The sequence below is a fragment of the Paralichthys olivaceus genome, chromosome 14 (assembly GCF_024713975.1).
Source record: "Paralichthys olivaceus isolate ysfri-2021 chromosome 14, ASM2471397v2, whole genome shotgun sequence".
Taxonomy (NCBI): domain Eukaryota; kingdom Metazoa; phylum Chordata; class Actinopteri; order Pleuronectiformes; family Paralichthyidae; genus Paralichthys; species Paralichthys olivaceus.
Window position 1 is genome coordinate 8061794 of NC_091106.1, and position 72089 is coordinate 8133882.

Below are 72089 nucleotides of genomic sequence, written 5' to 3' on the forward strand. Positions count from 1 at the left end.
TATAGTGCTTTGGGGACAATATAAAAAAAAACATGGTATATAAGGTTAAACTGTAATATATAAAAACATCCCACAATTACATTTCTTTGTCCTATAGGGTTTATAGAGTTAATCAGAATTGTTTCCCATATCGGCCAGGCACTAGTAAATGTTATACATTACACCAAGCAGCAGCAAATATTCACTCCGTTTGGGCTTTTATCCAAATCCCCTCATGACCAGGGAGTGAATTGACCAGGATCAAGCATAGTTCATGAGCAGCGAGTCAGCCAGTAGCTATACTAATCATGAGAAAAGCTACCGGTTCACTTCTCATGGCAGGAGAAAAAGTAAATACAGGCAGGCGAGGAAATCCCTTGACCTAGAGCTACATGACGTGCCATTTTAATATGTATGTAACACAGATAAGTCATGGTGCATTAACAGATGTTCCTGCTTCTTACTGGTAGTTTAAGACAGATGGAGGATTTTATGAAATCTAGCTTTACAGTCAGGCTGCAATCGAAAACCATTAAGAGTCGACAAAGTCATTGTGGTTCTTTACTGTTTAGGGATAAAAATTAAGACACAGCAAAAATATGAATAATTACACTCTCAAATACTCTATGTACTTTACTAAAAGCAATCAATTCCTACTAAAGCGTCAAGTCATCTATTATCCACACTACAGATTGCTGGACCAGAAAACTAACCTCGGTTTCAGATGTTTGGCTCAGAGAACAGCTGATGAAATAATGACTCCTCATCCAGCAACAGCGCTACATTTCGGATAAGAGCATCATAAAATTGCTATGCTAATCCAAAAAGATCCTTTTTCTGAAAATAAAAATAGGAAACCGTCCGTGTGAAACAAACACTAATGAAGCCGGACTGCAATGGGAGCGACGAGTGTTGATGTTGGGGCGATGAGAAAGGGAGCTGTCTGCAGGATGATGGTGACCTTCCCACTGCTCGTTCGGAACAAGCAAACATCGGCTCAGGGCGCACATCAGGAGACAACCCCGCCCCTAGCAGGAGGAAAACAGAAGAGTGCAGAGGGGGGAGGGAGCCATGATGATCTAGACTCTGCTTCTCTATACTCATCAGACACAAAGGAAGATACCTAATGAGAGACTATAGGCTCAATGGTGCTATACACACATTCAAAAGGAGCTGCCCATGCCATATGACACATTGCAAGGTTAAAATCTAATACATCATGGTGCGAAACGATGTGTGAAAATAACACAGCTGGCCATACATTCTATTATATAAGACAATAGTTGTCTAATTCTAATATTGAATATTTGACCTTGCTTGTTCAGTCCAGTAAATGGTCATAAAGCTACAGGAACATTTGAAATCCACCAAACATTTGAAACATGACACCAGGACTGTAATGATCATACAGGAAATGCCAATTTATACTGATAAACACTCTCTCTCTCCTCATTGACGTTCATGGTCTAACTAATGCAACAATGTTTTGCACCAGTGAGGGCTTTCATTTTCTGATGACACGGATAAACTGGCCTTTTCTCACAAAATCAAATTCCTCTCTCTAAACTCCGAAGTGACATTAGATCAGCTGTTTTGTACCAAACTAGAGTGAAAAGAATGGACATGACAGTAACATTGAACAGTATTTAGGAGGCTCAAATTGTGGTGCATAGAAATATTTAATTAAATCCACAGTTAGCAGTCTTCTCTACAGCTGACAATTCTTCAAACCAAAAAAATCTATTCAATAACAACATAAAAGTTAAGAAGAATTTGCTGAACAGACGAGTCATGCTTTCCGGTCAATTCTCCCAGGAACTGAATTTATTGACAGGTTAGATGACTCAAAGGTCATATTATATATTGCAGTTTCAAGCCAATACAAATACCCGGGAGGAATGCAGTTTTATGAAAGAGGGGTATGTGTTCAAAGAAACAACTTGGCTCTGACTGCTTCCTTTTGTCCTCTGATCGGTGAAAGTCAGGGATGTGGTTGAATAACCTTTTTTTTTGCTTACAAAGATTCCTAACTCAAGAAAATGTGGTTAACTGAAGGGACATTTTTCCAAATAATCCACCACAGCCCTGGACTGTCTCTCTGTCGTGTTTGCCCATGCAGAGCTCCACTCTTCATCGGTCTTCATCTACAGAGGCCTGAAGCCTCGCATTATCACAATGCCATTTGGTAAACAACATCATTACACCATCCCTCGTTTCTCAGAATCTCCTCCTACCATTACTGCACTGCATTTCAAGTCGATGCTTTTACCCCACTGATCCTGAAACTGAGGATCAATGTTCATTTGCTATAAATGTGCACACTGAATCTTTCTGACTTCAAGAGGGGATGGAATTAAGTCAAGAAGAGCAATATTTTATCTCTAAAATAGCTTGGGTTTGGTTTCAAGCATACCTGAAGACAAAAGATAAAGTTCCAGTCTTAAATGTATACATTTATATTGAAATACTGACGTTATTGAGATAAAAATGTGGCATCAATATTGATAATCAAATTATTATATCTTTCATGTTTAAGATCATGTCTTAACTTGCTCACCAGGTCTTATGTTCAGCTTAATGTAAATAATACAACACATTGCAATGGCTACGGGAAAAGGTGCTTTGAGGAAGATTAGGGTATGTATGATTATTAAAATAGTAAAAGCATGGACTCAAACCGGTCAGACTGCAGTGGGAGCAGCAGCAAACCGGTTGCCAACCTCTGTGCCGTCTCCCCACAGATGCCCATCGTTTCTCTCTCAACTTTGGCTGCACCAGACCACTTCATCTTGCCCGTTTCCTGCTTCAACATCTATCCACCACTCCTGAGGGCCTGCATCACTGCCAGACACAAAGGAGAGGCTGCCATCAAGAAGGGTGTGGCGGGGCCTGGGACACCGGGGAGGGAAGTGCCACTGACACGGACCACGGTCCACCATCACTCCACTGAAACCAGCTGCTGAGAGCCATCTGTCTGAATACTGTCTGACTGTACGTTGCCACAGATAATATAACAGATACCTGGTATATCCACGATAAATAAGATGGGGGATCTGTTGAACTAAAGGAGTCTCGTGTTGAAAATGTGACACCTGTATACACTGATGTCTGCACTGCTGCACTATGATGAAGCGATGCTAAACACCAGTGGCGAATGTTTGAATCGACATGTTAATGACTCTGCACATCCCTAGCCACAGACGCAGCGACACACAGTCCTCTGAAACATTTGCAAATTAAAACAGAGAACACAGCTTTCTAGTTGTCTAGTCTTTAGCTTGAGAACTGCTCATTACTGGGATCGTGTGTTTCATTTTGTTTTGACTTTTCTCTGTGGAGCGATGACTCCCCACCTCTACCCAGCAGGTGATCAATGAACACGGAGGGCACGTTTTAGACCCTCCACGAGTTTTATGGAGACATTTTCTGGATGTGTACTCGTTACATCAGTCAGTAAAACTGGCCTTTTGATCTGCTCAGCGCTCCCGTTAGCAACAAGCTAGCTTCGGCTAAGCAGCTAGCATTACCACTCCCTCGTAGCTACGAGGTTCCCCCCGCTCGGACCGCCGAGGTCATTCCTTTCTGCACACGCTGACTTTCATTTACACTGGTTAAATACGCAGCCATGTTCAGAGCTCCGGTTCTTCCGCCACGGATGCGTTAAAAATGTAGGTATCACTTACCGAGAGCTCGGACTGACGGCCAGCTCAGCCCCTTTAAATCCAAAATGTCTCCCACACTGCGCCGTGCTCCCAGCAGCCTCTGCGGTGCAAAAGTCGTGACGTCATGTTTCGTTTTCGCCACATGTCTATAAAAATAATATCTTGAATCATGGACATTGATAAATAAAGTAATAAACACACGTGTGATGAATGTCAGCACAGCTTTATGGAAAAACCCTATGGAGGACACCAACCACTCAATTCAATTGGAAGCACAATATTGTTTTCGATTAGATTCGATTAGATCTCTTTATATACAGTCTATGGATTAGATATACTTTATTCATCCCACAACGGGAAAATGTACTCATTACAGCAGCAGGAAGAAAGTGTAGTATACACTACAGAAATTAAAGTGGAAAAGGCAAAAACACAAATAAACAGACAGAAATATCTGGAACCTACACAATAAACAAGAAAACAATCAACCTGCAAGCAAGCAGACAATGTGCAAAAAAAACAAGTACTGAGGATAAAAAAAAGTGGCATGACATAAAAAGTATTGTAATGTAAAGTGACCATAATATAAGTGATATTGCAAAAGTAAGTGGCCGTGATATAAATAATATTTCAAAAAGTCAGTGACCATGAAATAAATAATACTGCAAGGCATAAATGAATTAAAATGAAAAAATATTGCAATGTAAAGTGACCATGATATAAATAATATTGTACATTGTAAGTGTATCCATGATGATATAAATAATATTGTACATTGTAAGTGATCTAGACATTGTAAGTGGAAATGTAAGAGGGAGGCAGCACACAAAAGTTTCTGTGGCGAAGCCTTCAATTTTCTTATTCATTCAATTGCGAAACTTTACCACTTGTGGACCTCTTTCACCACCAGCTCCTCACATTGTTCGAGGACCAATAAATGCCACTTATCAACTAAAGTTGACTTCTCATGGCTCACTGCTTTTTCAGTTGCATATAAACCCAAGCAAAATCATGGATAAATCAAAGCATGATCATATATGGAATTATGTCTGTAAATTAAAGGTTAGGACACGGCACATATCTATGAAGGACCAAAATTAGAAGTATACATAAATGTAGAAATACATAAACAAATGAATACATGTAGAAATAAACAAACAAATAAATAAATGTACCTATGTAAAAGTATGTCTACATTTTATTTTTTTTAAATAACATACAAAATTGCATTTTCTAGTGGAAACTGTATTTATTTTTCCCCATACATTTATGTATTGAATTATTTATTCCTAATTTATTGATTTACATTACATTTAATTTATTTGCCCGCCATAATAAAATAATATAAATAATAATACATATTAATCAATTTAACAATATAACCAATTAATAACAAATGTAACCTTCTTGCATGAAAGCTTTTATAATGTCATCAAGGTTCATTTTAGATGTGACTTCTGAACTGCAGAAGTAATAGATTACTGCTTTATCTATCTGTATACACACGTCACTACATCATCATCAACTTTACGTTAACTTTGTCTGTCTGTCACTCACTCACACAAAAGTGATTAAAGCCAAAAAGTCATGGCAACAGAATGTTATCGTTCAAATCTGGAGGAGACAGTCTAACAGGTGACCCCTGCACCGGGTCAGTCATTTCATCTGAGCATCAGGACAAGAGAGGTTCCGAGAGACGAACTGAGAGAAAACCCGAAGTACCGAGAGCAAAACAGAGAGAACAACCCGAGAAAACCTCCGAGACAAACCCGAGAGAAAAACAGAAAGAATAACCCAGAGAAAAACCCAGAAGGGAACTGAGACAAGAACCGAGATACTGCTGCAAACTCTGCCGGTGGAACCATGACTGGACCCAGTGTGGAGCCCTGCCCTGTGGCCGGTAAGACATCTTATTATTACCATAAAGTTTTACACCAAATGTTTTCAGTCATTTTACAATTAATTAAAAGTATATTTAAGGTAACTTATATATTTTCATGTAATTGGAGTTGGCCTGCTGGAAAACACAGCTCTGAGTGATACTCGACAATTTATTGCTGTAAAATAATGATGATGATAATAATGATGATGATGACAATAATAATAATCCCACAATAAGCTCTCATATATCTTCTCCTTCTAATAATCCTAAACCAGTACACTTCTGTATGATTTGACTTAATATCCAGAGGAAGGTCTGAAATAATAACAGTTATGTCATGATTTGAAAACACAGTTGTTGTTTTTTTGGCGAACGGCTTTTTGAAATTCAAAAAAAATAGATTTTTCCTGTCGCTGTGGAAACGGTGCTGTGACAACCATTATCCTTTGAAGCTCGTACTTCTTGAAAAACAGGAAGTCAATCAAGAGACTAGTTTGGTACAAATGCACAGATCTGTGTGGAGTTCTTTCTGGAGGAGCACCGTTGTTCCTCTTCCACGATTCAACTAGCGCGCCTCTGGTTCAGCGTGCGTAATGACGCATGCACTTGCAGGGGAGCGCTTCAGGAGCACGCAGCTCGTGAGATGTATGGCTGCATGAGAAGTGACATGATCCCAATTCAGTCAATCAATCACATTTTATTTGTAAAGTCCAAATTAACAAATCACAGTTTGTCTCATAGGATTCATCAGTGAGAGATTTCCTTCATTCTCACAGTTTAAAGGAATTAAAGAATTTTACTGCTGTTTTTAACACTTTTTTTTTCCTTTTCCAGGTGGCTTGTTGTTGTCTCTCCCCCATGCCCCTCCCCCTTTCCCCCATGCTCCTCTTCCCTTCCCTCACCCCCCTCCTCCTTTCCCTTACCCCCCTCCTCCTTTCTCTCACCCCCCTCCTCCTTTCCCTCATGCTCCTGATGCTGCTGATGCTGCTGCTCCTGCTTTCCCCCATGCTCCTCTTCCCTTCCCTCACCCCCCTCCTCCTTTCTCTTTCCCCCCTCCTCCTTTCCCTCACGCTCCTCTTCCTTTCCCTTACCCCCCTCCTCCTTTCACTCACCCCCCTCCACCTTTCCCTCACGCTCCTCTTCCTTCCCCCCATGCTCCTCTTCCTTTCCCTCATCCTTCTCCTCCTTTCCCTCACCCCCCTCCTCCTTTCACTCACCCCCCTCCACCTTTCCCTCACGCTCCTCTTCCTTCCCCCCATGCTCCTCTTCCTTTCCCTCACCCCCCTCCACCTTTCCCTCACACTCCTCTTCCTTCCCCCCATGCTCCTCTTCCTTTCCCTCACCCTTCTCCTCCTTCTCCTCCTTTCCCTCATGCTCCTGATGCTGCTGCTGCTGCTGCTCATGCTTTCCCCCATGCTCCTCTTTCTTTCCTTCACCCCCCTCCTCCTTTCCCTCATGCTCCTCTTCCTTTCCTCCATTCTCCTCTTTCTTTCCCTCACCCCCCTCTTCCTTTCTCTCACCCCCCTCCTCCTTTCCCTCACGCTCCTCTTCCTTCCCCCAATGCTAGTCTTCCTTTCCCTCACCCCCCTCCTCCTTTCCCCCATGCTCCTCTTGCTGGTCCTGCTTTTCCTTATGCTGCTCTTGATTCTGCTCCCGATGCTGCTCCTGATGCTGCTTCTGACGCTCCTCTTCCTTTCCCTCACGCTCCTCTCCCTTTCCCTCATGCCTCTGATGCTGCTCCTGATGCTGCTCCTGCTATCGATTATGTTCTCTTTCCTTTCCCCCCTGCTCCTCTCCCTTTCCTTTATGCTGCTCCTGATGCTGCTCCTGATGCTGCTCCTGCTCCTGCTCCTGATGCTGCTTCTGATGCTGCTCCTGATGCTGCTCCTGCTATCGATTATGTTCTCTTTCCTTTCCCCCCTGCTCCTCTCCCTTTCCTTTATGCTGCTCCTGATGCTGCTCCTGATCCTGCTCCTGATGCTGCTCCTGCTTCCCCTCGTGCTTCTGTTCCTTTACCTTATCCTGCTCCTGATGCTGCTTTTGATGCCACTCCTGCTTTGTCCTTATGCTCTTCTCCCTTTCCCTCACCCCCCTCCTCCTTTCCCACATGCTCCTCTCCCTATCCCCCCTTACGCTGCTCCTGCTTTCCCTCATGCTGCTCCTGATGGTGCTCCTGGTTACCCTCATTCTGAGTTGGGGTGAGGACATCCCTCAGCTTGATGACAACAACGCTGGTCCATTCCCTCCAGAGATCCCTGGGTTGCCATCCGCTCTCCTCCACGCTCCTCCAGAAAATGACAGAGGAAAGAGGATGAAGAAGAAGAGGCTCTTCCTAAGAGGCTCAAACTGTTTGGACAATGCCTGTGGCTGTGTGAGCGGCACATGTGTGATTTGCATGTAGCAGGACTGTTAACATCCCACCTGTTGTCTTGCACTGAGGGCTGGCCTCTGCGTCTGGCAGGGCTAAAGAAGACAAGTCTTTGTGTATGACGGGGCATCAACATCCCACGTAGACTGCTGGGGAAACTCCCATCATGCACTGAGCACCTCTACACTTCTCTCTGTCTCTCTGCCCTCCCCCCATTCATTCATTTATTTATTTTAATACATGTCAATGACTATTTCATTTTCTTTTTCTCTCTCGTTTCAGATATCTCTGACCTTGGAACCTCAGGACAACAATAGGTGCTCAAGTGTCCCCGTTCTTTCTCGCCACCCCCCCCCCTCCCCTACTTCCCCCTCTCCTCTATCCCTCTCTCTTCTCTCCCCTCTTTTCCACCCCTCTCTCCTCTTCTTCCCCCGTTTTCTTTGCTCACTCCAACCGGTCGAGGCAGATGACCGCCCACATTGAGCCTGGTTCTGCCAGAGGTTTCTCCCTGTTAATGAGGGAGTTTTGCCTCTCCACAGTCGCCAAAGTGCTTGCTCATTGTGGGAACTGTTGGGTTTCTCTATATTTAATATGATTTTAAGGTCCTGACCTTCTCTGTAAAGTGCTGTACAAATAAAATTGAATTGAATTGAATTTCCATTTTTCATGAGACCATTTTTCAGTTTTTTTAAATTGACAGAGATAAAACATCAGCACAGCTCATCTGATTAATTCCCTTACTCCATAAAGACAAGTTCACCTAAAGTGTGGGAAGAAGTGTCTCAGTTAAAATGGTTCAGGTTTATTACACTGAGTTTAATGATGCGAACAAGCATCCATGTTTAAAATCATCCAATGATTTGCTGTGAAGGAAATAGACACAGATGAATATAAAGAATAAACACATACAGGATGTGTGACATTTTGGACTTTGATTGTGTTTAATAATAATAATAACAACAATAATAACAACAACAACAATATAATAATAATAATAATAATAATAATAATAATAATAATAATAATAATAATAATAATAATAATAATAATAATAATAATGACCAATCAACCAATCAACCAATCAAAAGGGTAAAATTTCAAAACAAAGCTGATCCTGAGGAAATACAAGGGCGCCATCTGCTGGACGCGTTGCGCAAAGACAATAGCTGATCTCTGACGTCATCAACATGCGACGCGGCGTGCAGGACTGTGAAGGACGCAGATGAGAGGCTGGTGATGAACAAGTGAAATCTAAAGGTTGGTTTTCATGTCACTGTTAGTTTGGTTTGTACAGAAGAGACACGTTAGTTCACTGAACCAGAAAAGTGAAGGCAGGTCTGGTTCTTCCACCGGATTAACTCGGTGCACACAAGCTAAGCTAACTGTGATCTGCAGAGGAACAGAAACACAACCACACACCGATGAATGTGGAGCAGTCAATGTGTAGAAAAGACAAACGTGGAGGTTCATTTGAAGAGGAAGTGAATCTGCTCTGTTCTCACAGGAGGACGTTGTCATGGCGCTGTCGTGTCTCACTCGAGCTCTGCGATCACTGACAGTGTCCCAGCATGCTCTGCTCTCACCACAGGTAAAACACACACACACACACACACACACACACACACACACACACACACACACACACACACACACACACACACACACACACACACACACACACACACACACACATGGCTGTGTCTCCTTGACATCACATTGACCCACATTGATGTCCTGGGGACTTGACCTTAAAATATGTCTTCCCCTTAAAATGTGATGATTTACATTGAGGGGACTTGTTGTTTTCTCCATAATGAAGAGGAATCCCCATAATGAGAAACAGTCAGGTCCCTCAGTAATACCTGGACCACACACACACAGACGTGTGAACTCAAACTGGGTACAAACAACATTATTTGGTATTTGTGAACACAAATGATGAACATGATGGAAGTGAGATCCGATCACGAGTGGCCACAGGAGACACGTTAACGATTTAATTTGAACCACGACTGTGATCGGATCTCTCAGGGGGGATGTTCCATGTCTGCCTCTGTTTTCGTGTCAACAGGCAGCGGCACGGTTTGAACTGGGAGCTCTGGTGCCCAACACAGCGGCTCAGTGCCGAGGCTTCCTCACCTCAGCCTCTCTGGAGCAGAACAAGACATTTTGGAAGCAGAGGGAGAAGTACACCATCAGACCAATAGGGATGAAAAAGACAGGAGGCCGAGATCACACAGGTAAAGAGGAGCGACGGGTGGTTGTGTGTTGTACATGAAGCTGAGTTTGTGGTGAGGGAAGTATCTTCAGGTTTAACTCAGACTGTTCAGTCCTATGGTGCAGGTTCACAAACTGGGGTAAATCACCATGGTAACTCATGCTGAACCCCTAACCTGCTCCAAATCCATTCAGAAAGCAGCAGACATTTTTATAGAGCTCACTTCTTCAGACCAGAGCTGACGGATGAGTGTCTCATCTCTTTTTTTCCGCTGCGCAGGAAGGATACGGACGCACGGCATCGGCGGAGGCCATAAACAAAAATACCGGTGGATCGACTTCCAGCGACTTCGCTTTGAGCCGGGCAAAGAGGCTCAGTCATTCGAGGAGAAGGTTGTGGAGGTGCGGTACGACCCGTGCAGGTGAGATCAGCTTCTGTCACGCACACTTGTCGTAAAGATCAAGAACACAGAATTGCTTCTCACGATCTGTGATGTCTGTACAGGTCTGCTGACATTGCACTGGTCGCCGGAGGCAACCGTAAGAGATGGATCGTGGCTACAGAGAACATGCAGGTCGGAGACGTCATTAAAACATCTGGAGCCATCGGACGCATGGCGGGTACGAGATCATCCTCTAAACTTTAAAACTATAAAGATTTCTGCCATGTTTAACAATGCTGCTACTTGTAACCTCTGTTTAACGCAAATTAAAATCACCACTTTAGTCCTGGCCAAGGAAGGTGATGCCCACCCACTCGGAGCGCTGCCTGTGGGGACCCTGGTGAACAACCTGGAGATACAACCAGGGAAGGGATCAGAGTACATCCGTGCTGCAGGTGAATCTCTTATTTTGTGCTTTTTAAATGTTGCGTGTTCAGTAACTTCGAGGATGATTCACATGCCAACGCTTGAAAATGGTTCAGTTTGTAAAATGTCACAGAACAGTGACAGAAAGTAGCTTCCATTTTAAGTCAAATGAAATGTCGGGGTTGTTTTTTTGGTTTTCAGGCACGAGCGGCGTTCTGCTTCGTAAAGTGAACGGAACCGCGATCGTTCAGCTTCCTTCAAAGCAGCAGGTTCAGGTGAGGTCATCTGGATTAAGATTACACTGACTGGTTTAAACAAAACATTCTAATCTCAACTCAACGTTGTCGCCTCTGATGCTCCCAGGTACTGGAGACCTGCATTGTAACGGTGGGACGCGTGTCCAACATTGACCACAACAAAGAGATCATCGGTAAAGCAGGTCGCAATCGCTGGTTTGGCGTTCGCCCTTCGAGCGGGTTGTGGCAGAGGAAGGGAGGCTGGGCCGGACGCAAGATTAAACCGCTGCCCTCCATGAAGAGTTACGTCAACCTGCCGACACGCACTGCTTAATAACACGACAGGAGTCCGGACGCTGTCGTCTTGTGATGTTGTTTTGTTCTGGACAGTTGAATCAAATCAGAAAATATGAATAAAGACAAACTGTTTGTACAGAAGATTAAAAATTTTATTTAACACAACTGCTTGTGAGAGCATGGAAAGAAACAAAACGATATAAAAATCCAAAACATATTTACATCTATAGTAAAACATGCAGAGTAACCCATATTTTTAGTGGTAAATTTAAAAATACTGTCATGTCATTTAAAATAGGGTTTGTGCAAAGACACTGGGTGGCATTTCAAGTAACAGGAGCATTGAGAAGGCACGTTGTTCGACCATCAATGAACGTTAACACAGATGTTACGTTTGTTTTTCCGCAGTGCTAAAGTTGTGTCGTCGTGCCCGCTCATTGATCCAGTCTTGTAAAACACACCCATGCTACCTCTAGGTTTAGGGCAAAGGGAAAAAAACAAACTTGAGGTCAAATACATTGAAATCCACTTGTCATTTAGCCCATTTAATATTTAAGAGGCTAACTCACTTTGACATATTCCCTCAATCAACTCTGCCCCGGCAAACACTTCACAGCCCGAGTTTTAAAATCTGTCGGGGTTCGTCAGCCTTGTGACCGAGAGAAGACTGAACCCTTCAAAAAAAGGCAGGAGAGAAGAAAACTGAGTGTAAACGTTGCGGGCAGACGGGACATCGGTGGCAGCTGCAAAATAAGCTTGAACGTCAAGTGTCAAAACATTTAAGTAACAGACAACCATGACGGTTTTCAGACCCCAGGGGGCGCTTTAAACCCATCAACATAAACAACATCCTCATGAGAATAAGGGTTATTTCTAAAATAATCAAAAAAAGGCCTTCTCTTGACTCCAGGCAGTGGTTTACATTTCATCAACGCCTCAAAAACTTCACCTCAAACCAAAGCGTGTCCCAACTGGAGCAAAGGTGTGTAAAAAAACCACATGAAAGTGCATCACAAAGTGAGGGAAATGTATGAGAAACGACAAACCTTATAGCGTTTGCATTGTACAAGTCAACTTCATAGTCTGTAAATATATTTGGTATTTACGTCAACAAATAAAAGTACACTATTTGTGCTTTCAATTTAGTGGAAGGGGGGATTTGCGGTTCACAATAGTACACCTTGTATATATATTTATATACAATGCTAAAAAAAAAAAGAAAAAAGCCCAGCCTGTCAAAGCTCGTAAGGTTTCACTTTATAAAAAAAAAAGCAACAACAAACTCATCCTCTTGCAAAAATATTCCACGCAACACTGTTCAGGGAGTACCATCGAACATATAGCACAGCTACACACAGACACACACACACACAGGCAGTGACTTCTGGCAAGACTCCATACACTTTTCATCATGTTTTAAAAGCAATACATTACTCGGTTTCGCTTAACTCTACCGTCAAAGCACAATTCAAATGAGAGCAGCTCATTCCTATTAGAGATGTACCCAGAACAAAGATGTCCTGAATGAGCAGTTCACGGTTGGGGGCTACCTGCATGACGGAGCCGTGGTAAAGGGCACGACGGTTGGTTTGGATGTGCACGTCCACATTTGGCCAAAAAAAGTGGAAAACTAATCTGTAAATTATTTTTTTTCACCTCAGTAATCTAAATACTGATCTCCACAGGGACCACACTATTTATTAGTTTTATTTCTTACAAACTATTTGGCCAAGGAAAGAGCTCTGTCGGTTACACTGTGAAACAAACGCCACTTTGGCACATCGCCGCATATTGGGAGCGATCCAGTTATTTGCTGTGTTACTGCAGGTCTGTGAGATGTTGTCTCAGGGTCAGCTGAATATGGGGCGGCCATGTTTGCCAAAGAAAAGCTGTTACAACCTGAATTTACTCCAGAGAGGCCTGATTACACTCAAGTGGAACAAAAGAGTGAGAAACGAATACGTCAGCTCATAGAGTCACAACTAAATTTGGCGTTCAGCTGTTGGGAGATGAAGTCTGTTGTTTCTGTGTCACGTTACCCTGCTTCTAAAGTCTGTTACTGTACAATCCAAATGTACATCGATACAAAAATCTCCAGTACTTACATGAATGAAGTCATTGGACGAACGGCTTACATGTTACAAATGTGTCATAGCTACATTCATCATAGCTACCTTCAAACATACAAAGCTCCAGTTGTTGTTTCTGTTTTGATTTGCTTTAGATGCACAGTGTGCTTGAAAGCATCGAGGCAAAAAGAACGCAGTGTTCCTTTTTTATAAAAATGGACCTATGTGGAGAACGTAAAGGGACGAGTAAGAAAACGGAGCACTGAGTTTCGAAGAGAAGGATTCCATCTAGATTCACAGCAATATTCCAACTTTCAACAACAAACACAAACACGGTCTCAAACAATCTCACGCACGCCACTGCACGTCACCACCACACTCCTCCATTGTCTATAGAGTAACAATAAATGTAGGATTTCACAGAAATAATAAAATGTTAACAAAAACAAAAAGTGCAAACACAGCTGCCATTATCGAAATGTGGCAAATTGTCAAAAAGCCTCAAAATACCTCCGAGGCGGTAGCACAAATCTTACAAAATAGTACTTGTTCTTTCTGTAGTGTGTAGAAAACAAAACAAAACAACAACACCCAACAACATCAAAACATCAAATTGACGACATGAAGTTTGTGTATTGAACACGGTTGTGAGTCAGTAAGATTTCCACAGGAAAACTATTACTGGCAGGGGCCGGTTGGCTTTTCCTCTAATGCTCTGTAGCCTTTCGGTGAGACAAGTGCGGCGGGGAGTCTGGTAGTGGGTGAGGTTGCAGTGACGGCGGCCGGGGTCACACAGGCTTAGTGTAACCGAAGATTCCAACAGGGAAGTGCTTGACATGTGTCGGCCACTGGGCGGCAAGCTGGAAAAACTTCACATCATTCCACTCCACTCCGTCAATAGTGACTGAAGAAGAAGAAGGATCACAGTTAAATACACAAACTGAAGAATAACATAGTCAACATGAAAGATCCTGCTTGAGGGTTTCAGAGAAGGTCGTTCATTATTGAAATCAGTGGCTCTCAGTGGATTTGTTTTTATTCATGCATTAAAGCTGCTTTCGTCCAGTCTAAAGCAGACGTTATCACTGGTACAGACAATTGAATGTAAACACAATCCCAGTCATTTTATTTTGAACGGAACGTGTTATTATTTTCTCCACAACCATCTGGCGAGCTCCAGAAACGATCTTGCAATCCCCAGAGTCACTGATTTACACCATGCAACACTGAGGCGAGTTGTGGCATCAGCACCAGGGGGCAGTGCAGCTTCAGCTGTGTGCAGTCTCACCTCTCAGCATTGTGTGCTGGTGCTTGGCTGTGCAGATCAACCTGCTGATACCATCAATCACTTGGCTCTTAGAGTCCAGCTCTTTCTCCTTGGGCTTCTTGCTGAGAAAAATCACTGCGGAGGGAGAGGAGGGAGAGCCCAGTCATTTGCTTTTGTGCTGAAGAGGAAACTCAGCTGATTTTACACAGCAAATGTTTACTGGTCTCAGGAAGCACAACTGTGAGTGTGGAAAAACTGTGTTAGGCTTTTTGTGGCGACAGAGAGAGCTGCATGTGATTAAATGCCTCGTGTGATGTCATCTGAGTCAGCATTGGTTCTTGAAATAAGATGAAAAGAATAAATCGGGTTGTGGAGTAAGAAAGAAGTGAGTTCATCAGATCTCTGTAACTGCTCCTCATCTCTGAGGACTACAGTTCCAGGCTACATAAGATGTTACTAGCATAACACACCTGCATCTCTGACTGAGCTGACAGGTTGCATTGTGGGTAGTGTAGGCATCAGTTTTTCTTAAAAACGAAGAAGAATACATGCTAACAAAAGAAGATATCTCGGGTTCTGCTGCATTGAATTAGAAAGTGTCTGACACATACTATAGAAGTGCAATTTTAAAGAGGCGACTAGTCTTATAAAGAAATATACATAGTACTCTTTTATACAAATATAAAAATATACAAAGATTTTATACCTACTCCGTTATACAAATATCATTTTTGCTCACTGTTAGATACATATAAAGAAATAGTTGCAGATGTCATCCAGCTAAATATCAAAGCTGCAGCTTATTTACTAGTTCACAGACACTGTTTATGGTCTATGAGTACAGATGCTTCACAATTTCCAAGCGTACCTTTCTTGTTCTTCTCCTTGGTAACAACAGTCATGGCCATGCTGGGCGGAGGGGTGAGTTCCCCTCCACACGGGAGGCGGCTGACTTGCAGTGAGCGGAAATTACTCTTCAGGGTGTTCTTCAGCCCCACGTCTCTCTTCTCTCCCTCCTTCTTCTTCTCTGGGCCTTGCCACGTCCAGTAGTCCACCTGCAGACCCATGACCTCGTTGCCCGAACATGGAGAACTAACATCGGAAAAAGCAAAATAAGAAGCAGCACAGAGAGAGGACAATGAAAGCTAAAGTGAGAAAGAAAAATGGGATGAGTTTGCATTTATTGATAAGTGATATGAGTCTTGTCATACCCAGCTCCAGAGAGGGCGGTGGACACAGAGGGGGACTGCGGGGGAGTGCCCCCAATCTCCTTCCCATACAGACCAGCCGATGGGGGAGTCGGGGAGGACAGGATGCTTGTGTTGCCTCCCATCGCATCATCTGAGTCAACTGCAAATTGGGGGGAAAATGATCTCATGCATAAAGTTTCAAAGTGAAACTAAACACTGTAAAAATATGTCATCATATAAATGAGCTCTCTAAATATAACTTATTATACATCAGTCTTTACGCTGGTTGCCTTTTTTCATTCTGGATTGACTTAAAAATTCTACTTATCTCATTTAAAGCAATGAATGGCTTCGCCCCAACATACATCAAGCACTTATTCACACCCTGTGTGCCACTTCCCAGATCATGGTTGGTGACTAGCAGGTATACACAAGTTTATTAAATGCAGGTAAAACTGTGAAAAAAAGGTGATAGATTCCTTTCACATTGCCAGTAGAGGAGTTTTCCTTTCTGTTTTTTCTTCACCGGTGCGTCATGTTCAATGTCAGACACATGCCTAAAACTGAGGTGCTCTCTTGCTTCACTGGGTTTCCAAATAAGCTTGTTTACAGACGAAAACAACTTGCCAGTAAGTTTTTTTTTGGGACCAAAATAAGAGGGGCTTATGGGTAAGCACGGCTTTTAGAGCCCTGAAACTATGGAACAGTTTACCTTTTGAATAGTTTACTATAAACTATTAAACTAAATAGTTTAATAAATAAAATAAATAAATAATATAAACTATTTAATATACTATTAAATAGTTTCAAATTTCATTATCGTATGTATTTTTAATCTTTTCTTAAAACATCTCTTCTTGAAACATTTTTGTTATTGTAAAAGTTTTATTATATTTGACATATACTGTGTATTTTTGTTTTCGTCTGTATTTGTTTGTCTGTTAGAGAGCAGGATTACACAAAAACTAACAGACAGACGAAAACTTAGTTTAGTGTTTTCAAATGGTTAAAAAATAAAGTTTATTATTAACCAGCACACAGAAACAACAGTAAAATGTCAAATCAAATCCTCTTACCTGAGGTTGAGAGGCTTTGCTCCACAATTCCAACTTTCACAACCTGTAATAATAATTTAAAAAAAAAAGGTTTCAGTCTAAAATAACATTCAACACAGAATAATCTACAAATTCTGTTTGGCACCTTGTATTGGAAAAAATAATAATCATACCCCGATAAATGGCACAAATTTCTGACAGGAGTCCTCATCAGGGCTGCAGAGACAAAATACAAGAAGAGGCTGTGAGTGAGACCAGAGACGTGTCTGAACATTTCAACAAAAGGTGCACATGAACACACTCAATGGTCCTGGAGGGAGGATGACTGTGCCATGACCCATCGAGAGGAAATGGCACATGACTGGCTTGGGTGGAATGGGGTCATCTTTGGGGTCACGTTACAATGAGATGAATGAGAGGACTGCTCCTTACAACCAAAAGAAGACAGGGTCAAGGGGTAAGAGAGCTAATTTTTGTAAATGGCTTGAAAAGTGATAGTTTGGGCACAGACGTAGTAACTGTGTAACTTCATTACACGACTATGCTGCAAAGCTGAGCGTGTCACCCGTTCAGCAATACATGAAAAATCATTGGGCACAGAAGTTTAGCACACATGCAGGCCACGACAACAGATTCTAAAAAGTACAAGCACCAAATGACTCGGCGGGGAAGAGCTGAGAAAGTGTTATCTGACTGCTAATGTCCTCTAACGTGCAGCAACCAGCCGCGCAGCTCCTAACCTAGTCGGCGATTCTCTCTTCATGAGCCTGCAAAATAGACTGCACCCACAACAACAACAACGCAAGGACGAGGGGAGGTGCTGGCTTTTGTTCCAGTGCAGGATGCAGAACAGCAGACAACGGCCATCTCACCTGCTTGGGCGCCAGTGCTGTATTTCATCATCATGATTCAGTTGCATTACATCGGGAAAGCTGAAGGTTTTGCATAGCAATACCACAACTGAACAAAACACTTGTACCGACAGGTTGTAAATCAATCACCAACGTTTGCATCAAGTCATTCCTAAGTCCTAACTTTTATTGATTGAACATTTCTCATGATACTGATATGGCTGGATGTATGAGCCAGAAAACCATTCCACTTTGCCAATTTGTTAAAAGGTTGTAAGGCAAATCTCCACAGCAACAACACAGAGGGAGGAGTAAAACCCAAAGTCACAGCAAACCAAAGACACGAGTAAGGACAGAGTGCAGAGTGAAGTTACAGTGAGTATCGAGTGTGAGAGGAGGAATGTTAAGACACAGCGAGAGGAGCGCAAGCCAAATGGAAGAGGAGGAGAGAGAATAGGGAGGGCAAAACAAGAGTCGAATCAGATACCTGATGTAAAAATCAAAATACAAACTCCTTTTCCTTGAATGCAAATCAAAAAGGGGGGAAAGGGGGGAAGAAGGAATGCGTCAGTGTTAAATCTGCGTGTTGTATTTCGGATCTCTCCGTCCAGTAAAAAGCCACTGTCACAAAGAGGGGAGGGGGTTTGGTCAAACCTCAGAAAGAAAACAAGCAAATGCACAGCGAGATGCAAAGGACTGTCTGCTGAGTGTGTGAGATGAAAACTGGCTCAATGTGGTACTTTGTCGACAGAGGCCTGTACTAACCTGAAAATCAAATCCCTGCTCCATAACATTTAATTACAACCCATAAATACTTTCATCAAACAGTGAACTTGAAATAAATAAAAACCTGAAGCTTCTTGACATTTTTACGTCATAATAAACAGATGTGACTACACTGTGTGTGTGTGTGTATTTGAATATGTAGACACATGCCTGCATGCATATGCATATTTACACCTCAATATCTTCCTCATGCACATTTTCTTTCCAAGTCATGGTCTGATCCAGTAGTTCCCACTAATTGTCTAGACTGTGGCGGTCCACCATGTCGTAATGTATCTATATTCTAAATTAGTGCAGTGCTATTTGCTGCATGCTTGCTAGCACTGTTGCTCTAAGAACGTGCTCACGCTACCACATGCTCACGCTACGGTGCATAATGTTTTTACCGTCCAGGCTGACGGTCAAACCTCAAAGTCTCAGCTGCAGTTATCGAATGCAATGCAGTTCTTTCTCTTGTGAGAGAACTTATCTTTTGTTCTATACTTTCGCATAAGTATCACTCAGAATCTGTTGCACACGAGAGTGAACTTTGTGCATGTGCACCCCCGTTACTGCCATTCATTCTGTGGGAAACACTGACTGATCAGTTGTGTTCAAGAACTAATTTTAATAAGAGAAGATAGAGGAACAATAATATCAGTACACCACGTTTGAAGTCATTCTGACACAGACGTGCTCAGAGCATAAAAATATTCATGCAAACACACAAACGTGCAGCACATGAGAACACTCAAATAATCAAGTTAATAATCAACGTCACTTTACCTCTTCTGTTTGTAGGTGAGCATGGCTTCCGAGATGGGGAACTGGTGGGACACGTTGGCACCGGCCAGATACTGAACCACTCGTCCTGCTACATCTATGTTATCTGCAGGGGAGCAGGGAGACAGATTGTTAACAACATGCCTCTCTCCTGTTTCATGTCTGACTAACAAGCTGCAAGACAACTGGTGTATAATATGCAAATCTTTCACATGCAGCACATCGCTCGGAGACTGTGCATTAATCATTTACATGTCAGAGAATTAAGGAGACGGGCTGGCTGAGTGTAAAATGTCATTAAAACGTGGGTGAAGTCGGCCGTACGACACACAAGACAAATCGTGTGTTGAACAGAAGGCCTGCAGGGCAAATCCAGCCTGACACACATTTTCTGGCACCTTGAAATGTGGGAACTTGGTGATTTTTAATGTCACGTTTTAATGTCAATGTAATGACTTTGTTTTGGCCTGCTGCCTCTGTACTTTAAGCAAATTCCCCTCGTGAAGGAGAGAACCAGCCTTTGCCATCTAAACACTGGCTTGGGTGTTGAGGATATAAAAATTCACGTCGGAACAATGGAGGACAGAGCACATTTTTACATCTTTGATGTTTTTTCCTGCAAACACTTGATGATTCAACGTGGTGTGTGACTCTTGCATCTATGGGGAGTAAATTAAGTGAGTGAATAGGGTGGAGATGAGTGAAAATGATCAGGCTTGTTTGGGCAAGAACAAGTGAGAATTGAGGAAACGGATGAGGACAGAAGATTTAAGATGGATATGCGTGAACCAGGAGTCGCATGGAGTATCATTTTTGTTGCCTTTATTCTTTGTGAATGAACTTTGTGTTTCATTGTGTTAAAAGTGCTGGACAAATAAAGTCTGATTGTTTATTTGATAAAATGACCGGATTAATAATGAATGCCTTCATTTCAGCTACTTGGATTATTCACAAAATCATGGCTGATGTATGTTTTTGGACAAGAAATGTAATGTCACATAAATTTAAAACCTTTAATATTACAATCCATTCTGATAACGCTTGGGGTAAATATCTGAGCCTGGGTTCTGACAATGTACTGTCAGAGAAGTAGCATCATGATGGAGAGTTGCTCTGTACACCAAAGCACACTATTTTACAAATGGAAAAAATCTCATTCCATCCAACAGTCTCTGACCACTTCTCTTTCCCTTTCAAGTTGGCTGAACATTAGACAGACCTGCTTTGCAGTCAGACATCAGAGCCATGCATCCTACCTGAGGCGGGCCGATCTGTCCTGCAGAACAGCTCCCTCCATGCAGTGTCCATAAAGATGTTGTTGAACTTGCTGTCAAAGGAGGCCACATACTTTGCCAGGGGATGAGAACCTGTGCACAAGAAGAAAATGCTCATATTAACAACAAGGATGAAAATGTGTAGCGTGTTCTGGCTGGTATTTCCAGTAACACTCTGCACTAATCCTGACTGTCATACCTATGGGGATCACCAAAAAGCGTATGTAACTGAGCCAGTCAGGGGTCTTGTTGGCCAGCTGCTCCACAAAGAACCTCAGGATGGTGCTGAGGTAACTCTGGTCACCTGCCACTGCTACCTTCATCGTCGGTGGGGTCTGTGCATTGCAGTTGCAGCTGCAAGGGTTGAGGTAAGACAGAAAGAAAGAGTAATTAAGAGAAAGAGAGAGAGAGCTAACTCATGAAAGATGCGGGTCACAGAGTGTGTGTGGGAGAAATTATGAGTGTCTGAATGATTTACATCTCTTCAGGGGTTTTCCAGGTTTTAAAGCGGTCTTACCTTTTTTTTAAAGCCGGATTATGTCGCACATTATCATTTGAAATACTGGGTACTTGCAAGTATTTGCACGTCTCCTCAAGCTAACCAAACATTACAGCAGCTTTAAGGACTTTGTTGCTAAACAATTTAGGAAGTGAGACATTAAAGGTTTTCCATTTGCAGAAAAAGACCTGTTCTGCTTCGGCTCAGTGTCAACATTTGAGGAAAAACCCAGCAGGCAGCTACAGCAGCGAGTGAGTGAGCACATTAACAGAGATGTACATGACTCTACATGACATGGCCCCAGCTGGAGTAAACACACTGAGGAGCAGGTGTGGAGAGAGTGGGAAAGTTGCAGTTTGGCAGAATTAAAGAGAAAACAGGTTTAACAGAAACAGCATGGCAGAGTGAGACAGCCTCATCTGCAATTGACACAACTTCCTGAGGGGACACAGGCGAGCAGATGGAGCAGAAAAAAGAGAAGAAATTGTACTTGAGCTTTCATGAGAAAAGAAACACATTTTGATAAAATGGGTTCACAGACTGAGAGCACTTCAGCAGAGTGAGGGATGGTGTCCCGGAATTCTCTGGCGGCGAGCCACCACAAAGACACGTTGTTTAGCGAAGATGACTCCCAAGATTACAAGCAGCAAGATCATACTCTCCGATGGCTTGCGTCATTCAAGCAATGCGTGTGTTATGTATGTATATATGTATGTATGCCACTCACAATCTCTGGATGCGAGTAACGATGGTGTTGAAGGCAGCCTGAACATCGGCTGCAGAGCAGGTGGACACAATGGGCTGGGCCTGTTCATGGAGCAACTCGGCTACATACTGCACAGAAACACATGTGAGAGGGACACGATGAGTTCATGGAGATAAAAGAGGCAGGGGTGAAAGGGCTGGAGAGAAAGCAGGAAAAACATGCTACTGGGGCTACACAGTGTACATCCCATGAACGATACTTTTTGTCTTATGCAATAATGTCAGGAAATGCTTGTAGCGTGGCAAGCCCGTAGTGTTTCTACAGTATATATGAAGAGATGAAGGTCAACATGTCTGTAGTAAAGCACACACCTGTCCTTGCCACTCCATGGTGTTGATGAGGATGATGCTCTCTGGAAGGCGTTCGTCAGAGATGAGGATCTGGTTCAGTTGGTCGTACACAGACTTCCTGGGAACCTTTGGCACAAATAAGAAGCAGAGTCTCAGACTAAAAACATCTGTGAAGAACAGATCTGCGGCTTGATGTTACATCGGTGTGTGTAGCTCACCTGTGCTATGAGTCGTGAGTCTGGGGAGTACTCGCTCTCCATACTGCTGGTTCTGTCGCTCTGAGCCTTGGAGTTCTGTCTGTCTTTCATGGAGGTGCTGCGAGGACGCCTCTGCAGCTTGTTCTCAACCTTACTAAGAAAGAGAGCAAACAGGAGGAGTGTAAAATACACAACAGAGCAACAAAGCTGAACAAATAGACAAAGATACATAAAAAAATAAATAATTTAATAACAACTGCTGTGGGAAGAACCATCCCAAATAACACATTAAGCCATTAAGGTCAGGTGAGTTGTGTGGTGTGCATGTCTCTATCTTTAGAGCCAGATGAAATGTGTCTCATCCACGATATCATAGTCTTGTTTTTTATCATGACATGTGACTGGTGGGGTTGCCACATTTGTTGGTTTTCAAAAACTGTTATAGAGTTTAGGTTAATGACAAATATTTTATCAGAAGTTTTCATTTTATGTCTTTATCTGCTTCAGATGCTGAGAAATTAAGAGTTAATGTAAATGTTGGTGATTCGGTGAGCTCCTGAGAAACCTTTGGGATTTAGGCGTTCATTTTCAAACATTTAGGTTTTAGAGTGTGTTATTGTCAAGTCTTAACTGGTTAGAAAGCTAAACACTTTCATAAGAAAGTTCATGCATGATGACATAACACTACCGAGTGTGTATGTGTCCACATGTAAGACATTTACCTGGGAGACATGTGGTTTTGGGACTCTGTCTTGCAGAGCTTGCCAACACTGCTGGTCATTCGCTCAGTGTTGACATCCCAGCTGCTCACCTCCCCCGGCCCGGGCCCGTTGTCGTCAGTCTCTGGCTCCTGATCCAAAAGGAGGAGGGAGCAAAGATGAGCCACGAAAATTATGTTTATCATACAACACCATCACATCCCATCAAACTAGACCAGATTCCTCCCTTCAGGTACATTCTCTATTCTGTCTGCATGGAGAATACGCAGCCAGCATTTTAAGGAGAAGAGTTGAGAAACAGTGGAGGTGTGAAGGGAGGTTGAGAGGTGCTGGCCTGCTGAATTATTCAGCTGAGCTGTTGAGGTTGGAGATAATGATGCAAGTGCTCCATGACAGATGAGATAAAAAGCTGTGGTCTCTTAGCAGGTGGCCACTGTTCCTGCAGCTCAGATATTCATTTTGAACTGGGTTAGTGGAACAGGGAGATGATCGGGCAGTGTGCAGCTCAGAGGGGGAGTCGGGGGTCGGAGCAACAGGTTGGACAGACTCAACAGCACAAAGACGACAACAAACACAAACATCTCTCCTTCAATCGCCGCCAGTCAAGACTCCTCCTGCATGGTGCTGCCTTCTCTGATCCATAATGGATGGCTGAGGCTGTTTGGTTTGCTCGGCCTTACATACTCCCTCCCTCTGGGAGTTCTCTTAGAAAACAACAAAGACCCATGGGAGGAAAGAGCACTCAAGTGGACGGGATAGGTTTGAGAAAGAGACGCTCAAGGGGGATTTAGCAGAAGAAAAAAGGAAACTAGTTGTTCCAAAAACATACCACAACAGTTGTATCTGTGATGCTGTCGTCTTGATACCGAGCTCCTTGTACTTTACATCTCTCCACAGTCAAAAAGTCTCCACTCTGCAGGGTAAATACACACACACACACACACACACACACACACACACACACCATTATTTCAGACACACAACACAGTGGTGCGGATGAATGAGACCATCTGAAAACATGAACTCATTAACATCAGTGATTTCACAATAATATTATGGTCTATCTGTTGAGATTGAAGTTTCTCAGGACTGACATTATTTCACATTGTGTCTCAACACAGTCCAGCTCGGTGACAGCGGCAGAGTATAAATATCTCTAAAAGCGTCTTAACGTTTCACTACCACCCACTGTGTACTAATATATAAACTTCAAAAGTATAAATGACACTTTTATATGTTCAGGTTTACGCGACAAAGTGTTTAAGTGCATATCCTAACATCTACTTAATTCATTTCAATATCAGATCAAAGACGATACATTTTGTCTCGCAGACATTTTTACGGAGTTCAGCTTGAGACATTTATTGGGTAAAATGGAGGACTATAGCAGTCTGCAGTGCTCCAGGCTGTTTTATTACAGGCTAAAATGGATTCCCAGATATTTATAAACAGCACTCCTTCTATCGCCATCAGACTCAACATGTCTCTCTCTTTCTCTGCCCTTGCTGATTCCAATGGGCCATAAATCTGAGCAGGAATTCAGGGACAGCTATAGCCAATCTTTTCCCTGTGTATGGGAGCATATTTGTGTGTGTGTTGATGGTGGTGGTGGAGAGGTCAGTGGGTGTCAGTCCCTATAAATAGTGCAGGACTACAGGGGTGAATAGGGTAAGGACCACAGCCCGTCCTCTTTTGCAGGGGTGGGAGCTGGTGGGGGGCATTGCACTCGTGCTCAGAATATCTTCCCTGCAGTATCATAGACCTTGGGAATCCCTAAACCACAATAAGCACAGAAGACTGTCAGATATTTAAACACTGCTAACCATGGGGAATTCCTTTACACAACACTGTTAACAAAAAAAAAGAACTTCAGCAGAAATCTAGAGGGAAGAACTTAACCAGTAAACAGTGGAGCTGAGAGGCATCAAAGAGGCCTGTTATTGGATCGGCTGATCAACTTACAGGACATGACAGCTCTCTCTGCTGACTTTTCTGGCTGTGTATGCTTCCAATTTCTGTCTGAGAGCTGGAGTGAGACATCCCTTCAAAAAACGGCCTAAAAACAGAAACAGGAAGATTTGAATTTAACAACACAGAAATAATATATATTTTAATATATATATATGTCTTTGAACCAAATCCCAAAAATGTCCAATTTCCCAATAAACCATATTAGTGCCATACGAAGAAATGCAAATTATGAGATTTCAAGAATATTCCAGTAATATTTCAAGAATAAAGTTGTGATAGAGAAGGATGTCATAGTATTATGAGGATAAAATTGTAATTTAACAGAAAAAAAATCCTAATATGACGAGAAAGTCGTAATTTAATGAGAAAAAACTCATTACAAAAGTAAAGGCATTAAGTAATGAGAAAAAGGTCATAATATCACGAGGATAAATAGGCACACTCACAATTTTAACCTGATAGTCCTGATACTTATGATAGTGTGGTGCTCATGAGCAAAAACCTTACCTATTTTGTTATTTGTCAAACCTTAGTATAAGGTCATAGCCTAAATATATGACTTTATTCTTTTTATATTACGACTGTATTCTCAAAGCCCCATCCCTTTAAGTGGCTCTATTCTCCATCATAATATACAGAAAATAAATATTTTAGTCAATAGAATTATTAGACTAAAGAGGTAGAGTGCAGACATACTTCAGTTTAGGTTTAGGTGTGCTAAGGACGCTCTCGTTATCCTCCATCTCTGGCCCGCTGTCGCTCTGGTTGTACACTTCAAGACTGTCATATAGTAAGTCCAGATCCTCCTCCACCTCCTGGGTCTGGTCTACAGGGTCAGAGTCCAGGACCTGCCCCACAGGATAGACACATCATTAACACATCAGCACACTGTAATCAGGGATTATGGCCATGGATTAAATAAATGTAGGGAGTGACTGGTGCTGTGCATTAGCTAATCACTTTCACAGCTGGGTTACTGGAGCCTAATGAATGAACAACAGCACTAACGGCTGTAAAACAAAAAAAAACAAGCTATAGCACAAATACATCTCTGCCTTGGCCATAAGTGGACCACTTAGAAGGTAAGTGAGTGCTTGAAGAGAGAGCTCAGGTGATGTGCCTTGATCTACCAGCTGCACAGTGGGGATGTATATCATAGAAACTGCACACAGCCAGACCTTGTGGACTAATCAAGTGATTAATGCCACTCTATAAGTGCAGGAGCTGGCAGGGAGCAGATAAACACAGTCTGTCCACTCTCCTCCTCCTGGCTGTGTATTTATAGAACTGTAACCCTGCACACTGACCAGCCACAGGGAAGAGATTAGAGGGTGTGATAAAAGATCACGAGCCACCTGCAGCTTCCAGAATCATCCGGCGAGGCTGATGGCCCAGAGGCTCCTATAAGCATCACTAGGTTAAATCTTATACATACATCTCTTGATGCGGATGGTTAAACATAAACCTAAAGGGAGGAGTAAAAAGGTAGTGCACATCCTCATTTGGTGTGGAAACCTACCTCTTTTTGATGTCAGAAGTAGAAAAGGAACTATTACTCCCATAGATTCCACAATTTGCTAGTAGTTATATGTATATTTGCCTAATGTAGATTATGTAGTGGAGGACATGTAGTTGCACACAACTGTTCGACATCCTGCCGATGACCTGATTATAAGCTTTTATGTAGAATCCAGAAACACTTTACATTCATACTCGAGAAGAAAAACACAAACCTTAAATAGGACAAGCCTCTGAGCCTACATTTACCATTAGATTAACCGATGGAGAATAAGGCTGTTAATGGATTTTGCATAAGGATTGCAGCTAATGGCAAAGTATGAATCATACATCCATGAACACGGAGGTAAGGCAGCCAAGCATTATAATGACACTTGTACTTCTGCTGTGGCACTGATTTCTTCACAGACAATGCTCCTGCAGACTGGAGCATGCTAGAACTACAGATTAGTCCCCCCCAGAGTGCAATTTAATAACTGAAATGTATTGAAGCTGACTCACTGAAGTCTTCATAACAGAAGGATGGAGAAATTCCAGAGGGCTGCACAGGGATGGATGCTGCCTGCTCTAAATTTCAACACACTGTTTGCTGCTTTGACATTGAACTCAGTCTCCTGGTTGTCGATCAAAACAAAGGCAACTCACCTCATCTGTCACCTTGAACCTCTTAAGCAAGGCCACAAACTTCTGCTTGAAGTTAGGTTGCTGTAACGGGAAAGAGAAAGCATACAGTTATGATGAAAACAACCCCCCACCAAAAAAGGGAAAGGCTGTCATGATTAAATAAGCATGACAGCTGCGCTCAGGCTTTTCAGTTCTCCAGTAACTGTCCACTGGATTACTCATTCACAGCGACTCTACGTAAAGACCATTATAATCAGTCCAGTGAACCCAGTGTTCATTTACATGCTCATCCACATCGTCCTAATGGCTTGAGCAAATGGAACACAGAGTGTACTTTCTCTTAAAAGCTTGTCTGACAGCAAAGACAGATCTTGTGTTATTCTCAGAGTCAATGAGTGGCCAGCGAAAACGTGTACGCGGCAGTATAAGGAGGCAACTAACCCTGGTCATGGAAGTGGTTCGAATCATTTTCCTCCGGGCTTTCTTGGGCTTCCTGACCTCATCGTCCTCGTCATAAAGATCCTAAAATGCAGGGAAGGTGGATCAAATATCTGAAATATATCAAACTATAGTCTAATCTCATCACTTGCTATCAAAGCTATACAACAGCTTGTGCTGTGTGACAAGGAGTTTGTTTTGCTATTTGACATTTCATTTACTGAATCTCTATTATGTATTTTGTTCCACAGGGTATTGCAGATTTGTATGCATTCAAGTCATTTCTGGCACTGACCTGGCCATGAACTGCGTCATCACTGGCTTCTTGCTCTGAAGAGTAGCTGTCATCATCCTCCTCAGAATAATTATCCATGTCTGGGGAGCGGTCTGAGATGAAAAAGCACAGAAACACGTCAGGATATTAAGATACACATCTAGACAGCATTACAGCCATACAGATTTCAATTTGCAAGTTTCCCACAGACACATCTTTTCAAATTTGGGCTTAGGAGAGATAGAGTTTATTCGGTGAACAAAAAGACAAGCAGAAATTCCAAGGTCACAGCCTTATAAGTGCTGAAACTCAAACTCAATTTTCTTTTGGAATAAAGAAGCCCTGAAGGAACCAATTCATTCTGAGTGAAATCAAACCTCCTCAATGCACTTTTTCAGTAAATGTTGTTCTTCCACTGCCAATGGAAGGTAAAATGTGTTTCATATAATAAACAGTATTATTTTCTTATGATATAAATAATGCTTTAAGTCTGTTGTGTATTTATCACAAATTTCCAAGAAAGTGTAAAGAAAATTAAGTAACCTAGTCCATGAAAAATAAGAAATGTATTCTGTGTGGATAAAGTTGTCGTTCATCAGTAAATCTTTCCTTCTTGGCAAGAGTAATGAACAAAATATAGTGTACAGTAATGTAAAACATTTTCCAATCATATAATTAAAGACTAAATTTGACTGCTGCAGAAATGTAATGAAACTCGTGTTGTATGCAAATTAGACCGTCAAGCTCTTTTTGAGTGATTCATTTCTGTGGTAGTGAGGTAGATTTTCCTGTGTTTGAAAGCTGAGGACAGACCAAGTGATGTTTTTTTTTTTTTCTTTTACAGGTAATTCACTTCTCTTCCTCTTTGCCTGTGAAACATCCTGTTCTATGTTCCTAGAAGGGAATGGATATTATTAAGGATCACTTCATAGGGGAGAATGATAAACATCTTCTCCTTCCCTCAGAGTGACACTCGTTTAATACTAGGTGCATGAGCTCATCTGTTATGTTTGAGCGGCCTCCTTAATAACATCCAGAGCAGTGAGGGATCAGCATAGCAGGACGAAGGCGTGGAGCGAGAGCAGGGCTCATATCCCCCGCCCAGAAATTAAACAGTGTAAGGCAATAGGCCCTACATCTGTTCTGCTCTCGAATCGACATTACAACCATAGCTGAAGAAAATAACATATCCTTGGCAATAGGTTGGCCTGGGATTAATAGAGTTTATTCTGTCCACGGTTGGGAAATAGAAGCCATGTGGAAGGAGGGAAGAGAGAGGCCTGGGCAGGGACTTCTGGCTCTAGGGTGACGGCTGAAATTACACACAGGATCTGGCAGGGCAGCATGAGTACAGGCCTGTCTAACAAACACGTGTAGGGGGGAACGGGAGATGGCTGTGCCCACCTGAGGTTTTAGTCTTGCGGCCAGCTTGGCCGCTGCCGTCCTCGTGGTCGATGGGCTGGCTGGACAGGGAGTACACGCTGATCTCTGCCACGCGCACTGGCGCCTCCTTCACGTTGCTATGGAGACCCAGAATTTGTCCTCCGTCTGTCGGGTGTTGCATCACCTGGACATAGGAAGATTAAAAATGAGGTCACTGATTTTAAGAATCAATTTCAAAAAGATAAACTTATATAAGACACCAGTTTTATTCTATCCCTCTCCTGCACTGTCACTGATCATATTATCTTTTGTGGAATGAACACAACACAGGATCTGATCAGGATTTCATCTGTCTCAGCATCAAGTCCTCTTTATCTGAATTGCATTCATGCCTTGTATAATTCCTTCATCTTTCAATCACTCAGTAGAGTCATGTTGAAGTCACATAGAACAAATCTTTCTTCAGAAGTGAGGCAGGATGGGAGAATTGTATCTGAGACAATACTTATCCAACAGAGATGACAGCTTCTGTTACTGCTTTACACTCACTGAGATTTACCAAGTGATGACAAGCTGAACGCTATGTTATCTCCACATAAATCTTCATTAGCAGAATATTTCTTCCCCATTGAGAAAGTCTGAATTAGCCGAGCAAATTTGCACCTATCATCCAGTCAAACAGTATGACACAGTTGGTAAACTGTTCTGAATCAGATGAGGAGGGACTAGCTTTGACTCTAAGCATCATCTGGGGGGTAATCTAATATTCCACTTGATGAATTGCTGTACAGGGAGTATGCTCAAACACCAGCAGGGGTGCACTTGAATGCATCATGTAAAGGCCAATAAGTGACTTCCTCCCACATAATGCCCCAGCAGATTCAGAACGAGGGCACAAGAGAGTTTCCTGCACAGCATATGACAACATAATTACCTAACAACATACAATAATGGCCAATCGAGCTTTATTCGTAGACGACTATGGCTTGTTTCACTGCAGCGATCACAACGGCAGCAGCACAGCAAAACAGCACAGCAGCTGAGTGCTTGCAATAATGCATTAGTCTGGTTTTCAGATGTCAGTCAGCTCCTGTCTTGGGGCTAGTTCAGAAAAGACATCCAACTCACTGGATCTACACTGTGTGTATAAGGGCATGGTCACACATACACGAAAGAAGCAATGGCGAACCTTTGCATTCTCCGATCTGTCTGAGCGAGGGGCCGAATAAAACATTTGCTTCCTGTGGCAAAACAAAACCGCAGCTGATATTTATTTGCTCACACATGTGTGACCGTGCCCTAAAGGCTGCCATTGGTTGCCTAATTCAGACAGCCTTATACTTGCTTCTCTTTTACCTTTTGAAATGCTAAACAACAATGACTTCCTAGCTGCATGTTAGCCTGAAAACATCAAGAATATCAAGATTTTAATCGTGCAATCACATAGTCAACATACTGTTTCAATTACTGTGGCATTTTCCTTGTGGGAAAATACCCATTTTTATGACTGTGCTTGTCTGCCCAATTGCAAAGATGATTGGTGAAAGAAATATGAACAAACCAGAGGGTTTTTTACCGATAGGAGAATGATTCTGGGTTCAACCAGACCAAATCTCCACAACATGGTCAGACTACACTATATTAAGAGGAAGGTCACTTAGGGTGACCATGGATCACACATCAGCTGCTGTAATTGGTATTCAAAAATGTTAGCCGTGTTCCTCTGTTGCAAGAAGCCCTTTTTCATCTCAATCTCTTTTGCACACAAACACCCAGTATATCAAATCCCGAGCTAGACATTTAAATTGATCTGTATCTACTATGTAAAACCTATTTTCCCAATTATACCTGAGGTAAAAACACAGGTTGTTTTGACCCACAGAATGGCACAATTAAAAAAGCTAACAGTTTCAATTCGTGATCTCTACCATGACAATAGTACAGGTAGGTGGCCGAGACATAGCTCACAAGTGCACGGAAAATATGAATACAAAAGCCACAACACGAATGCAAAAGTGACAACACGATTGCAAAAGCCACAATGGAAACACAACTACAGTGGTTGATTACAATGAAACAACCAGCATTTCTTGACCAACTTTCTACAGTTAAGTGTTTGTAGCTGTGTTGTGGCTTTTGCATGAGTGTTTTCCATTAATGCACTTATGTGAGAAGTCTTGGCCACTGTACTGTAGGCATTAGGAAGCAATGCAAGTAGACCCACTTTAAAAAATCATTTTCATGGCTCAGCAGTATGAAGTAAACGTTAGATCAGGATCAAGAACTTAACTGTACATTAACATTAAAAAACATCACTGGGCATTATAGAAGCTCCTATGCCATTATTTACGCATAACACAACTGAATACATTATTTGGAGAGAAGTGCATATGAAGCCAGTTCCAGATGGCCCGTAATCTCACACAGCAGAATGTGTGACGAGCATGAATCATTTGAAATGACACAATAACGCAGGAAAGCCTCTCGTTGGCAACCAAGACATGGTTACAAAGACACTAATAGACATGTCAGTCATTGTCAGAGCGTCACAGACTGTAATCACAAGCTCCTGAGCCAAATCATACGTTTTTTAAAAGAGAAATGAAATGGCTGAAACTGAAACATGAAATGAGATGATTGAAAGTGGTGCCCCCACTCGAGCCACTGAACAGTACCTCAGCCATATTGATGACTCCCACGGCCAACGTTTTGTAGCCCAGGATGGTTCGATTCTTGTAACGTTTCCTCCTCTGCAGCATGATCTGCAGTCTGTTGGCGTCCCTCTTCAGAAAATGAGGGTACTGAAAAAGAACAAAAATAAAGTCGGATAAGGACAATATTTACAACAGCCTTTAATTAGAAACACACATGCACTTATTTCACCACATTCAATTTGTTTTTGTTGCTCTATAATTTAAATTAAAAAATAATTTATTCAGCTAGTATTTGACATTTGGCTTGCTCACACTGCAAGTTCTTCTTGTACCGTGAATGTATCCAAAATGATTCACAAGATTAAATTGCTGTAAAAATACTATTTGCATTGAATTGTGAGAAGTGCTGGTGCTGATACCACAACTAGGCCAAGCTCATATAGACATGCAGGCACAATCATTGTATTCAGATGCAAGCAAAGACCCCAAATTATGACAACCTGCAACTTCACTTTCACAAAAATAAAAAATAAAAAATTTCAATGGCTGAACTATTGGCAACAATTCACCTTATTTCAGTATTTCATCCTCACATTTGCTTTTCTCAATTCAGGGGCTGGCTCCTTCAGAGGCAGCACTTGATGACAAGAGTGTCCCATTTTGAACAACTGTTTGAATGTGGCCAACAAATGTGTCATTGCATTCCAGGAAAACAAAGGATCCGACAGGCATTTCTGGCAAACCTATCCCAGGATTCATTGCGCACCAGTGACAAAGCTAACGAGCTAGTTGAGCTGCAGTGAGGACAGGACTCGTCCCGCTCAAACTAATGCATACTTTGAGCAGGACAACTAGTGACACCAATAGGTAATCCTCCGTAGACCAGACTATCTAATTTTAATTCAGTCTTGGCGGTCTTCCCAGCCCACGAAGGCTGCGTCTTATTGATCAGTGTAGACCGTGTCCTCTAAAGGAGACAGACCTTGAAGTGGGACAAAGTTCATATTCTTGCTTAGTTCACCTCTACACTCATCTAGCTGTTCCAGTATGTAAACTGTCAGCATACATCTATCGTCGTACTTTAAAATCATCATTCTGTCATAAAAAAATGTTTGCTTCAATGACTTCAAGGGTTGATTCTGTTTCTGCACGAGTAAGAATACACTTGGATAATAATTACACAATAATAATAACATTAGTCTTACAAGCAGATTTTGAACAGCAAAGTCTGATATAATCAATACAAAGTATTGTAAATACCCATGTATGAAGATTTTGAACTTAAATTTGTTGCTATCGGAAAAAAACCAACACCAAAGTAGTCAAGAGGGTGCACCAATGTGGATAAAGACTTCAACACGGTCCTGTCTGTCAAGTAAGTGCCGCATCAGTGTGAGAATTCACAGTATCATGTCAGAGGCCTTGCCTGTAGTGAGAATGTGAGCTCCAGATCTGTCTCCATCAGTCCGCTGGGAGGGAGGATGTACTCATTTGATCTAAGGAGACGCTTTGAACCCTGAAAGACAAAGTAAAGTTTCATTGTAAGAAAGAATTATAAATGCCACATATGAAAAACAACACAAAAGGCACGACACGCTTTGTTTTAGTTGCAAGTCTAAATTTGATTTACATCTCTTCTGAAATGAAAACAACAAAATTGTTTGTTTTAAGGGAGCAAACTAAAGTTGTCCATCTCTCCTCGTGCATGAAGAGAGAGCTAGTGAAAAAAGGCAAACTTACTAAAAGATTTACACACAAAAATGACAAGCCATGACAACTGTACAATACATGGTTGTTGATTAATTTACACATACACGATGTACACAACATAGAAAAAAATATAAAAAACAAAGTCAAAGGAAAATTTATTATCGCCTTAGACCAAGAAACATAGATTCCACAGTGCAAAATGCTGATAAGGAAAACAGGCAACATGAAGAATCTAGTAGATTAATTGATAGGTGATGTAACTTGATTGTAATTTATGTTCAGAGGATACTGCTGTTAATGCACGTGAAGAGAATGCCACATTTAGTCTTTCCATTCACAAACCAGTCAGACATGTGTTTGTTAGGGTTAATACTTGCACAACTGAGGAATGTATATAAATATATACACACACACACACACACACACACACAAACATATTGTTGGTGTAGCTAACTAACTAGCTATTTAGATAATGCCAAAGTGTTTAGCCAAGTTATTACAGGTTAAGTAGTCTAACTTAAATTAGTCTAACTAAATCTTAAATTAGCTGTTCCTTCACAACACTCTCAATGTGATCCAGTCTATTTCAGATCAATTCCCATAAAAGATTTCACAATGTCATACACAACATCTTGAATCATTTCTCCAGTGTGGACCAGAGAATTTCAAGGTTTTAGTTAAACATTTGTGTGTGAAATTATTCAAACATGAAGGGATTACAAATCTGTGGAAGGAGTAAGGTTGCTGACGATTACAAATTACACCATAGTAATTTAGCTTTCACAACTCATTTCAATTCATGTCCATGTGCTCACTTGGGAATAAAAACCAATCTCCACATATGTCACATATAAGGTCGCTTCTTAAGCCTATATCTATCCAGAAGACAGTGGCCTTGCGTGCAAGCCTTTTTTTAGTGCCAGCCTGCTTCACATTCACACATTTATGTAGATTCACACCTTGAGGCTGCCCAGAACAAACAGTCCTCCACTCCTTCACAGCTTTCTAAAGAGGAGTGTTACTAGACCAACTGAAGAGGGTCAGATGGACTTGTTCAGGATCATATCCAGAACTGGTGTTTTCTCCTTAACCTGTAAGCTCCAAACTACAGCTAGATTCAGAATTTAGGACACATGACTCGAAACCAAATTTAGTTTTAACATCCAATATCTTACACATGCTACTGTAGATGAGAAAAACTCATCAGCTGAGCTAATTCTGGGAGCTGACACAAAGCTGTTGCAGCCAAACAGCGCAGGGATTTAAATGCCATGAGTTGTAGCAGTCTCTTTCAACTGTAAGGGCACCGACAGTCAGTGTGTCCTCAGAGAACCTGCCCCAGCTTCACAGCATGTTTATAATCCTAACCCTTTCTTACTTCAATTAAAGTCGATCATGTTCCTTGCCAGGTTAAAAATAAATACCTCTTCAAGCTTCTTTTATAATTTTATAACACGCAACCAGGGAACGGGTAAAACAGAAAGAAAGTCTGAATGTGAGACCAGAAACAGCTCGTGAAGTCTCAGGTTAACAGTTTTATGTCAAGCTGTGAGCGCTGAAGAAAGGCATCTGTTGTGTAATATGTTTAGCAACTCATCAACGGCTGTAAAAATGTCACACGTCCCCAAAGGTTTGTTCAGGTATCTGCTAAACTTGCCATTAGAATTAAGTAAGACTTGGTGAGCAGCACAGAGCTGTAATGACATCCTGTATCTGGCCATAGACCCTGGGGAGAAACTCTTTCATGGTCCGATGCAGTGGCCACGACATTGTATCCTAATGTCATCAGAGCTGCTAAATCATGTAACAGGATACCAAATGAAATGGTTGGGTGTGTGCTAAGGAATCATCACAAGATACTAGAGCGGGGTTAGCTTTCTTTAAGAAGGCAGGGATGCGTCACATACATGAAGTGGTCAAATAACTTACTCTACTTGTGTATTGCACTAATATCTAAATGTCAATGCAATGTCAAGGGCGATGGCAGTGTTATAAAAGTGTATGCATTCATTAGTCCACAAACTTAAAGGTGGGGTTGGTAATTTGTTTCATAAACACTTTTTATCTTTTTTGTTGAAATCATCCTCACGTCCCAATAAGCATCAATAAATAAAGTTGTCTGTGAAGAAACCCCAAAAACAAACGGTGCGTGTGGCCCTCTCCGGACTGTAATATACACAACTAATCATTTCATTTGAAACGTATGAATGGCACAACACCCGTTCTGTGATGTATCGGTTGCATTTTTCCAAAGTGAGCTTTAAAAATACAATCATGCCATACACAGTACTGTGTTCTAGCCAGATTGACTTGCTTTAAAGATGCATGGAATTAAACTTTGCATGAAACAAAGCTTTGAAGAAGTGAAGGGAACATGGCAAAATAGAATTTTGGCTTTGCTGACACTTTCAAAGCACTGAGTTGTAATAAGCAGTTTTCTATCCAGCCTATTGGTTCAATATGCTACAGAAAGGGACAAGCTGACAGTTCCCTGAAGGGAGTTGCATAACAAGTTTTATAAGCAAGAAAAACACTGGGTACAACTCAATACTAGGTCTGACCTTGCCACTAACTTGAGGTCCACAAAGAGGCCTGGGATGTACTCTTTTCTCATGCTGTGTGGCTGGTACAATGAATCAAGGCACAAAAGCCAGGCACTTTCAAACTGCCTGTCATGCATTAACAACACAGAGCCTTGGCAGGGGAAGCTTGAACTGAATGTCCTTTGCCGCCTAACCCCCACCCCCACTCTTTTTTTTCCTCTTGCCCTCTCTCCCAAGCTACAAGTTTCTCTACCGTCTTTCTGGGGCCAGATGACCATGCTCAACAAGCTTGTGGGAAAACCACCTTAACTTTACACTTCGTCTTAAAATGTTTTAAACATGTTAAACCCTCTAAATTGGCACCCCTCTTTACAGCAGAGGCAGGAAGTATTCAGGGTCAGAACAAGGGCGAAACGTGGAAAGTGTGTTAAAGCGGTTTTAAAGGCTTTTGATTTCACCCAAAACACACACATATGTTTGTACATATATTTTAGTGAGGACACTCATTGGCATAATGCATTCCCTAGTCCCTTACCATAACCTTAAACATCAAAACTACATGCCTAACCCACATCTTAACCCAAAACCATTCAAAGTTGGTCAAAAAGTGTGGACCGACCAAAATGTCCTCAGTCCGTAGGTTGTAGGCTAAATCTGTACAAGTGTACACACACACACACACACACACACAGACACACAGACACTCACACACTCACACACACAATTGGATCATTTCTGAGTGGATTGCAAATGGAAATGCTTTAGACCGGGGCTTTCCAACAATAATCCAGCTGATATCAATATCTGGCTACAACCTCAGGCAACTGCACACAGAAAAGACAGGACGCAAAACATACAATCACGTAGCACACGTGCAACAGCAAACCACATTGCAAACAAATGTTCAGAGAAGGAAGCAGAGGTTTTTGTTGGGAGGCCTAAACTACTTTAAGTGACCCTGCGGTCTCCAGGGTGAGAGACAGAAGGACACAGAGCCTCCTCTAGACTAAAATGCAATCTCATCATCCCCACTGCTTTGACTTTGGGAGACCATCCAAATGATTAGCCATTACAGGGATTGTGTGCAATGTAGGCCACTTAACCTGATGAGACTCAGAGAGAGAAGACAGACAGAAACTGTATGCAGAAAAGGGGGCTGATGACATGGTATCTTTGTAAGTCACTGTCTGAAAACAAACCCCTCTTATTCTTCTGTCATCTTCTCCAACTGTCTCTTCATCCCTTCAGCATCTCTGTTCTCCCTAACCAAACCTGCTGGAAATTGCATTTAATGCTCCAGTTCCGGAGCTGTGGTGAACAGAGCTTTGCTCGTCTGTCCTCCAGGCGGAGATTTCACGCTCTGGAGACAACGTAGCTCACGGATAAAGCCACACTTGGTTGGTTGCTTTCTCCTTCAGGATGACGGTAAAAAGAAAAAAAAAGGAAGGGGGCGATATTTGTTCCCTTTAAATAGAAATAAACTGCTGGCCAACCACTCATGGAATCCAGCTTTACTATATTTACACATATAGTGACAGGGCTTATTTACCTCTGAAGAAGATAGCAGCCTTTATTTGAGGCAGGTTTTATCAGAAAACACCTTTATTTCTCATGCTGTGTGTTTTTAACTATAATTGGTCATATTTGACTACAAAGCCCTGTTGGCCTTTCTGCTCGGAGAGAGGCTACAGTGCGTGCTCCACAAAAACACACAGTGAGCAGAGCTGTGCAGATTCTAAACTGCTTTAAATCACAGCATTCTGTCAGGTAATACTGAATTGTCATGGAGAAGGCAAAGCAGCCCCTCCCTAGACAAGAGAAAGGACTGACACTGACTAATTACTGTGTTCTTCATTCTCTCTAAACTTCACTCAGAATTTTGATGTCAGGATTATTATTTATTTTACTGACATTACCAGAGAGATTATTAAATTAACAGCGACTCTTGTCTTGTGAGGATTTATTTTGCTGCTCCAGAGACAGTTATTAGTTGTAGTGTCAAATGCTTTAAAACATGATTTAAAAAACAATATATTATATCATGAAAATGTATTTATTAAATATGATTAGGAAATGTATACAGCATATTTTTTTCCATAGCTTATTAAATAATATTATTTATCCTATTACTGAGTAATTGCTTGTGTCAAACAAACTGTATGTTCATCAGCGTGAGAATAAAAATGTGGCTTCCTGCATTGCAACCTATACTGAAGATATTTGGTTCCTCTATTTATACAACAAACTACTACAAACTACACTAGTTGTGACGAGATACCTCTGGTTATATTCTCTCCACATTAGGCCCTCTCCATCTGTATGATGTGTATACTACACACACCAGTACTGTAGTCTTATAGAAGCAGATAGCAGTAACTACAGAATGCATAATATTTAAGCATCTGTAAGGTACTCACTGGCTTTAGTTCTGTTTGAGAAACATTGGACAAGCATCTTTACAACCACTACTACACTTTCTGCTGAGTGTGTTTTTTAAAACTGGAACCTGTCAGTGGACTAAAGGCATGCTTCCAACACACTGGCACTACACATCAGTCTGCTAAAGGAACTGCAGTACATACTACACTATTTTAGATCAAGACATAGTGTCCATGATGTCTATGTTTATTTGAAAATTACTGTAATATCAATATGCTTTTGGATTTAAAGATATGTTGTTTTATTAAAAATAAACCTTTATTGTGCTTTATTCTTTCAGAAAGGTGTTCTGAGATATAAAGAGAAACATCAAATCCATTTCAGTATCTAATTATTATCTATTTTTAGGTTTACTGGTCGAGCAGTGTGTGTGACAGAATGCCGCTGATGTAAAGAATGTTGTGATCGTTGCACAGGAACGTGTTGCTACTGTGACAACAGGGTTAAACTCAACTGACCTTAAGTCATCTGTGATCAGTGACATAATGCAACTCCACAGCACAGATGGAGTAAGTTTGAACTCTATCGCTGTGACCTTGTTTATTCAAGCACAACATTACAACAGCATGTCAGATTGTTTAGTGGGCAACTGCAGTCACTGTAAAATGATGTACCAATGCAGATCTTTGCTCTGCTTTAGTTCCATTAATACAGCAAACAACTGCTTTTCGCTATTAAATATATTCAGACTTTGTAATCTCAATATATTGCAATATGGGGCGGATTTAAAATGTCAGTGACTATAATGGAAAAAATGCATTAGCAACCATTGTAAGATGCACAATCCGTCTTGAGGAGCTAATGCTGTGCTTAGAATAGTAATGTTGCCATTTAAAGCACCTGAGTGGTTGTGACTCATTGCAGCTTCCTGTGCAGCTATGGAGGTTTTTATCAATCGGCAGGATTAGCAGCATATGTTATCATCATCTAGGCTTTGTGCCTGTGTTGAACAGGGTACAGCCTTGACAAAGGATTGTGATCCTGTGAGCTACAGACTCCAGACCGTGACAATTGAGCTTGTTTCGCCCATCACACGTGGGAGATTAACCCACCCACCTGTATTTTGACAGCTATAGACAGGGAGTTCAGCTCTTTATCCAGTTCTTTGAGGACAACCAGCTTTTTCAGTGTGAGGCTGCAGAGCCTGTGGAAACAACAAAGAACAAGAGAAAGGGGGAGAAAAAGAAAAAAAGATTAGCGGCATGACTAAACACACAATGTGAGCACACCTTCCTGACACGCTGTAACATCTGGGCATGAAAAGCATGGCTGACAGTATTCACATTTCACTTTGACTTGTGTCGTCTTCTTTTGGATTGAAGGTATGATAATAACAGGCAGCATTCTGTAATCAATAATTACTGCTGAGAAAGCGAGTGAATAATCAAAAGAGAAACATAGTAATCAAATCCTCTTCTAATCTATGACATTTTTTGAATGTTGATGATGCACCACATTGCTGAGAAAACGTCGTGTGAGCTTTGGGGGAAAATACTTCATGGAAAGAGACATAGATGAGGTATTGGACAAGCCACAATGCAGTGAAGTGTCCTCAGTAAGCCCTGTTTGAACACACGGCTACAAAATGTATTAAAAAGTTACGCGCAGAGACTTATGTAATTTACCGCCATCTGTTCGTTATTGAATAAAACAAGAAACATATTTACATATGCCTCAAACAAAGTTAAATACATATTTAATTTGACTGGGCTTTTTAATATTAGAGAGCTATCACTGGGATCTAGATTGGGTGAGGTGAGGTGTACAAAGACAGAGAAGACAGCAAATATACTATATTTGAACTATATTTGGACTTAGGTCCAAATATAGGTTTAGGTCAGCCTTGTATTACACAACCCTGAGGCTGAAAAATGGGATACAACTGACAGGACACACCTCAATCTCATACTTCTGTATGCCTTTGAACCTCTCTCCTCTCACATGCACCAAATCCCACCTTCTGTCTTTCTCCCCCCCCCCCCCCCCCCCCCCCCCCCCCCCACACACAAACAACAAAAAGTAAAAAAACACCAAGGACATGTTTGCTAAACTTGTTTGACCCACTTTTCCCCCACAGTCCTGTTGCATTAAGTTATGAGCAGTCTGAGCCAGATTCAGAGGGGTGGAAGATAGTCACAGCAAGCAAACAGCCTGTCATCCACTTTCCTTGAGAGACACTCACCCATGTCATTCAGTCACTCCCGGCTAGACAAGAATGATTCACAGATTCATCTTCTCAAAGCACAAAGGAAACTTTGAAACTTTAGTTTAACAGGCAGCAACAACAGGGTGCCCTATTTTGGGGCATAAGGGGAGCAAGGTTTTGTGAACATGTAGCATATTGCATGCAATATGCAACTTTGGCCATCAGAGGCTGCTGGTTTTTGATGTATTCTTAAAAATGTGTAATGTGAAAAATCAAAAGGTTAAAGAATGTTTTAATTTATACTTTTTCTAACTTTACTTTCTAAATGTTACTGTTTATTTAGCTGCATTTCTTGGTGATGTGATATCCTATACACAACTAAAAATTCAATAAATGCAAACATGAACATGATTTGTTTGAAAAGTTCTTGGTCAATCAAAGGTCAGGTCTGTTTCTTCAAAGTTCGGTGAAGCTTGACTCAGTACACAGAACGTCGAACTGGAGAATCAGCTGTCATTTCCATTGTCATGAACGTTCCATTATCGTGATCAATGTTGTCACTTATGATGATTAGTCCTAGCCTCCGCTCAAAATGTATTAATATTCAACATTTCATGTGTCAAAATGGACCAAATTTACCACTGCACTTCTTTGATGCCCCAGGAACACATACATTGAAGTAGATGGGATGTTTTGAAACAGGACAGTACAGACAGAGATCTCTCGTATTATAGTAATATATATGTTTGTTCCTACAGTGGGATACAAAAGTCTGAGACCAGTGGTCCCCACTGTAGTTTTTACTGTAAAAACATGGAGGGGAAACAGAAGGAAGCCATGAGAGGTTTATCCATGCAGCCAACAGAATGTGTCTTTAATGATGACAGTATAACAACAAGAATGAGCCAGGAACTTTGTGTTCCCGTGTTGACTCTCCCTTTGGCCCAAATAGGTGACAACATAATTTTACAGTGGGAATTCGAGCGTAAGTAGCGAATCCACTTGGCTGCACAAGTTACCTTAATGCGCTTGAATAACAAATGCAAATCTATTTGAGTCTGGAGTAATTAAATGCTGAACCTTGTAGGTAGCGCATGGATCCAGCTTGCCTTATGGTGAGGATGAGTCACCAGTCAGCTACAGCCTTGTCAGGGATAGAAAACAGAGCTAAGGGTTTAACAACATCTCTCTCTCTTTTTTCCCTCTGTAGACTGGGATTCACATGTAATTAAAAAGGCTGCAGGCGCTGAAGAGGTCACCTAGGGAACGAGGATTTTTTATTATTAGACAGAGGTGTTATCTCTACTCCTGCCTGCCACTGTGTTGTGTTGTAAGTAAAACCCGCTGCCATCTGTCCCGGCCTGGTACCAGTCTGTCCCTCCTCACTAGTGCCGGTTCACTTTGCCACCGAAACAGTGGCTGCAGTGACAAGCCAGGTGTCACAGAAAAGAGCTAAATCACTGTGCTGAAATGGCTGGCAGAGGCACACACTGGGTCAAGAATAAATCAGCTGGTTTTAGAAAGGACTGTCAGTATGGATATACTGTATAATTGTGATTACAAGAATATAGAGGGAGGGGGAGGTGTTATTTATGGAATTCTCTCCCCTTCACTCAGCAGACACTGGCACACACTCAAAAATTGATATAGGGGCTTGGAGAGGCCCCTCAAAAGATGCATTAATCCTCCATTTTGGCATGTCATTGCCACATTCCCAGAGTAAGCCTGGGGTGGGATCACAGCTCGCCTCACTGTGCAAAAAGAGGACGAAAACACAACAGTGTTATCAATCCACAGAGGAGGCCGCGTGGGTGGAGAATCTATAGAGCAGTCTCCAGTTCAATATTTCTGTGCAAAGGCGGTGGAAAGAGAAGATAAGTGATACCTGTTTTGCCTGTTCCCTGTTGATAAGGGCCCATGGGGGAAATCCCTCTTACAGTTTCAGTGCTCGGGCTTGCTGAGCCAACTCATCGCCTGCCAAGCTCTTCTGATTGGGTCATCATTGTTATAGACGTTATTGATCCTCACATGCACGCCATGTGAGGAGACTTTCTCTGTTTTGATCATACTCTAGACATGTCAGTGAGGAAAGAGAAACTTAACTTCACTGATTAGAGTTAAATCCACATGAAGACTATAAAAAGGTTTCAATATCTATACACTTTCTGCAAGTCTGTTCTATTAAACTGCAATCAATTTAGCTACTGTAAGTTTAATTGATTGGAGTGTAGAATAATAAAATCCTGGTTCCTCCTGATTGCATCTTAATATATTAAAGATGGCTGCATTTAAACAAATACAGAATGAAAGTATTTATCTTCCTTGTAAATAACTCAAACCACTATCATTATCAGTTTGTTGCTGATTTATATTATGTTGTTTGACAAATCAATTGATATATCAAACAAGCTTTGGCTTTTAAAGGTACAGTGTGTAGAAGCCTTTAATTGGCATAAAAACTCAAAAGGTGTTTAGTTTGTCCAGTCTGGACTAATATAAAATACATGGCGGCCTCCGTAGAGAGGGTCCCCTCGATATAAATATGAATATATAAAGTATTTAAATATAAAGGGCCTTTTCTGGGGTAAAGAAAACTACAATTCATACAATTAAGATAATACAAACTAGTGAAAACATCATGAGGATTATTCTACATTAAATTTCTGTCAATAGTTCCCTTTCACCTAAATCTTACACACTGGACCTTAACACTGCCCTGCCTTCACACACGTTTAAACAACATTTAGAAAAAATTGTGTCACAGACATGGGATGTGCCGACTGTAAATTGGTGCAAGAATCAGAATCATACACTACCACAAGCTAATTTCCTGCAAATCGTTTTCTGGATGCCATCTTCTATTAATGGCATTGACATATAAAGCAACTGACACTAGTGTAATATCATTTCAGAATGAATAGCTATTGACCGCCCTGCAGGACGGTGCCCAGTAGGCGCCTGGATTCTCTGTAGCTAATAGCTTTAGCCTATATTGCATCAATCACAGCAGTACAAGTGGTGCTGCTCCATCTAAGCCCATTAGTGTGCTCAAGTCACTCACTGTACCGTCACTAACTGTTGACCTTTTCGGCCTATAAAGTAAAGTGAGGCCATTAGATTACAGGGCCATTTCCCCCTTTTCGATTACACACAGGCTGCTTCCTGTGACATACCAATATTACTGAGGAAATCAAAAGGAGGCTTTGTGTGAGACTTATACAGTGGAACTGACAAACTTTAACAGCTTCTCAACAGCTTCTCAAACATGTGTACAATACAACAAAAAGCTAATGCAACATAATTTTCTAATCTTTCATTTTACCTGAATATCAATGCATTATTAGGGGCTAGCCTAGGCACTATAAACACACAAGTTAGTAAATTAACGAACATCAATGCTCTGAAAATAAAATTGGCAGGAGGTTATAGCAGGTCTGGGCGATTTGGCCAAAAATAATATCAGGATAAAACGTTGCATATCAGTCGATATTGATAATTATCATGACAAATGTCACATTATTATTTCTTAGTTAGAGAGAGATTTTTTTAACTCTTTCTGAGCAGATAATGACAAACAATTGATTAACAGCAAAACATTTCACAAATCTGAGGTCAATCAACAATTTCTTAAACCTCATCAATGTGCAGAAGCAATATTTTAATATAGATTGGAGTTTTTTAAATATTTCTTATGATTAAAATTATATTGCTATAATTAGTGATATTATTTTATTGCCCTGCCCTACCTTATAGTGCTACATGAGTTAGGTCACCTTAAACCAATCATCATTTCTAAATGCTATTAGACAGCAAAGGAGGTGAGAACTACTGTTGAAGTAACTGTTATGAATGTTGGTCCATCTGTGGCTACACTCAAATCCTTTCACATTTATCTGCGCAGGACAAACAAAACAACTTATCAGGCAGTTCACTCAAACAGCCGTGGCCAAATATTTAGTTTCAGATAAGAGGCTTGTGATTGTGGGTAGCATGGCACTGCGTATTATCTTATCTTGGCTGCTTCATCCATTTTCTCTACCATAATAACAAGGAGGAAAAGAAAACAATTGAAGCTTTCATGTTTCCAGTGGTGTACAAGTATAACACTTCATCACTTGAGCATAAAGCTTCTCAGATCTAGTGACAAAAGAGCTCCAATATACACAGACACAGTGTTTCACAACTGTTTCAGGAGACAGTCTTGTCTCAACCAGGAAAGTCTCTCCTTTCCAGCGCATACTCGATAACTTATCCCACCTGTATTGACGTGTTGCTGGAACATCAGAGGGAAGCAAATCAGTGGTGAGATGTGCATTAAAACATGGACAGCAGGGTCGAAGTCAGAGATGCACACATTCTGTTAGCCCCTCTCTGACCTCAACCTCCCCCTGAGTCAGCCTAGCTCTCTTTAACCCACACAAACTCACACACACAGAGGCCTCACGCAGTCTCCTCTGGAGTCAGGTCTCAAAGAGAACTTCTGGCGCGACACCAAGCTTTAGTCAGTCCAGTTGAGTTCAGCTCTTTGGTAAAATGATATGTCTGTCTGAAGACTGCTTAAGTGACAGAACACAATTTATATTACACCGACATCACAAGGTATTTCAAATATTTAAACCCCAACTCTGAAATCAACTCCCTAGGCCCTGGCCCCTGCATCACATTTGAAAGGATTTGACTGGATGCATCTGAAGAAATAATCATTTAGGAAGGCGAGAACACTGATACCAGATTCAAACTATGGTTGTGAAAAGTCACGACAAAGCCAGAGCAGAAGGAAGTAATTTACATACAGATATTTCTTCATATCATTTGAAGGAACGCATTAAGAGCTATAAATACTTAATGCTTCCACAGTGATAAAGCTGTGTGGAACTTGTATAGCCTTAAGCCTAGTTAATGCTTCTGCGTCACGTCGACGCCGTACCTACCCCGTTGACGTGACGCCGTCTTTGAGCATTCGAAGTTCTGCATCGTGGGAACGCGTTGCTCTGCAATTCACTGCCAATGCCGCTAGGGGGGTGTGGCTGTGTGTTTGTGTGGTTATAGCCGAGTCCACGCTTTTTCTTCCGTAAAGTAAACAACAGTAAACAATGGCGATCGAGGTGGAGCAGCTGTATTTGGAGTTGGAGCTCATCAATATTGAAGAACAAATGCTTATATTGCAAATGTTGAAGCGCAGGCGACAGAGAAGACGTTTGCGGAGGTGGTCTGTACGACGAGGAAGAAAGACCGGAAAAAGCAACTGCCGGAACTTACATTCTGAGTGAACAAATCACAGCGCTTGCGGTCGTAGTTAGGATTTTTTGGAGGTGCGCGTCAGGCTACGGCGTAGTGTCGACGCGGCGCAGAAGTATAAACTAGGCTTTAGTTCATTTGACAACATTGTTAAAAGACATAATTCATTTTATGCATATTCTCTTTTACAGAGGAGTGCTTCTTTTGAACTGATGCATACAAACAATACAAATCCCACCTCCATCAGCATTTTCCAAAGCCAGTAGTTCAAGATGTCCAAGAATGGCTACTATCTCTGTGCTATTTCTGGGCCACTTTAGTAACAGCAACTTCTCAAATAACTTTACAATGGAAACACTGTTTTAGTTTAAGAGCCTACAAAGTGTTAAGTGCTACAGCACTCATGCCGTGGCAATACTTACAACAATGTTAAGATAAGTGAGAGTCATTGAGTTGTACATTTCTACGTCTTTTATCAATGCTTATGTTCACATTTGTCTCTGTTGTAGAGATTAATGCACCAGTAGACGTTCAACTGTTTTTACTTTGCACGGTTATTTCTGCTTGCAATAAAAATAAAACCATCTTTGCATTCATGGGGCCATAAAAAGGTTTATCATGCAAGCATGGACATGGGTCTGGACTATATATGAGCACATACGAAATCAACTGAGAGGCCAGCAAACCCTCTGAAATGAACGATATGCTACCTAAACAAAACCACACTTTTGTAGTTCTTTTCCCCTGGTCAGCATTCTAGTTGATGTTTTGCCAAATCCGTGACCTCGGATCACTGCACAGCAATTGTCAGAGGCACAAAGTGGGGGGAAGTGGACGATGGATGATGAGCAATGTAACAGAGAGCTGAATGAAAAAGACACTGTCTATGTTTGGTATGTGCTGGGGGGCTTCCAAGCGAGAGAACAAACAAACAAAAAAGACTTCAACTCATGCTTCTACTGCTTTTAATGTACTATTTCTCATATTCTCTGCCTCAGATGTGAAAGAGGTCACAGTCTTTTATTAAAACATGCTTCAACATTATTCATGAAATTCTTACATGCTACTACTGGCTTGTATGTGGGAGACTGACAAAAGCGTCTTTCTCTGCAGACAAGATTCATGCAAAGGAAAGCCCTACCACTTTGTTCATTCAGAATGCTATTATTTGTTCATGTCTAGCTGCATAATTTAGTCCAAATAAAGGGTATGTTGGTCTAAAAGCTACTTCTTCTGAATATTTCATTCACCTACAGGAAGAAAAGGAGCAGGTCTATTCACGGTGAGTGCTATCCTTTAGCCCTTGTGAGGTTTTCTCTGATAGCAATACATGGAAGATTCCCTTTATTTATATTTCATATTTTTCCTTCAAGGCCTTTCAGGTGGAAATCATTTGCAAAACAAAGCCCTACATTCTCAAATCCACACCCTCTGGAATGTTCTAAATAAATCTTCCCTTTTAAATCTTTAATTTCAAATTCACAGTTTTTAGACAAACAATGGAAGTTACAAAGAAGAATGAATAATTTAGAGTTGGGCCAATCTAGTTTTGATATCTGATTTCAAAACAGACGGAAAAAGAGATCTAGTTGTCCCTATTCTCTTTCTAGCTTCTGGCTCTTGAATCTAATCACTATTGAAGTTTTTCAAAACATTTAATCAATTAACATACCAAATTTGCAATCCTACACCTATTTGTATGTGAAAACATTGTTTGCTCATGTGTGTTATCTACTTAACAAAAGCCTCATGCAATATTTCACATTTAATACCATTATTTAAGAGGTTCTATCGGAAACAGATCTGTACTAGATCATAGCATCTCTATTCAATGTCGAGTCCAATCTACATTATGAGCGATACGATCTAATCCTGAAGACTGAGCATGTTGCTTTTAACAAGTTGAAACAGAAGGATGTTCCATAAGAGCTTAGCCTGCACTTAGGATTGCATGCAAAAGCTATTTTACCCCTTGAATATCTGGTTGGGTGTGCCAGATGGCCATATGCTGGTTGGACTTTAATTCCCTGAATAAAATCTTTCTCTCAAGGCCACTGTGAAAGAGGAAGAAGAGACTATGACCCAGGTGCACAAAGACAACACGGGCAAAATGTTAATTTGGCAAAGCCTGTTTCTGTGGCTGTGTAGTTTATGTGGGAGACAAAACCTATTGCTCACATTAGCAATGTTACTGAAAATGAAGTCAATCAGACCTCTGGATTAGAAATTAACCTTTTGGCGTGCCAAAGAGGTTTGTAAAGCCACAGTGTAATTCTCATAATGCCAAAACAACAGATGGTATGCACTCATTAATCAAAACAATACAAAATATTTTGTAATGAGATGGCAGCTTAAGCTTGGCCAAAAGTCATGTGATTAAGTGTAATAGCACCTTTACAATGTTATGTAGACATGGATTAAGTCTTTTGAGTACCAAACACAAAAAATCCTGGGGGATTAAAATGTGGCTTTGATTATGGATTCTAATATTGCTTGAAACTTTAGTTAAACCTGTAGTTTAATCCAAAACATTCTGTTCCCCAGCTGTATGATCTTTATGATGTGTGTTTCAGCAGCCATATTTAGGCCACGCTATGGCTAAATGCACAACTTCCTATAGTCAATAGTTGACAGAAACTTGAGTATCAAAGGAAATCTGGAAAATAAGGAAACCAACAGAGACACGGAGAACAAGCAAACTCTTCAAACCCATGACGTTTAAGTTGAAAAAAGTAATCCAATGACTAATCAGTAATTAAAATGAAATTATTGTTTCTGAAGGATTTTGAAGAAATGGAAAACTACCAGTAGTACTGACTACCAGTGAGAGCTGTGGAGGACTGGCAAAAACCACTCCACCTGGCTACAATATCTTAGATGCAGACATACAACATCATATAGCTATTTTCTAAAATCCCACATTCAACGCGAGTTGTTGTCATCCTGGGATGGATTTTGGCTTCTTCTTGCCAATTGAAGTAGAGACAAGAGTTACAATGGAGTACAATTTGCTGCAACAGGAAGGCAGGACAGGTGCCATCACTCAGGTATGAAACCACCCTGAGGGACTTGTTATGAAAAGAAAAATGGATAGGGGAGGGGATAAACTGGCCTTTTCCAAGAATGCAAGGTAGAAGACGCAATAGCGGCACTCAACTCGAGTCTGTCATAATACTCTGAAATATGTTTTTGTGAACTCTGTGGTCCTCAGTCTGCCCAGTGCTGACAATCTGACTGCTGTGGGGATTACAGACACATTTTATGTAATACTACACAGGGCTGGTACATGAGAGCTCAGAGCCAGATTTTATCTCACTTCAGCGATTTAAGCCAGTGCTTTCCTCTCAAATGCCCATTTGAGCAACATTTATTATCTGTGGAGCATGAATCAGAGGTTTGACCACTATGCTCTTGCTGCGTGGTGGGTGGTTTGGTAGAATCCTTCAGCCTCCTCTCTAATAATGAAGGGTGTGCTAGAAAGTTGTGCAAGATTCCTTTAAAATACAGGCTCTAGTCTGAGTTACAAAAAAAAGTATAAGGTGGAAAAAGAAAAAGAGACAATGCATGAATAGGATGATCTTATGGGGTCCCTTAGTCCGTCACACACTGTGAAAAGCATCTGCCAAACCAAATTAACAATCTCCCCAAAATGATGACATACATGATGACACAAACTGGAGTCAGTAATCGAGGACTATATTCATAGTTCACCAGTCTCTCCTTCTCAGGAGCATGTGCTCCCAATGAGTTTTTTTTTCAACTCTTCTGCCTCTTTAATACCAATTAAACATTCAGGAACTGTTATCCTTTGTGACTCTTTTGTGGCGCTGAACAGGTCTTTTGTTCAGCCGTTACCACAAACAGATGAGGTCAGCAGGCCTGTGTTTGTATTGGCCATGGAAGACAAGATCAGACCAGGCATGGCATGTTTACAGGACAAGTCAGAGCAAAAGACACCGTGACCAGATCAACTACAGTACATCATAAATAGAGGTAGCATGACAGATTATATCTCTCAAGCATGCAGAAAATTATGATCTTATCAGGTTATATATGGTACACATGCATATTGCATACTGCCTACTACATCCAGTGACTTCCAAATTATAGTACAGTTACCAGACCAGCAGATACAGGTAAATCCTGAGTGTCACAGCCTCTGACAAGGTAACGACTGAGCTTTAAAATCCTATTAAGGTGGATGGTCTGCCTGGCAGTAACATTCCTTTGCCTGGAGTCTACTGGTTGGATCAAAAGCTCAAGAGCAAAGCCTTGTTTAAAACAATCCCTCTGTCTAGGCTGCTGACCAGGATAATTCAAACACCAAGAAGAAATAGAACATTGACAAAAAAGTTACATTGAAAGTTTAAACATGAAAAAACAACAATTTACTTTTCAGGATTATGGAGTCCAGACACACTGTTAAAGCAAGGACTGCATCCTGTCAATTTCAAAATTGCAGGACAATTACTTTGCTGCCAGAGTTGGGTGAATAATAATGAAACCCAGTGATTACTCTGCTCACTGCTGAACAGAATAACTGTGATTATCATTTTAGCTATTATGCAACCCTACCAAGAAGGAAATATTTGGAATTGAAAAACTGTGTACTTAGACTGTAAAAACTACGTCACAATCCAGTCTTTTTGTTTTGAGGAGACTATGAGTCCCTTTACAAATGACTGAGAGTGATTCATCATAAAAAGCCCCAAAGAATAGGCTGGAATGTGCAAGAATAAAAGTAAAATGATAGTGAGGAAAGCCTGCCAGACCTTTGCATTGATTCCTAGGAGTTTTTACACATCTTAAGCTTTTAAGCTATAGTGTTATCATTTCATTCAACCGGCAGACCCACAACGCTACAAAGGTACCAGTTGCACACTCATCCAATCTGACTCCAAGTGGTCAAAAAAGAAACATAATAAGTACAATTACTAGTCATTTTAGGGGCTAAGCTGTGGCTCTGCTATGAATCTAAATTACAGAATGAATTTGTAAATGTTTGGTCAAAATGAAGATGAAAAAATGAAGAGCCCCTATGACCTGGGAAATAAATTAACTAAGCTCAGCCAAGCAGCTATCCTTCTGCTTTATTTCCTAATGAAAATGTGCTTATTTCTGAAATGTCCACTATTGCTGATAGCATTACTGGTCTGTATAGTTATGCTGTTATTGCACTTTATACTGTGCATACACATCTAGCTTCTCTCCATCTCCAACATTCTATAAAATATATGGTTTGAAAAGATCTGCTGCAGAGGTGGACATTAAAATCCTGGGATTTTTGAGGACGAAAACATTGGTTGTGTGGGCTAATTGGACAAAAGCACATGTAGAGCAAGGGGGCTCCAGACAGTTCAGACTCTTTAATCTGTGATTAGACATTTAGGCAAGGCATCCAGCTCAATGCTATTCAAGAGTTGGCACTCGAGGGACTGAAATGTCCTTAACTAGAGAGCAAAGGCAAAACTATTGATTCCTTTCACTGGACTTTATTCAGTCAAGACAAGGTCAACATTTCATCTGTATTTGTGGGATTTCAAAAATGATCTGAAAGTGGGGACAACGAAGATTTTATCATTAAAATAATCATCTGACTGGAGAATTTGTACCGTTTCATTTGGTGAGTTTCAATACAGATTTTAGCTATCACCAATCATTCTTATAGTCTTTATTTTCTCTGCATCACCTACCAGTATGTTTACGTTTGCACTCTGCTAGAATATAGCACAGGATCGCTGACTGCCATTATTACAATGCTTCATGTTTTCAAATGGTCTCATTCATCCGCACCACAGTGTTGCGTGTCTGAAATAATGGTGTGTGTGTGTGTGTGTGTGTGTGTGTGTGTGTGTGTAAGTTGTTGCTGCTGGCACATACAGCTCAGGAAATGCCTGAATGGGAGAGGTGGGAAATAAGTAGAGCAAAAACAAGAGAGAAAACGAGTTGAGAAACATTGTCCCAAATGTGCTTATTTTGACAGGATCCTCCCTGTGTCAGTGGACAGTTTCCTCGCCTCACTTGTTGCCTCAGGAAGTTGGATCTCGTCACTAGCTGAGACCCCAGTATCCACCCACACAAGAATCTGGCCTTTCTCCCATTCTGAGGTCCAGGCAGGGGGAAGCAAACCTTTCTTCCCTTTGTGGGGAATTCGACATGAGCATTCAGAGCATGGCCTTTTGCTGTGGAGCTCTGGGCCAGGTCAGCAAAACTTTTCAACAAGAGTGAGCAATCCATAAGACTAATCCTGCTTACCCAACCCACCCTACCCATCCCTATTGTTGGTCAACAACAGAATACAGAAGGGCTCTGCAAAGAGGCCTGGCTCTGCTGCACCAGCAGCTCTATAGTTGCAAGGAATGTGAAATGTTTCCCAAGGAAATTCCTCCTCCTCCAGGAAGGCAGGGAAGGAAACCAAGAGACGTTTGACACATTTCAGGCAGTGGGAGTGAGCATAAAAAAGAGTGTGAAGGTGCTGATTGGCCTGCTGTTAGCAAAGTGTGTGAACAGCATGGTGAAGCAAGGAGTGCGTATACTGAAGGCCAAGCAATGCTACATGTCTGTCTAGGTCATAATAGAAACAAAAATTGTACAAACTCCTTCAAACCTTTTTTGCATCAACATCCACACTTTTTCCCAAAGATGTCAATATCATTTTTACTTAATTTGGACAAAATAATTTAAAAAAAATTCCTGGCCCATACCCCATCCATCCAACAAATTTGGTCCAGCCCTATTTGTGCAATCTAATTGACAAAAACAAACCATAACCTCACTGGTTGAAGTAATAAATGTTTCTGAAATCTGAGGGGCCTATAAAAATGTCTCACTAGCCCCACACGTATGTTTTATTTCTCTACATTGGCTCTAGTGAAGAACAAATGGCCAGTTAAAAATCTCTCAATTATTTTACCATAATCAGTGCTTTCAGCATCTCGTTGCATTAGAAGTACAGCTGCTTATAAATGAGATGTTATCCCTGCAGTGAAATTATCTGAACTGGAGCTTTTCCATTTATCCATGGTTGGAATAGTTTCTCCAGTTCCAGTCCCCAAAGTGAAATGATACGACTCTAGAATGACTATGGCACATTAATACTATGCCAATTAATGACAGGGATAAGTTTTCATTATATGAGCTTAGTTCATCAAGATTTCAAGCATGATTCCTTCACTTAACATCCAAAACACAGAATATGATATATATATATTTTTTACCAGAAATGATTTAGCAGCTTGTTTTACTTTGACTTCACAGCAACAGTCACTTCCACACCTGTACATACTACAACAGTTGTCAGTTGTGTTAGTGTAGAGAAGCAAAGCCTGCAGAGAAGACACATACTGACAAACAGTGCTGTGTCACAAACCTGAAGGCCACTGGAGAAGGCCAATGCATGGAGCCTTGTTTATGATTGCAAAAGGAAGCAGAGGATTAAGCAGACGGTGTCTGTGTGTAGCATCAGATTACTAGCTCTTCTTTTCCTGTTATGAAATCAGATTACTGCAGCTCCCCCGCTAAGAGAAGCAATATCCAAGCCTTGAGATGGAGGGGTTACCGGGGAGGTGAAAGGGTAAAGTTAGCTCATATTATGTGACAGACAGTCCGTCCTTATTTGTATCCCGTTTGAGTGGTTTCATCTTTAGGTTTAAAAATGAACATACAGAGAATCAGACATTTAATCAAAGATCTTAAGGCCAAAGAAGACACACACAAACTTCAGTCCCCAAAGGATTTCATAGGTTATTTTGGGAAAATATTGCGCAGGTTATTTTGGGGCAAATTGAGATGCATGTCAGGGTGTTTTCAGGCGATGAAACGAAGCAAGTGAAAGTTACACACACACAGTTTGTCATGGGAACAAGCAAGCATGCCACTATCACTGTGATTTATACTATACTAACATTACCACCAACCATACACTTTTAATCTAACTAACCTTAATTCTTCCAGCACTTGCAATAAATCTGTATGCTACAGCCTCTGTAGTAGTTGTGTTTTGCAGCAGAAAAGTATTTGTCAATCGATGATTTTTGTTTGAGTGTTTGTGTTCCACTGAAACATTGCTCACTGAACAAAATATTAACTTGTGCTTAGAACATCAGGAAACTACCTTGCACAGTCTTAAACTTTATTTTTGTTGGTCAATGTGAGAAGATCATGTCTGAGTCTGCATCTTCACAGCAAGGAAGCGAGTTAGAAACGTTTTTTTTTTTGTGATTGCGACTTAATGGAGAGACTGTATAATATATGCCTGGGTGCACAACAGCATAAAGGATGTATAAATTCTTGTAGCTGATGGCTTCATCCCCAGTAACCAAAATGACTGAGTGATACTTGCTCCAGTCCTGGCCTGGGTTTGTTTTTTGTTTATCTCCTTCACTTGTTGACATACACGGCACACGTCAGTTTGATTCACCGTACAGATTTGGGCCAGAGGAAATAAACATCTGACCAGAGCCAGCAAAGTACACTCAATTACTATTGAGATAAGGCTCTGCAACTCACAACAGAAAAAGGTCATCTTGGGACTCCCATGAATCAAGCAGCCAGAAAGAAGGATGCTCTGCTCAAGGGAGATAAATGTCAGAGGGAAAGAGGAAAATATGTTGTTTTGTAGCTTGCTGCCACACCTTTAACCTTCACCCATCTCAAACGTAAAAAGACAGATATACATTCAAAGTATTGAAAATGGAATTCAAAAGTTATCTCAAGATCTTGAAAACATTATTTGCTCAGTGACCCACATAAGACTGTCATGTTTATATGTATGGCCTGTAAATTGGAAACAGATGTCGATCACAACAACTCTCCTGACATTCTGGAAACAATGCGGCCTGGCGAGCTTGTACGGCAAACACAACCCAATTGCTCGGTTGCTCCCATCGTGTTAGTGATGAGGGTAAAGGTCACAACTTCTGACCCCAGGTTGTAAAAGAGCTTTGAACTTGGTAAGAAGCCAAACCCTCTCATACTCTACACATTCTTTATTGTTAGTAGATAAACATAGCACCATGCTGACCTCTGCATTAGTATCATTCCTGCAAATACCACATCGTTCCCTCAACAAATGCCCGCCTTGCCATAGTTTATAGACAGGCCAGTTGGATTTCCAAGCATGTCACTTAACTTTGCATATGTACATAATGCAAAGTCAGTAACTCTGACTATTTTTGGTTTGTTGACACAAGAGACAGTTCTAGTGTACTTCCCTATGTAACCTTGTTTATGTCCACTAAGAATGTTATTCAGGCATTTATCAAGAAAGGGAAATAAGAAAAAAGCCACTGCACTTAAATGTGTGTGCGCTGAAGCTAAAAGGTCTCAGAAATCACTCATTCAGCATTTACAATAAGATCATCATTGTCATATTAAGCATGGACCAAACTTTGTGGCATTTCTAATTGCGTGAGTTGCAGCCCTCACTGCTAGGTGAGCTAGTGAGCCCCCAAAGTTTTTTTAATAGGGGCTTGAGTCCTCATGTAGCGGTCATGGGTTTGGTTCTGACCAGGATCTTTGCTGCGTGTCTATCCTGTCCTTTCTCCCCATTTGACAATTGTGCTGTCTTGTCAACAAAGGCAAAATACCCCAAAAAGTATTGTAAGTATACAGTTGCTCTAACTTTAGCTTCCTCACATTCACAGTAACCCCATTTAGTATCCTGTTTGAGAGATAGTTTACATGTATGCAACATGGAGGTTTAAGTCTTATCTTTCAGAAGAAATAATTGAATTATTCTTCCTGTACATTGGACATTGTAGCTATCTCTGGTTACTCAGCAACAACAAACAAAGCATTGGTCAGCAATTTGTTGAGCCCCAAGGAAGGAAAAGGCATCAGTGTTCCCAACACCCCCTGCAGAGGGTATGGTGTTGTAGAATTCAAGATGAAAGACACACTGTATTAGAAATATTTGAAAGTAGCAGACTGGCAGGCATGGCAGCGCTGGAATAAAAACAATGTTTATCCAACTGTTCCAACAGGCCTGGTGAGAATAGAGCTCCCACAACACTCATCTGGCAGGTAGAAACCAGTCAGATACTGAAACACACACACAGCAATACAATCGGATGCACTAGACAATGGTTGCATTAGAATATAAAAAGCAATCGATGCTAACAAATGAATGAGTGAATGTTTAAATAACAGATAATATATATCTCTATGAATCTTGTGATCTTTGTAGTAGTTAAGATGTCCAAAAAGAAGAAGTCCTTTCTATGCCATATTTGTGTCAACAGCAAAACTGTCAGGTACCACAATCCCACGCTGAAAGCCTGCTCAAAAGCTGACAACACATTTTCCATTGTGGATAAACATTTTCCCCTGGGCATGGCCCTCAAGAGGGCTGCAAAGACTTGAAGTATCAATTTCTAAAATACAGCTTCTTGCAATAATTAACCAACAACAGCTGTGCGTCATGTTTCAGATCACCACAGTAAAAAACGTCAATTGCTCCAAGCCCTGTGGCCTCATTTGAAACCATGCCAGTTAGCTGGACACCCACATTTGCTAAGAGGCTTGTGGAGGAGCAAACAGCTGCACACAAAATGGCCCACCCCCTGAAAGAATGCCAAGGCAGAATCCCTAAAACAGGCTTTGGGTTGGGCTCCATGCAAGACCTCTCACACCACTCTGAGATGAGAGAGCAGAAACAGCCCTGGCAAATTACTTTGAGAGCTGCTGTGAACAACGACAACTCCAAGTAATCATGTCTGACAAAATTTTCAACAGGCCTAAATAAACAATTCTGTCATACATCATTAGCCGAGAAAACTTACATTACATATGAGTTCCAACAAAGTAGCCCATCAACAACGACTTGTGTCGAGCAGCTACTACAGTCTTGTGCTGAACAATGACTGTTATGCCTTTACTCCATACCTCATTAATAATCCATTTCATCCTCACCCTTATTCATCTTTGATACAGCAGCCTGTATGTCATCCTCTACTGAAAAAAAGCACATAGTGCAGAGGCAGTGATGTGGGAAATCAATGTGCCATGTGTGCTGCACTCTATAAATGCACAGACATGTCCGTTTCTTCTACAGCAAGTAGCTTTAAACCATAATGGATACAGCTATCAGAAGTACCTGATTCCATATGTTAGAATACATCATTTTTATCTATTTGTGACTGGAGACATGACCTTGAAAAGCATAGGTGTTTCATCCCAGGCAAACATCAATGATTTTTTAGTTCTATTGAGGCCAATCAAAGATAAAGGTCACACAATTAAACTCTCCCTTCTCAGGGATAATATCAAACAGAGGAAACATAATTACTGTAATAGGGCAACAATGATATAGGGAAGTGAAGTCTTCTCATTTTAGTTCACTTCAAGATGCAACATACAGACTATAATCACATTTTATTTGTATAGCCCATATTCACAAATCAAAATTTGCCTCATGGGGCTAAATGATGTGTGATATTCTCTACTCTTAACCCTTGACTAGCGTAAGAAAAAAACTACCCACAAAAACCCTTTTAACAGGGGAATAAACAGTGACCGCAAGAGCGAGGGATTCCTCCCCCAGGACAGACAGATGTGCAATAGATGTTGCGTGTAACAGAGCATGTCAACAAAAAACGATATTTACAACATTCACCAGAAAAGACTGTGTCTAATATAAATGGAGAGGCTGCGTATCAATGTTTAAAGTATAAACACAAAAGAACATGTCTGACATAGATGAAGGGAGCAGCAATGTAAGGCTGTAATAACAGCGGTAATGCCAGTAACACTAGCATATGAGGGCAGGCAAGTTGGGTATATACATTTAAGCAATCTAGTAATATTCAAACAGAAATTTGACAACAATCCCTGTGAATTAACCACGTTCTCCTCATGACATGAGTCCATTCACATATGCAGACACTAAAGAGGCTGCAGGCAAACACACACGCGCACATCGACTGTGGAGGAAACCCTCCCCACTGCGAGCCCACTTTTCTACCAATGAGTGGAACAGATCTAGGTCAACGCTGATTAATGTGCCCACAGATCCCAGGAGGCTTCTGGTCAGGTGGCAGCAATGCCTGCTCACTGACGATGAATACTAATGCGGGAGTATTAACATCGCTGACTGCCCTCTATATTAAACGGTGTCATCAGAACAGCGTGAAGCCAATGGGGATGGTGCATCTGCAGAAGAGAGGATCGTAAAGAGTGTAGCTCTCTCCTAGTGCCGGCTGCTGTGTCAACACCAGAGTGTGTTTGTTGTGGCGTGTGTGAGACCCGTTATAACCACAGCACCGAGCACCTGAGCGTCACACGAACGGGAAAAGTATGTGGATCTCAAATGAGGTAGCCAGCTGCAGAAATGCCCATCGGCTCATGACACACACACGGTGCTGCTGACGGATGACAAGGGTGCATGCTGCTGGTGAGACGAGCGGCATCCGTGTCACCGTATTTCGAGACAGTTGTGTCGGTATTAGGTGGCTTGCTTTCCGCAAATCGGTTCACACGCGGGTCAGCACGGGCACGTGAAGAATGTGGCCGTCGGGAAACTTTAAAAACGACGCAGCAACACACGCTGATGAAGTAGTTAGCTAAACTTTCATAGTTATCTAAATGGTCAAAATAAAAAAAATGAACACACCGACTCATAATTACACACTTGAGAGAAAATATGTGAGTTGTTGGTATGAGTGTGTCATTTGGTATTCTAGCCGACTGAGTCTCTGAAGGGCAAACATAATAAGAATGTGAAACGCTTTTAGCACGAAACATGAGAGGAAAACACCAGCGCCGTTGGCTAGGTCGCGTTAGCATTAGCTACCTTGCTAGTTAGCTCGCTAGCCAGCCCGACAATGTTTTGGAAATGTGTTGCAGCTCGAGGGCGTTGTTTGTCCAACGTTAGCCTGATGTTTGTTCAACTGCGCGCTGATTTGTACACACCGCAGTCTGCGCTGTTGTGTGTTTTACACGCCAACACACAACATTGTTCACGTTACCTCGGGACGCAGCTTGGGGATGATCGGTCTATCTCCCAGGTCGCGAAGAGGTTCATGGGTACGGGCATGCTGCCGGAGCCCGAGCCCAGCAGCACAGCCCCGGCTAACGCTCCGGCCGGGAGCATCGTCGGCGCTGGTCCGCCGCCGCCACCGCTGCTCGGGTTCAGGAGAGCGGCCCGGACGACTCCTCTCTCTACAGCCGCCGCCATCATCACCTCCACCGCCTGGGGAGCAGCTCTAGCTAAGTGTCGGACAAACGCGGGAGCCGCTGCACTGTGCGCTGCCTGCTCCAGCTCCTCCAGACTCCCAGCTCCGCTCTGCCGCCTGGAGATGCTGATGGGCGGGGCGGGGCGCGTCACTGCTGATAGAGGGCAGCACGTCCCCGCTTCCAGGGAGGGACATCTGTACTGAGGCCCAACAACACAACTGTAGTATTTTATATACAGTCTATATGACCAACAACACAACTGTAGTATTTTATATACAGTATATATGACCAACAACACAACTGTAGTATTTTATATACAGTCTATATGACCAACAACACAACTGTAGTATTTTATATACAGTCTATATGACCAACAACACACAACTGTAGTATTTTATATACAGTCTATATGACCAACAACACAACTGTAGTATTTTATATACAGTCTATATGGCCAACAACACACAACTGTAGTATTTTTCATATAGTTTATGAGCCCAACACACACAACTGTAGTATTTTACATACAGTTTATATGGCCAAAACACACAACTATAGTATTGTTACATACAGTCTATGGGCCCAACACACACAACTGTAACATTTTTACATACAGTCTTTGCATGTATAAGAGTATTCACTGATATTCAAATATAATCTTTTCATGAATTGTTGCCAAGGCTGTAAGATAAGGCCACACGATACACAGACAAATGCAAAGCTCGCTGTAGTTCCAGACCAACAAAGCTTTCTTTTTATTTCCATGGCCCACTTTGAATAAATAGCAGATGCACTTCTATGTGCCCAGTAAAGTGCACATGTAGAGGCGTTGTTTTCTAATATTGTGTTATGTATTTTATTTAAGAATGAAAAATCTTGAAAAGGCCAACGTGTTGGTGCAATGTCCAGACACCCTGTGACACTTGTTTCACTGCCTTTGACGTCACCTCCTCTTCCTCACATATCTGTGATCTACAGCTGCTTTGGCTGCTTACTCACACCCAGATCTTGTTTTGACACCTGCTTGATTTATCAAGTCATCACCTTGAATTCCTCCGAACTGATGACAGAGGGAGCAGTAGTTGCCCAGATCATAGATGCCCAGTGAACAGAAGCTTTGAGGGTTCCTTGAGGGACCATTTGGCAGGTGCTTGTTGGTTTTCCTCATAGTAGTCATCAGGAACTGTTAAATTATGAAGAGCCAAAGGAAATCTATGCAGAGGGCCATAGTGGTACAGCAAGGACTTAAATCTCCAGAAGAATCCAAACCGTTGATCTTCTTCAGCTATTCATCAATCTGCATACAGAATTAGTTACATGCTGTCAGAGATGTATTCAACTATTTTAGAGGTACCTTATTGGGTCAAGTGAATATGTTGACCTCAGCCTGAACCTGGAGGCTGGACTTGCTGGTAACATTGCCCTCCTGGATCACCATACTTTTGGACCACCCTGGCCTTGAAGGACATCCTTGTCCAAGTGGCTACACTTTCCAGGATTTCCACACCTCATTTTGCTTGGACATGTGACACATGTCTATATACGAACCCTTGTAGTACAGGCTGGGCAATAGCCAACTCCAATGTTGGGCCAAGGGATATGTCCTCTCATATTTATCCGTATAATAAACAGAGTGGTGAGATGGTGCACTCTGATGCAATCCTCCTTTGGAGTTTGTTTCTGAAAATGGGCAGAGGTGAATCTGTGTTTGAGCTCCGCTAGGGAGTGGGGGATCATGTCTGGAATATGTAGTAGTTGTTTACTTCTTTTTGATGAACTGGTGTGGGATTGACCTGTGGGCGTTTACCAGATGACTGGCCAGTCACTTTTCTTCTTCTAGGATCAGTTGGTGGATCATAAGGGTTTGCTCCACCCCCAAATACCACCAACATAGTGGTTCTGCGGCACACAAAAGGTCAGAGTTCTTGTGAGCATAAAGAAGAAAATCATGCATTCTACATTCATGAGGGAAACTGTCCTGAACTCTTTGTAGTAGAGGAAACACATTTCTTTGGTACAAAACATTCCTTTTGCCCTTGTTCATCCATAATAACAGCAAATTTGTCAACTCGTCTTTTGGGGTTGAGCACCATAGTCCATAGTCCAGTGAAAATACAAATAGTATACAAATATATTATATTTTCATTACATTAAAAGCAGAAGCGTATCTTGGTTGGTTCAAAAATTGTGAGCAACTATGCTATGATTTCTCTTCAAATGAGCTTTTTATAAGAGTTGTGTACTTGTGTACTTGTGTAAGACTCACCAATGGTTGTTTTTTCCTGTTTCTTCCTGTTTGTACAGTGTGACTCATGCTTACTGATTATGTGCAATACCAGAAGTAAGAAATCCATTACTCTAAATCTATTTCACAGTAAACGTTCAAGTGGGCTGGACCTCGTATGGTGTTATTCATCATTTGTCATCATGATACCTATACTGATGCTTGATACAGTCATTGTTCTCATAATGCATGTGTTGTGAAACACATTGACTGTAACTGTGACTAAGGACTGGAGTAAAGCTGACACGACCTGACACGTACAGGAGGGTTGGGTAATGTGTGCGACAGCCTGTTTACACTAACCAAAAAAGTAAGAGCACTTCCTGAGTTTATGAAGTGTTTGCGTGCTTTGCCCAATCAGCAGTTTCATGGAACAGCAATGAATCATTTTGGGAAAACAGTATCTTCCATGAAGTCATCACTCTGGCAGGTTTACCTTTGCTTTAATGACTTTTCATAAGAAAGACTTTCAATAGAGGTGTAAACGACTGTAATGCACCACCTCTCACGTAGACATACAAAGGTGAAATTATTTTTTATTTGAAAGTTATTTTGTGAACTTAAGTTCAGCACTTTGTCTGTTACAATCTAATAAGGTTGCCACTGGAAAATACTACTACATTCATTGAGCTTATTGGTGATCATGGAAAACATAACACAATCTGGAGATTTGTTATTGATTAGCTCACTGGTCATTATTCTAATGAGACATTTAAACAAGATTAGATGCATATAGAATCCATCAGTATATTCATGGCAATGTAAGGCAATGGAATCTTTATATGTAGATCTTTTTTCTTTTTTTACAGAGAAAAAAACTCATTATGAAACTGAAAAGAAAGAAAAAAGGAAGCATACGTGTCAGATATTTTATTCTGCATGAATGAAGGTACTCTTATGGGGGTAGCACTGTTTATATTTGTACACCAAGGTGCCTGGATGTGGAAACTCTGATGCAGGTCCATTATTTTTTTTAAATGTCAATCAATATATTTACTTATCTAAATTATTGTTACCATATTTTTGTATTTTATTTTATATTTTTTGTTGGATTATATCTTATATTGGATACCTGTGTAATGATTTAAAAAAAATAAAAAATAAATAAATAGCTCAGTCTCCATCGTGTCATGCTGGCTGTCCTTTGATACTTATCATTTTATCATTGTTTCCCTCTTTCACTTGGAGACTCTCCTACATAGTGTATGATGGCAGCCATGGTAAAATGACTGGTAAATGAAGTTGTGAATTGCAGTGTCACCCAGTGTTTACAAAAGAGAACTACAACAAAATGGGGTATATTCAACACTGAAATTTGCACATTGTGATTCATCCAATAGATGGCAGACTGTCTGCATTATTGGCAGTGGATGTGAAAATAACAATTCTCTCTCTCTCTCTCTCTCTCTCTCTCTCTGTCCTTCTTATTCTCTTTTCCTCTCCTCTGTCGCTCTACCCTCCAGACTGAACCATCCTCCTCCTGTAAGTATGAGTGGGTGGATACATATATTGTCATACTGTGACACCACTGATGTCTCTACAATACAACACTATGACACTTTATAAGCCAGCCATTCATCTTTATTGAATCCCAGAGAAGAGACAAAAGAATAAAATACACAAGCATCATTTTGTCATGTAACACCTGCTCAGTGGCAAGCATCTCCCCTTCCTCCCAATATCTGGGGAAGGAGGTTCTGAAGCTGCTGATGCTTTAGAGAGGTTGCAGGGTATTTCAAGTCAATAGAGTCAGCTTGCAATGCCTCTCTGTGACGAAAGCATAAAGGCGACGAACAACACTAATTACCAACATCCTCTGTTAGGTAACAGCATCTCGCTTTTCTTGATACCACTCTCATAATGCCAGAATGACGAAAAGCGACTGTTGTTTCCGAGCAGATTTTTATTTTTAGGCGTGAGCCATTGTTTTAGGCTTGTGACATTGTTTGCATGCCACCTCCTCACCCATCAAAGTCAGACACTGAGCAAGCCTTTGATTACAAAGCTCAAAACAGCACTTTTCTGAATCAGTGCGCCTGCAGGGATTACAGATGGCAGTCACGCATGCTCTTTTGAAATTGTGCAACATAAAGGACATAAGGTCTTTTAAGAAATAAGTCTGTAAAGTGGGTGCAATGAAAGGGGAGACCAGTAGAGAAAAGTATCTCTCCAAGATTTGTCAGAGCCGATGCATATTTATTTTTCAATGCTTGTCCCCCCTCCCCAGCAATACAGCAATAATCGGCCAAATCTGATAATGCCATCATTGTTCTAGCATATGTTCACTTTCGGTACCATCATGCAGCAACATTAGGACCAAATCAAGACATTCATGAGAAGTGCTGCATACAAGAAATTATATGCAGCCATATGCTGACCCCCAAGGAGCTTAGCGGCTTCGCTCTGCAGATGAATATGAATTCTGTGCATGGGATTCGCAGTACAGAGAGTATTTGTCTGCACCGGTGCCTCAGGAGGCAAAGTCAATATCTGCATTATCTGTGATGATAAAAACGTTAACCACACAAGAGTAAAAGAGACAGATGAGGACGTTGTCATTTTCTTGAATTGTACCCATGCATATCTAAACAGCGTTTGGTATCGACATGCACATCTTCCTTCCTGTCTGTGTCAGCTCCTCGAACACATGAAGATGGAGGGATCTCTCAAACTGCTGTGAGCCAGAAGGGTTAAACTTTCTGGTTGGTCACAGTCAAACCATTTCACAAGAGTTTAAGAGGAGGGGGGATCTCATTCATCAGGGAAACCGTGCAGTGTTTCTCTTATGTTTCTCATTTCACACACATATTATTGCTGGCTCCAGTCGCACCCTGGAGTGATTGGCCTCTGGTGAGCAGTCAGACGCAATTTAAAGGTCTTGTCTATTTGTAATCTGCGGGAAAGATTGCCACATGCCCTGATACAGTAGAGCAGATCAATCCAAGACACATTTCTTTCTCTCACAAGCTCTCTATGCACCTCTCACTCTGCGAATCACACCTCTGCAGATAAGCTGCTGATCTAATTAAGGTTTTGCAAGCCTGGCAAATTAAAGATATTACGTCTCATGGATTATATCCATAGTTACGACACAATCGATGTACAATTTCCTGCATTTTGATTCATCCCAGGTATTATCATCATTTCTTTTCATGGTTTGGGATGTGATACTGATTAATTGCCGATAAAGCAGACTGGGAGGGAGGTGAGCTTGAAGGTAAACACTTCTGTGATCACAGAAGAGAAGATTTCTGATGACCGTAAAACCGCAAGAACAAAGTTATACCTTCATGTTGCACAGTTGAAACGTAATCAAAGTACAAAGGTAATCACAATAAATTACTGTTAGTATACAAAATGTTGGGTCACTGGATCAAGAGACATGATACGTAATAATTGTATATGATGTACATTATTTAGATTTAACATAATCTATTCAAGTTGATCAGATATAAAGACATAGAGGTTGAGCTTGTTTGTTGGATGTGTGGAATAAATGTTTGTGTTTTTTAGTCCCCTAGTTGTGTTTTTTGATATATAGTTGTGTTTTTTTTACTCTAAATAAAATATAATAAAAAAAAAAAATGCAGTCTGAATTTATTGTTTTTATTAGTGACAATAAATTATGATCGATCTATGATCAATCTTGACCATGTAGTTTAGCCTTGAGCACATGCAATTAATTACATATAGGGTTAAGATATCACATTAGTGACTGTTCTATTATCTATTTTATCTAAAAGCTCAGTTTCCCCATGACATGGATTTCCCTCTCGGTTTGAAAAAACAAATATCACACTTGCAGGTAATAAGGCAAGATATAGTACACTGAACCTGAATACGTTCTAAATATCAAGTACAGTTTCAATTCTCTTGTTATCTATGATATATTCTGTCAAAAATTACATTTCAATCCCAAAAATTATGACAATGAGTGGCATTAACAGAACCACAGTATCTCCAACAGGAGAATTCTCTGAAAAATGTTTTTCTCTGTTCATGTGAATATCACACACAAAGCACATATATATTTCACTGACATATTTCTCTTTAAAACTGTGTTTGAATTCCTCTCATTGATTTATTGTGGGGTTCGCATATTTAAATGTTCAGATGGAAAATATAGGTTTTTCTAGACAAATAAATAAACTGTAATAATTTTTGTTTAGAACACAGTTTTGTCCCTCAGATCTTTATTTTGTCACCAACACCTTCAGTGGTGGCTCAGCTGACACCCAGAGGGAAAAGCATGGATTCAAAACTGAGTGAAAATCCCATTTGGAGGTAATGACTGAATGTAGAGATTCTTCAACAGAAGCTCCTTATCACTTTACAAAGACACCAAGACAGAATGCATCTGTGAATAGCGATTTCAAAGAGCCAAATTCATTTAATGTATATTTGCACATGAATGACAATGACAATCCTATTCACTCTAGCCAACACAGCTTTTTGCTGCTTGTTTATGGAAACTCTCCTCACGCAGACTGCATTAACATTTTAACCCAAATAAAATCACCTCTCTTCTGTTCTCACACATCCAGAGATCTGCACTAATGGCGGTGCGCTAAGGAAACACAGACAGCAGAGGAAGCTACGAGAGGATGAAAGAAGACACAAGCCAGGGGAAATGTAAAAAGTGATGGAATGACTTGATGAAAGCCTGTAAGAACATACAGTATGCAAATCAGGCGGGACATCGTGTGCCAGCTTTAGATCTCATCTCAATCATCAGAGTACATGAACTCTTCTTAAACGCATTCACATCTCTACTCCATTCATTCAGCCGTGCCGCTGGAGCTCCATTGATCTCTGAAGAATGTATGCACAGTTTCCCCTGATGCTCATTGTGTTTCCCACTCTGGACAATGCAGCCTGAAAAAGACAAGAGAAACGCAGCTATGCAATCCAGCTGCATGAAGAGAACAGAGACTATAGCAGGCAAGACAAAAGCCCCACAGGGGTCCCTAAGACCCACGGTGTTTCCTGTGAGGGCCGACCAAGTGCCACTGCTCGGCCAGGTACAGTTGACAAAAGACAACTTTGGACAAAGGACAATATTTGGGGGATATTTTCTGCTGCCATTAAAATTCACATTTAAGCGGAGGCAGAAAATAGACCTGCTGGCTTGCTCTCATTCCGCCCCTCTCCTTAATGCTTTGAGATGGGACCCTTTGTCTAAAGGAATCATTTTGCATTTAGATTTCCCAAAGTAAAAAGAGACACAGAGGGAAACTCCCTGTTCGTGTTTCTCACAGAGAAAGCTCTGCCTAATGAGTCCTTTTAAGCCTAGCTGATTATTTCCCGCTCTGCAGTTGTAGCTGGATTGCCAGTACATGTTTTCCCCACTATTAACCCAGATATCCAAAATGGCAGCCCTGGGGTATGTTTAATTGCTCTTCCCCAATCCTTTGAACTCCACTGCAATCAGACTAACCAAACTGCGGCTGCTTTTCGCTGTGAAATTGAAAAGGTATCTGTCTATCACAGCATTCCCCTGAAGTCACCTAAAGGAGAAACGAGTCTATGTCCTGAAATCTTTCAGCTGCTCTTTCATCGGTGGCTACGCCGACAACCGTATCTGCAGCTGAATTACAAATACTTCAGTCGATTGTTGACGTGGGGAGTGAAGATGGTGTGTTTTGGTTTCTCACAGGAAAGTGTTTTGCTCGTCAAAGGAGAAGCTGGGATACAAAACACACAAGCTGTCAAGACTAATCAAAGATCCTTTTTTCTGTATTTTTTTGGCCAAGTTGAGACATTTTCTATAAAGACAGATTCTCTTAATCATCGGGATAAGCACTTACTAGAAAAATAGTGTTTGTTTCACTTGCAGGTTGTTTATTATCTCCTGGCAGCATTTAAACCACCGTTTTTAAACATGTGTGACAAATTATTTCAATTTCAATCTGAGAACCAGAGAGGTGGTCTACAGGTAGCCCTGCACTGCAAAAACTGCATAACCATGTGCCTTCAGATATCAGCAGGGATCTCAGAAAGAAACCTTTGCTCCTTCACATAGAAAGTGAACCCTTCATGACCCCCCAGGAAGATCTGGAAAGTGTGGCTAGGGAGAGAGACGTCTGCGACATGACGTGGCCGATACCTCTGCGACCCGAGTGCAGATACGTAAGTGGAAGAAAATGGCTGGATGGATAGATGGATGAATGATGGATGGACGGATGGATAATAATCCTATATTCAAAAGTTTTAGAAGTATTTGATAATCTAGTGCTTTCTAAGGAAGAACGTACATATCTCTTGCCTTGTCTTGATAATAAAATGTGTCTAGCTTTGAGTTATATAAACTAGATACAAAGTACGAGTCTGAAAAACATCCACTTCAAGGCTATAGTATAGAGGATCTTCTTTAGGCAGCACCACAACTTGACATTCTGTCTGACCTCAAATTCATTTGACATTTTCTATCTGTGGAGAGATGTGCAAATATATTACTTCTCAGAAGAAAACAAACACAGTCACTAATTCATTCTCTAAGATTTAAATAAAAAACGCCACAGAGTATTATCACTGTGTGCACCATGACATGGACTGTGCAATACCTTCATCAATAGCCTTATTATGAATGTAAAGCATTTTATTCTCTTCAAATGCTCAAATGTTTAAATGAATACTTGTCCTTGTAAAGTAATAATGGTAATAATTTTAAAAGTAAAACGTAATCGCTGTATCAATCAATCAGCTGCTGTTTTCATACAAGGTCGTGTTACAAAGGGAGCAGCTCAACTGATCAGTTAAAATGTGGTGAGGTATCGTCAAATGTTGCCACTTCAGCTTAAAGGGACGAGTGGAGTGCTGGAACCAGAGTTTCCATTCATTCCCCAAAACGGAGACAGAGAGACACCATAGTTGGCTCGGGTTTAAATCATTGCACACGGTGCAAACTACAGTATTAACCAAACATAAATTAAAAAATAATTATGTTTGGGTAGTGTTTTTCATTTTTTTTTTCAGAAAAGTGAAAAAATATTGTGATTTTAGGTCATATCGCCCAGGGACTTGTTTCCCAGTCTTTGTAGGTGGGAAGCCAGTGAGGGATTGCAACTTTGTCACTATAGCATCAGTCAAGAAGCTCTTAAACTAACAATTCAGCCAAAGCTAAAAGTAGTATCAGTGATTCACTTCCCTGCTGTTATAAAACCCACAGAAAAACCTGAAGGTCTGAACCATGAACTTCGAAAACAAAGTTACTTTGATGTGCAAATGACTGTACTTGATTCACCCTCCACAGCTCATCTGTCCATCTTTACTGAACTTTGATGAAAGGATGGAGGGGTACTTAAAAAAACAAGAAAAAATAGTAGCGGTGATAAAGTCTGACAGGACGTTGCTGTTTTTTTAATACCACCCACACGGTATTGTAGATACAATACATTTCTCCAAGCTGCCAAGTGTTTGCTGCATGAGAGCCAAGACGCTGGGACTTGTTGCCAGATAAAGTGCTGCATCATATTGCTCTGCCTGGCTTTAAGTGTCCTTTCAGCCGGTGCCTTGGCTGTGACACGAGGCACGCAGTAAATTCTGAATGTCAACATGCCATGTTCTGACCTCACCTTCGTCCATGTCTTGTCACACATGTCCCTCACTGCTCTGCCTATGGACACTTCACGGCAAACAAGGAAATCTGACATATCTGATTTTACCAACAGAGCAGAACAGGAACAGGGAAAGGATCACCTTGCAAACACTGCCCTTAGGGCCAAGAGAGAAAAAAGGAAAAAAACAGCTCTGACTCCATCTTGTCACTGAGCTTTCAATGTCAGGAGCTTTTTTTTTTTTTTTACCCTTTCAAAAACGAAACGCTGTCAGAGTGAGGCCATGTTCTGGTTTGTGATCCATAAACACTTAACATGAGATGGTGAAAATGAAAGAAGCATTATTTTATGAGGAATTATGTTTCAGGGCCACGTTAAGCTTGAAGTAAACTGCGAATATCCTTTGAAGCTGTCAGCGTTGATACAATACAACTGACCATCAAACATATCTATCAACAAAAGAGACGGAAGACTTCTCTGAATAATAAATCAAATGTCCCTCTCTTGCCTCCAGCTAGACCAGAACGCAGCAGCTCAGATTCTTATTAGTTATAATAGATGACATCACATCGTCCCAATCCTGTCTGTGCTCCACTGGCTCCCTGTTCGGTTTAGAATTGACTTAAAGATTTTTGTATTGTTCCTAAAATATTATTATTTGAAATTACGGCTTTTGTGTGATGCTGTCTTCTCTGTCTTCTTTGACAGTGTGGGTGCACCCCAGAATATCCTGTGTCTGCTTTGTCTTTTTAAATGTGCTAAATGAAAAAAGGAACTATTATTATTGTTATGTCATTGCTTTTACTTGCTGAAAGAAGGTACTGATTGATGGCCATTATTACTACAGAAATATTTGTTTATCTGCTAAATAGATGCCTCAGATTAATAATGACATTTGTTTGGATTCATTTTTTTTCTTGGCTCACCAGGTAAAATAAAATAAAACCTAATCCCTAATCATTTCATTAGTGTAATTTCAGGAGGTGTGAGTAGGGGATGACAGGGAGCTGAAGGCCTGTTATCACAAGAGTCAGCAGGTCCTCATGATTTATTGCTGTTATTGTTATTGTCACTGCTGTTTTATATTGCTCCACTCATGTACTGTGGAGCCGTTGGAGGGAGATGTTCACTTTTCAGGAAGCTCGGATCACTGACAGTTTACACCATGTGACACACACTTGACTATCACAGGTTGCTGAAAGGTAAGGAAGCGAGTAGAGGAATCAAAGCATCTCTTTCTTTCAGAAAAAAATAACTTGGCTTCTCTGTGGGATGTTTGACCCAGATATGTGAACGCAAAATCTGAAGCTGCAGGCAACGTCAAGCACAAATCCAAATAAGTCATCTTCTGTTAATTCTACTTGGATGAACTAAAATAAAAGTCTTTGTGGGTACAATGTTGAAAGGTTGTGCGTTTATACATGGAGACGCCCACACAGTTCATCACATGTTACAAGGTTGTCGCCTCTCCAGGAGGCTGGATTCTTTTCCCTTTGAGGGTAAGATTCATTCTCTTGATTTATTGCTGCACAGCTCTGACATATTAAACTTTTTTTCTCTATGTTCACCTTCAAGAAAACGTTTTTTTTCCCCAGTTGTACCTTGTCCTTGCTCACATTTTTCTGTTTACCTACAATTGTGCTTAAAAATGTTCTTCTGCTGCAGTTTTGCTAAAGGGAGAGTGCAAATGAAGCAGACAGGCACATGATGTGATCTATGAACGAAATAGAGTATTTTGGGGACTCTCTCGTCTCTGACAAAATACTGAATAGACTTTTCAAATGACTTTCCTATCTCTTAGAGCTGTCACTGTTCGATTGTGGAAGAGAGAGAAATGACAGAGAATAGATCCTGTTCAAGGCACACAAATGGAAGCGTTTCTTTCACGGTTTCAAACGACTAGAAGGGAACGCTCTCAATGTTAAGGTGGAATTGCAGTTTCAAGATTTGTTTCAGGATGGTTGGAGTAATTGCTGATGACATCAGGTCGTTATATCTAATGGCTTACATAAAACTGGAAAAATACAAATGTGAAAGCTGAAAGCCAATTCGCAACACAGTCTCGGCTCACTGGTAAATTCAGGTCATTTCAGGCCTGTGTGGGAAACAGCTGGGCACACTTACACAAAATGAGGCCTGTTAATTTTCAGAGGTTTTGGGTGCGAGAAGATTAAGATTTTGTTTATGTGTAGCTGTGCGGGTGATTTCTAGGATGGCTTGCGCCGCCCGGGCCGAGGGATTAGAAAAGGATAAGAAACTGAAATTTAAAATGGTCTGTTATCTCATTCCAGGGAAGGATGTGGGGACCAGATGCTATCTTTATGTTGGTAATGGGTTATCAAATCTTGGGGCACAGATTGCAGATTCATTGCGCTCCTCTTCCTTTCTTAGATATTATTGAAGTTTTCATTATTGTGTCCACACACTGTCACCTCAGTGACTCAGCTCCTTCTCCTCAGCCCGACGCCTCGTCACAAAGCAGCTTAGTTCCCGTCACCTCATTTACTCTCTCACACCGATCCTAATAGCTCCTTATCACCATAAACATATCACTGAATTCCAGCGATGACTTTCCAGTTATTAACTTTCATTCTGCAGTGCTAGAGCTAATGGGAAGATGAGAAATTTACTTGACCATAGATAGGGGATTAGAAATGGTTAATGGGGATTCTGGATGGCTTGACAGATGCACTTATCCCACAATATAACGGGAGTCAGATGTCAAAACATAACAATGGATCCGCAAAAACAATCGGACTAGCGGCTTGATTTGGTCTGGTTCATTTAGCCATTTAACCGCACTGTCACATTAAACAAGCAAACACAAAATCACATGGATAGACGTGTACATTATCATGCCTATTCACAACCATTATCACCTTCAATTACCCTCTTGATCAATATGGACTTCAGCTGCCGGCTTAATTACCAAAGCAACTTTAAATTGGAGTCAAGTTTCTCTG

The 72089-nt window shown here is 41.2% G+C and overlaps 4 protein-coding genes across 19 annotated transcripts in view; 2 read left to right on the forward strand and 2 right to left on the reverse strand.

Moving 5' to 3' along the window:
• klc1b (kinesin light chain 1b) overlaps positions 1-3760 on the reverse strand; it is a 23168-nt gene extending 19408 nt beyond the window's left edge. For 11 of the 15 annotated variants that reach the window (XM_069539298.1, XM_020093692.2, XM_020093675.2 and 8 more), the window contains exon 1: positions 3663-3760. The gene's annotated coding sequence lies outside the window, so the exon portion shown is untranslated. Of the gene's footprint in view, positions 1-692; positions 962-3662 lie in introns of those variants that run through there. The other 4 variants (XM_069539295.1, XM_069539294.1, XM_069539293.1 and 1 more) reach the window with 4 other exon arrangements.
• A 1604-nt stretch (positions 3761-5364) lies between these two features.
• Positions 5365-7825, forward strand: LOC138413718 (uncharacterized). The gene is made up of 2 exons (XM_069539303.1): positions 5365-5541; positions 6358-7825. Exons 1-2 carry the CDS (start codon positions 5505-5507, stop codon positions 7686-7688), a joined length of 1368 nt encoding a protein of 455 aa, XP_069395404.1. The 5' UTR covers positions 5365-5504; the 3' UTR covers positions 7689-7825.
• Positions 7826-9014: 1189 nt separating this feature from the next.
• On the forward strand, positions 9015-11615 carry mrpl2 (mitochondrial ribosomal protein L2). Its single transcript, XM_069539304.1, has 8 exons — positions 9015-9148; positions 9396-9479; positions 9963-10131; positions 10389-10530; positions 10614-10729; positions 10836-10946; positions 11119-11192; positions 11281-11615. Exons 2-8 carry the CDS (start codon positions 9408-9410, stop codon positions 11485-11487), a joined length of 891 nt encoding a protein of 296 aa, XP_069395405.1. The 5' UTR covers positions 9015-9148; positions 9396-9407; the 3' UTR covers positions 11488-11615.
• Positions 11581-59424, reverse strand: LOC109636146 (phosphofurin acidic cluster sorting protein 2). Of its 2 annotated transcripts, XM_069539292.1 has the most exons (25): positions 59079-59424; positions 39786-39873; positions 33464-33553; positions 32059-32184; positions 29405-29567; positions 28022-28113; positions 27730-27810; positions 27310-27369; positions 25843-25994; positions 25138-25231; positions 24005-24088; positions 23179-23306; positions 22478-22610; positions 22281-22385; positions 21931-22037; positions 20904-21058; positions 20687-20797; positions 19434-19536; positions 18370-18402; positions 17205-17247; positions 17053-17095; positions 15998-16136; positions 15655-15878; positions 14808-14921; positions 11581-14423 (listed from the first exon to the last, which is right to left on the reverse strand). In XM_069539292.1, the coding sequence occupies exons 1-25, from the start codon at positions 59288-59290 to the stop codon at positions 14308-14310; spliced, it is 2796 nt and encodes a 931-aa protein (XP_069395393.1). In that variant the 5' UTR covers positions 59291-59424; the 3' UTR covers positions 11581-14307. The 2 variants fall into 2 exon arrangements, with proteins under 2 accessions (XP_069395393.1, XP_019953277.1); XM_020097718.2 differs by lacking the exon at positions 18370-18402 and having other exon boundaries at positions 59079-59421.
• Between the last annotated feature and the right edge of the window lie 12665 nt (positions 59425-72089).

Excerpts from the sequence above, each read along its gene's own strand:
- mrpl2 (XM_069539304.1), top strand. The coding sequence starts at position 9,408 with ATGGCGCTGTCGTGTCTCACTCGAGCTCTGCGATCACTGACAGTGTCC. Across the intron at positions 10,531-10,613 it reads GTGCGGTACGACCCGTGCAG|GTCTGCTGACATTGCACTGG; the intron begins GTGAGATCAGCT and ends ATGTCTGTACAG. Across the intron at positions 10,947-11,118 it reads AGAGTACATCCGTGCTGCAG|GCACGAGCGGCGTTCTGCTT; the intron begins GTGAATCTCTTA and ends TTTGGTTTTCAG.
- LOC138413718 (XM_069539303.1), top strand. The coding sequence starts at position 5,505 with ATGACTGGACCCAGTGTGGAGCCCTGCCCTGTGGCCG. Across the intron at positions 5,542-6,357 it reads GGAGCCCTGCCCTGTGGCCG|GTGGCTTGTTGTTGTCTCTC; the intron begins GTAAGACATCTT and ends TTCCTTTTCCAG.
- LOC109636146 (XM_069539292.1), bottom strand. The coding sequence starts at position 59,290 with ATGATGGCGGCGGCTGTAGAGAGAGGAGTCGTCCGGGCCGCTCTCCTG. Across the intron at positions 25,232-25,842 it reads ACACCTAAACCTAAACTGAA|GCCGTTTTTTGAAGGGATGT; the intron begins GTATGTCTGCAC and ends TTCTGTTTTTAG. Across the intron at positions 16,137-17,052 it reads GCAAAGCCTCTCAACCTCAG|TTGACTCAGATGATGCGATG; the intron begins GTAAGAGGATTT and ends CCCAATTTGCAG.